This window comes from Meleagris gallopavo, chromosome 9 (genome assembly GCF_905368555.1).
Source record: "Meleagris gallopavo chromosome 9, MGAL_WU_HG_1.1, whole genome shotgun sequence".
NCBI lineage: Eukaryota > Metazoa > Chordata > Aves > Galliformes > Phasianidae > Meleagris > Meleagris gallopavo.
Genome location: NC_139412.1, coordinates 4,004,714 through 4,065,661, shown reverse-complemented (window position 1 = coordinate 4,065,661; position 60,948 = coordinate 4,004,714). Strand labels below are relative to the sequence as shown.

The following is a 60,948-nucleotide window of genomic DNA, read 5'->3' as shown; positions in this document are numbered from 1 at the left end:
CGTTTCACTCTGCTACCAGGTAAAAGATTTTGCAGCCCTGCTGGCTTGGAAGCCTTAATTATAAATCTTAATTATTCACCTGGCCCGCAATAAAAGCACTGCAGTGTCCATCTTACAGCTGTTAGTGACCTCACACACTGACTGCGGGGCTGGATTTTTCGCTCCATGCCGTGCTAAGAAGCCCAAGGCAAAATAAAAACAAAGGCGATAACGGACACTGCATAAAAGGAGCCGAAGTCCACAAACAGCTTGACAAAAATGAGGCCGGTAAGTAAATAAGAGGAACACAGAACAAACGTAACTGCGGAGCAGCTCACAGGATCCACGCGTCGCTTCAGGCGTTCTGCTGAACGACGGCCTAAGGGCACTGCCAGCCGAGGGGAGGAAAAACACCCCGAAAGCGCCCGCAAAACGACCCAGAGCGACGGCTCCGTGCTGCCCGACCGACCGACCGACGGACCGGCTGACATGGCGGTGGGAGGCGGGAGCGGGGCGTTGGGGGCGGGGCTCGCTGACGTCTCGCGATGGCTGGAGGCAAGAGGGAGCCCGCCGCCATCCCGGCAGCCATAGCGACGACGCTACCCGCAGTGACGGGAGCAGGCGGGGGGGCGCCGCACAAAGGGGCGCCGGGCGAGCCCGCAGCCAGCGGCCCCGAGCGGTGAGTGCGGGGAGGGGGGCGCCGCGCGACGCCGCCGGGGCGGGAGAGGAACGTCGCCTCCTGCTCGCTTCCCTTACCGGCACGGAGCGCCGCCGGACCGGCGAGGCCGCGCTTCCAGGCCTCAATCCCCAGCGCAGGCAGCGGGCCGGGCCAGGACGGGCTGTGAGGGGCGGCGCGGCGGGGGCAGCGCGCTGTGCCGGGCGGAGCGGGGTCGGGCTGTCGGAGCGCCGCCGCCGCCTTGATCTCCGCTGCCGAATAACAAAGGGGATACATGGAGCGTGTGCCGTCGCTCCTGCTTCTCTGCCTTCAGTAGGTGCGTCTTAAGAGTCCAATTTGAGCGTTTTCTTTCCCGTGTTTCTCTCAAGGAAGAGCGTTTCCCGCAGTGAATCGGTGCCGTCCTGACATTTGATCTGTGCAGCTGAACCTGGGGATGAAAGGCCACGTAGCGCGGTGTGAGTGCGAGGGCCGGGGCGCAGCGCCCTTGTGCCCCCATAGCGCCCTGTGCATGGAGCAGAAGCTGAGCCCGGCTGGGATTCCACGTGTCCCTGCTGCTGCACGCCCCTCCGGTGTGTGGGAACAAAGCTGCTGTTGTCACCTTGTCGGCGTTTAAAAAGTCAAGGAAAAATAACTCTGGGCTGTGTTCTGGGCTGTGTTAAAAAAGGGGCGGCCAGCAGGGAGAGGGAGGTGATTGTCGCCCTCTGCTCAGCTCTTGTGAGGCCCCATCTCCAGCGCTGCGTCCAGACCTGGGGCCCCCAGCACAGGAAGGACGTGGAGCTCTTGGAGCGGGTCCAGAGGAGGGCACTGAGGTGATCAGAGGGCTGGAGCACCTCTCCTGTGAGGAAAGGTTGAGGGAACTGGGATTGTTTAGCTTGGAGAGGAGACGGCTTTGGGGAGACCTCGTTGTGGCCTTCCAGTACTTGAAGGGAGTGTATAAACAGGAGGGAGAATGGCTGTTTACAAGGGTGAATAGTGATAGGACAAGGGGGAATGGTTTTAAACTGATACAGAAGAGGTTTAGGTTGGATATTAGGAGGAAGTTTTTCACACAGAGGGTGGTGACACACCGGAACAGGTCACCCAAGGAAGTTGTGGATGCCCCACCCCTGGGGGCATTCAAGGCCAGGCTGGATGTGGCTCTGGGCAGCCTGGTCTGCTGGTTGGTGACCTGCACGTAGCAGGGGGTTGGAACTGGATGATCATTGTGGTCCTTTTCAACCCAGGCCATTCTGATTCTATGATGAATAGTGTGGATCAAGCAAGTTGTGCTGTTGGTTCTAATAAGTGACCTCCTCTGGGAGTCTTCTTATTTCCAGCATCCAGAGGACAGTTCAGTGACACTTCTCATCACTCTGTGCAGTAGCAGAGGGTTTGGAAAGTCTCAGAGTGGTTCTGCCAGTTCTGATGTCACTGTCCACCCACTTCAGTGCTTTGCAGAATATGTGCCCTCCTAGATCAGCAAACTGAAGTGAGGTTAACCAGCTTGCTCAAGGTCACAGGGTCAGTGACAGAGCTGGCAATAATGGAACGCAGCCATCCCCACCGCCGGCTCTGTGCTCATCACTGGATGACTCTCCAAGATAATTGCAGGTAGTTTAAACATTGTGTTGCGTAAGTCTGTTTTGAGGCCTTCACAAACTTTTGGAAAGATGAAATGTTAATAGATCTGCTTCAGATCTTATGCTCTGTTTGCACGGAGCTCACACTGAAGCTTAAACTTCTCCTGGCATTGGGAGGAATTTTGGGGACTTTATGGCTTATTTTTGTGAATATGTGCTCAAAAGTCATCTGTACCTCAGTTGTGTGTTTGTTAAGTAAATGGTGTGGAAAAGCTTCTTCTGTAGATTTAGAGGGTAGATGATGGGATAGAACAAACATAGATTACACCGTAATTACAGTTTTTAAAAGGAGAATGTGGAAACTATGGCTCTAAAGAGTTCTCTGAATAAAGTGTTTACCAAATGATGTTCTGTTATTTGCCACTGTTTGAAAAAAAAACAAACAAGTGTGCTGGGAAGCCATAGTGATGGGCTGATGGAAGTTAAAATTGGAACAAAAAGCTTCCCCCTCCTTGATTTATTTTTTCTGCACATAATTGTTAAATAAAAACAAATCAGAACGGCTGTCATTTCTGAGCCTAGAGAGAAATTTCACTTTGTGGTGTTTTTTTTTCCTGTTAAGTTTATGAAGAAAGGGATTTCAGAGGAAATGCTGACAGTTCATGCTGGTGTGACACATGCATTGTATATTTAGTAGCTTCAGGGAGGAAAGATCCTTACTGAGCTGAAGGAAATATCATGGATAATGGTTGGTGTGGACTGCAGAGAGCACTGGAAAGCAGCTGGCACTGCTCAGGTGTTCCACCTCAGCCCCGTCCTGCAGGGAGCATTGAGTTTGGCACAGTCCTGATGCTATGCGGAGTTGTGCTGGTGGTCAAAGATAGAGACCACAGGTCTTTGTTTTGTAAGCATTTGTTTGTGCTTATCTTTGTGTTCTGGGATTAATTCCGGTGACCATTGGCTGCACAAAGTAATCTGGTAGGAGGTGCTGTGTTGTAGTGCAGCATGGAGAACAGCAATGGCCAAGTTCCTTGTAAGTGCTCTGCCAACGGTGCCAAGGCAGCACTGCATAGCTGTGCTCTGGGCATCAGCAGGAGTCCTGCTCTAGGTTTGATCCATGCAAAGGCATTTTCATGATACAGACTTCCTCTGTTTAGGGGAAAAAAAAAAAAAGAAAAAAAAAAAAAGACAGTTCAGTTTGTTGTTGATGAGCACTATGTGAAAGATGCACTCCTAAATTGCCATATCTCCCCTGTGTTTGTACAACTTATAATGCTGTCTTTGGGAAAAGTACTTGTGCTGATATTACCTGGTGAGGTATCCCAGCAAGGTGATTTGTCAGCTGAAATAATTCTCTCAAAAGGAATGCTTGTGGCTTGCCTAGAAATCTACAACTTTATATCCTGAATGACACTGCTGTGTCAGCAAATGTCTGTTGTAGAGCTGAGTTTGCCAGATTTTACTTCTGCCAGTTTGAGTGCTAACTTCTCATCCAGCCAAGTTAAATAAGAAAAGGAAGCAATAATGGGATGTACTTCGTTTTAGGGTTGGTAGCTTTCAGTGTGAAAGCTCGTGGAATCCAGGAAGGTTTGTGCACTGTTACCAATGGATGTGTGAGAACAAGACCTGCTGGTAGGCTTATGGTGCACAGCTCTGCTGATGCTGTGATGTGTGGGTTGGGGGCACCTGGCTGCTTGCTGTTGGCTGAGCTGAGGAAACTGGAGCTGTGCAGTGATGCCAGGAATCAGATTGAAACCCATGGAGTGTTTAATGGGACTGTGGTATTCCTCATCCCTGGGGGCATTCAAGGCCAGGCTGGATGTGGCTCTGGGCAGCCTGGGCTGCTGGTTGGTGACCCTACAGATAGCAGGGGGTTGAAACTGGATGATCACTGTGATCCTTTTCAACCCAGGCCATTCTATGATGCTATGATACTTCATTTGTAATCATTAAATAAAAAGAAATGGTTTACATTTTAATAAATCTGGTCACTAAAATATCTGGCAGTATTTTGGTGGTGGTTGTGCAGAAGTTTAAAACACTTACTAGGAAAGCAGTTGTTCATTTCAAGAAGATGGCTTATATATCTGCTGTGTACAATGTATGCAGTATGGTATGTTTGAGAACCAGTTGTTCTCCTGTGGACTTACTGCATACTGTGTTAATTTTGGGGGGAAAAAGAAATAATAAAGTACAAAATCTGCGCATCAGAAGCTTCAGAAGACATTATTTCTTATGCTGATTATTTGGCATATAGTCATAATAATACAATAACATATTTGATGTATACTAATCTATTTAAATGGTACAATGAGTCTCATTTTGCCATGCCTCGTACAGTTTTGCAGGAAACATTGTTTACAGCTGCTCCATGCAGTGGCCTTAGAGCTTGTTCATTCCTCTGAAACAAAATGGATTTATGACAATTCGAAGGAGCACCACGGAGCCCAAATTACCACTCACAGACCTGTTTCTTTTTCCAGTCCCTTCTTAATAAGGTAGCAGAGCATCAGCGTTGGAACGCTCTCATTGGGGATTTGTTGTCAGAGTATTCTTAGTAGCATTTCAGTGAGCAGAAGTCAACCTGTGCTCTGCAGAGAAAGTGGGCCCAGGGAGAGGTGTTCAGTGCGAGCAGTTCTCTAACAAGTTGCTATTTTAAAAAAGTAAAGAAATAGAAGAGCTTAACATGGAACACAACCTAAAGATGGGACTGCAAAAATATGTTCTAGCAAACATTCATTTCTGTCACGTTTCAAATACAAAGCGCCGATGTGGTGCTCGGAAAGGTAAACATCACAATGTTTTGAATGCAAAAATCCAAGCTTTTATTTTTGTTTGTTCAGGATGCTATGGGAATTCAATGCTAGACATTTCAGAAACTGAATTTCTTAAGGTGCAACCAGATCAGGTTATTTGTCTGGAGAACAGCTGGAACAGGTGTTCTGTAAAGCTGCATTGAAAGTAGAAATCACAGCTCGTGAGCCTTGGGAACTTTTTATTCTTTTATTATTTTCTATTGTAGAATAAAGCTGAGCCTCACAGGACGCCTTTAGTTTGATAATAAACCTAGAGGAAGTACAATAAAATCTGACAATCTTGAGGGAAGAATATGTGAAGCTGTTTCACTGTGTTGTGCCTGCAGTGTGTAAGATCACTGGCATGCAGAGCGTGCTGAGGAATCTGCCCTTAATTTTATTGGACAAATTACATTTGGGATTGTTGCTCGATCAGGTCAGAGGTTCTGGTTTTAGTTCTGGAATGGGACTTGGAATAAAAACTGTGGGGGTGGCAAAGGAGAATTACGATGGTTATGTTTTGTTTAGAGGCAGAGTTGGTAGAAAACCTTTCTCTTTTCTTAACCCAGTAAGAAATCCAACATCTATTTGGTGTTATTCATCCCAGTTAATTTCCGATCCATTGCCAGTAACTACTGTGCAATCATAACAAGACCTTAGTTTAGACAAAGCATGAAGATGTTCCCCATTCCTTTGTTCTGAATCTGCCTGTGTGAGCAGATACTTCAGTTACACTTCATCCAGGAACGTCTGCATAGGTCACAGTGCACTGAGATCCTTTCAGTGATGCCTGCTGCTTTGTTTCCTCATTTTGCTCTTTTCTCAACTGTTTGTTATATGAGGTGAGAGTTGCATTTATTTGTGTTGTTGGCTTTGTGTTGCACAGTCATCTCACAGAGTCAGGGCAGGCTGGGGGCTGAAGAAGTGCTAATCCATTTCTTTTAGAGCAGTTTGTTACATAGATGCAATCTGGTGCGAATAGAAAAGGCATTTCCACATTTCTGAATGACAATATTTGGTTATGCATCTACCTGTATACGAGTTCTACCTTCTTACATCTTTGTTGTCTGCCTCAGTTTAATAGAGGTTCAGGGAACAATCTTCTTACCTTTTCTCTTTTTTTTTCCCTTTTTTCCTTCAGAATTGCCAAAATGCTTTGGAATTCTTAAACGATTCTAAAAGTGAAGTTGCTGAAGATACAAAACTCATAAGAACACAAGAAGCAGCAAGGAGGATTCAGTGCCAATGCAGCAACAAAGAAGACAGCCAGAGTTAGTGGAAGGAAATCTTCCTGTTTTTGTTTTTCCTACAGAACTTATATTTTATGCAGATGACCAGTCGACACACAAGCAGGTGTTGACTCTATATAACCCCTATGAGTTTGCCTTAAAATTCAAAGGTGGGTTTCTTAGGTTAAGTTGTATTTAAGGATTAGTTGGTGATCTTGAACAATCCAATTATAGTTCGTGTAACAAATCATATTTGCGACAAAACCAAAGCCCTGTCTTCACATATATCTGTTGATGAAATAACTGAAGTGTTAATTTGTGACTTGTCACCTCTGCTGTCCTTTCCTTTGCAGTTCTTTGTACAACTCCAAATAAATATGCGGTGGTTGATGCGACCGGTGCAGTGAAGCCTCAGTGCTGTGTTGATATGTAAGTAAAAAGTGGTTTGTTTTTCCCCTGATAGCATGACATCTGATTACCTTAACTTCCTTCATTATTGTAAGAGGTAGTAAACGATAGCATACACAGCTAAATTATATAAATATTATCATACTTTCCTGATCTCTTGTATTCTTGTGGCCATCCAGTCTTTACTGTCTTTTACTCTAAGGCAAAGGTAACGATTTGGAGATTGCTCCTTCAGTTTTGCTCTTTAAGCATAAATGAAATGCTACTAAATGCATCCTGTGGTATACTTTGTAAACCATCAGTGAGAGTATGGAGTCTCTGAGTACTATTGTTATTTCTAACAAGAAGAACAAGACCACCCCTAGGGTTGGGATTTCTTTGTGAGGAATATTTGTTTGCAGATTGACAAAGTGAAAATGTATGAAGTTCTACTGAACACACTTTTCTGGGACCTATTTAACAAAGGTACTTTTGCCATCCTTCACCCTGACCACCTGTCTTGTACTCTCTGCTCTCTCTCTCCACCCTTCCTTCCTCCTTTACTTCTTTCAGGTCCCAACACAGTAACAGAGGAAAAATGAACGTGGTTAAGTTTACTCCAATAATGTGTAGGGCCTGCAGGCTGGTAGAATTCAAAGTAGGAGAAGAACCAATAGATATGATAAAATTGCACAGCTTTTTTCATTGAGTTTGCAACATTATCTCTGTGAAATACAGATAGAACAAAATTAATGAGGATATCAGTAAGCTACTGGTAGAGTTTAGCAGACATTTACACAGTCTTGATGTTTAGTTTATCTTTGGCTTAAACAAATGTGTTAAATAAGAGGTATGCCTATTTCCTGGGGAGTTTTTGTGTGGCAAAGAAAACCCCATCTGGTTCTGTTGACGTTGTCCAATGTCAGTGTTGACTGCAAAGCTATGAGCAGTACTAGGTAAGTGTGGCCACTTGCCAGACAAACATATTCTACGGAGCTTCTAATTATGCAGTGGCCTCTGAAAAGAAACATGAGCATGTATCTGTTTATAAGGGTCTGCAGAAAACATGTCTTTGCTTGGCAGTAGATGCGTGTTCTCATAATGCAGCATTATGTACAGATTTTGTTTAGGTTGATAGTACCACGTACTAAGAGGAGCAAAAAACTATAAAGGAAGTCTTAAAGGGAGAGAGAATTTATCAGAACAGCAGATTTAGTTCTCAGGGTTGTATGAAAGTATTGTTGGGGAAAAATCCTTCTGCTTTAATGAAAGCACTCACCCAACCACCACTGAGCTTCTTGAAGCCTGACATAAGCACACTGCTTGGTTTCTAAAGTAAAACCACAGACATTTGTATGCTCTTCTTGCTTAGGAGGGATGACTTAGTTTCTGTTTCCTTGTTGAACAGTCTGTTCAAACTATATACGAGTTCTAAGAACTTGCTCTGTGTTTGTGATCGTAGATACCTTGTTGTGCTACAGTTCCTTTAAAAGAAACCAGAAACAAACATCTGTTTCTTGTAGCATTTTAATGCATATGTATCACAAACGTGGTACTCTTACAATTGTTTCAAAAAAGCTTATCATGTATTAATTAAGGTAAAACCACTTTTTCCCCTCAGGACGTGGCAACCTTCCAGAAGCCACATCACTTATACACAGGTGTTTTTTCAGGTTAGCTATTATTATCTTAGAAATTTAGAGTAGCCTCTCATAAAGAAGAACAAAAAAAAAATGTCTTCCATTCCAGAAAAATACTTTGTTTTAACTCTAAGAGCTGATATGACTTAAAAACCTGAATGTTTTGGTTTTTTTGGGCTAGATGGGTATTTTCATAATGAATCATAAATGCAGAGAGGAGGCAGGTGAGCAGAGCAGTGTTGCAAAGGTCTGTATTGCCTTTGATCAGTGTTATTTTTAAACTGTGCCTTTTACATGTCCTACATATGATTTTTTCACATAAAATACCATAAAACTAGAAGTAATGTAACAGCTATCACAGAGCCTTAATTTTGAAACCATCTTGGTCAACTTATTCAAAACAGCAGAGTTCACAGCGGTTGCTGGACAGTACAAAAGTTTGTGAGGGAGCAAATGGACTCCAGGCATGGCTCAGTGTTTGCCTATGCTGCAGTTAGGGGTATGATTGCAGCTTGTGTAGATAACAGCAGGCCTAACTCTTGCTAGCTGGTCAGGTGTCTGCACTGTTTCAGTTCAGGATGCAGAATATGCTCAAGGTAACAAGACTGCTGAGCAAAGCTTTGACAGCACGGAGCTCTGAGAGCCAAGCTTGTTCACTGAGGGATGGGAAATGTTTATATAGGTACATAACTGTAATTTTAATTGCAGTTACGTGCCTTAAACTGGTGAGTTTCTGATTTTTGAAAGTCTCTTTAAATCTAGATGGCTCTTACCCATAGAGAGAATTAGTTTTGCTTCTGGGAAAATATAATTTCAAAGCTTTGAGCCTGCTTTCCTGAAGAGACTTCTGCCATCACCTTGTATGTCCAAGCATTTGGCAGTCCTTTTTTCTCCCTATCTACCCCACATCCCCCTCTACCTTTTGACATACTGGACAGCATAGAGCAGAATTGTTTTAAGAGGAGGCATCTTCCAGATAATGGATGTTTTGTGAAAAGTGGCAGTCAGGTTCCCCAATGGTGTGTTCTGAGAAAGAATAACTGTTTTGGTGGGGTTTTTTTGGCCAGCCAATTGGAGCAGATATATTTAGGAACTCAAATACCCTATCATGGTGCAGCAAACACAGGGAGGAGAGAGATGAGGCAAGATCAGATCTTCAAGAACATTGAGTGACTGAGGATAGCATGGGGATGTGAACTATTGCAGTGCATCTGTGTGGGGAAAACGGGAAACATTGGCATTGCAGGGCATGATTCCACACGAGGCATCATTTTGACCAGCTCTCCTCTGCTTGAAATTGTTTTACTCTGCAGTGTGATTCGCCACAGAGATGTTCGTGCTGCTCACTATGGTGTGATAGATAAATTCCGTCTGCAAGTGTCCGAGCAAAGCCAGAGGAAAGCACTGGGGAGAAAGGAGATTATTGCTACTCTACTTCCATCTGCAAAGGAACCACCGCAACAAAAGGAAGAGGAAGAAAAACGAATAAAAGAACACCTGTCTGAAAGTGTCTTTTTTGAGCAGACTTTGTGTCAACCAGGTAGTTGAAATCTTTATCCATCCTGTTCTCTGAATCAGTTTTGAATAGCTTAAATAATAGAGAGACTAGACTAAAATAAGCTTTAAAATAATTCTTATTAGTTACCTTTATCCCCGAAGGACGATTGCACTCAAAAAGCAAACTATGACAGTTCTGCTTGTGCTGTCTTGATTAATATTTTTTTTCTTCTTTGTCTGAAAAGTATAAAAAAACCAAAATTGCCAGCTGGAAATTCTTCATATGTTTTGCATATGATGAAGTGAATCTGAAGTCTTGGGCAAAGCCTGGGCCAAACAGCTCAAAGTGACAGAGAGAGAGAGAGAGAGAGGAAAAAGTATTGTGTCTTACTGGAAGTGAATCTGAATGGATCAACTTTTGCTGAATTAAAGTGTAATATTCTTGTCACTGCTTGCTTTTCATGACAAGAACAAAAATAAGTTCCTGAAAAGAAACTGACTTGCTTGAGACTGTTTCTCCTGCTAAAATCAAACTGTGTCAGCATTTATAAATGGTTTGCTGGCTAATGAAACGCCTTGTATTAAGAAAAAAAAAACCAGATCCATCTCAGTATGTATTGTAGGAGGATACGTGGTTAAACTAAACCTACAACCTACACTGTCTCTGGGCCCACAGAACACATTGTTAATGTGATAGCTGTTCCAGTACAGAGGGTTTCAACCATTCTGAACAATCTGATATTGGTCTTAATCCAAACACTATTTCTTTTCTTTAAGCCTTTAATTAAATCATATTGCTTGCTTACAGAAAAGCAGCAAACAGCAACTTATGGTCTTTGCATATAACCTGCAACCTAGAAATAACAGTCTACTGGAATTAAAATAGGACACACAATGCCAGTCACGTGAGGATAGAAAACTTTTCTAAAAGCATTTGTTAATTTCTAACAGGTGGTTCTTAGCATTGTCAACTAACACGTTAACAGCTTGAAGTGTGTCATTGAGGAGGTTCCAGCCGTTATACTGCAGCACAGCAAAGAGCATGGAGGATAAATGAATCTATAGTTTGCGTTTCCTTGTTTGGGTGATACCGGATTGTTGTGGTAGTTCAGTTTTTAAAGCAAGTTAAACATGCTACTCAGCTGTGGCATGTAAACTGGACCTGGGGCAGGCCTTAAATTCTCCCTTAAAGAAAGAGGGAAAACTCACCTGGGCCAACAGCCTGTGCTCTTGCTCTAGCCAAGACTTCTGGAGCTGTAAGAGTTTTCTGCCTCTGTACCTCCTTTTGGTGTTCTTTCCCAATTAACTACTAATTGCTCAGGGAACGTATCAATGTCAGGGTGCATAGTGAAACCTCCAGCATTGCTGAAACATCTAACTGCCAGGAGTGTGTATAAATAGCTGCTAGGCCTGGCAGGCTCTGTTCCTCTAGAAGGGAGAGATTTGGAAAGTCAGATGAAAACAAATTCCAACATCAGCCTTGGAACAGGGAGCAGCCTCCTGCACTGCAAGATGCAAAAAGCTTAGGAAAGTGGGTGTAAGTTGTTTTCTATCCCCTCCCAACTCATAAAGATAAAATATCAAGGTAGTGCAGCTCTGATGCTGTGTGGGTAGATGTTCCTTACAAGTGGTACTGTTTTGTTTTTCAGAAAACAGACCTGCCTCATCGGGACCGAGTTTACTAACAGTCTTCCTGGGAATAGTGTGTATTGCAGCACTAATGCTACCTACGTTGGGGGAAATGGAATCCCTGGTGCCTCTCTACCTCCATTTAAGTGTGAATCAAAAGTTAGTTGCTGCTTATGTTTTAGGTAAGTATTCTGGATTTTGTGTTTTAGAGGAGCTTTTGTGATTTGGGAAACTTCTCAGCTGTTTGTCAGCAGCTTCAGGAAACCTGGAGACAAAGAACTGCCTTATATTTTCTTTTCCACCCCAGTTATATTTTAAGTTACAGCCAGAATGATATATGAGGGAAAATTTATATTTTAGACCAGATTTTAGTCAATATTGTATACAGGCTTCTACATACTAGTTTTGCCTTCATTCAATGACTGGCCCAATTACTAATACCTATAATCACCTGCCAACAAAACTGAGTGGAATGTATTATGTTTCTTACACTGAATACAGAGTTAATCTGTTGCAGAACCTAGAACTCTTCTGGTTCTATTTCTCTCTCCAAGCCAAATGAGCTGGTCTGAAAGGCTGTGTTCATTGTTTTCTTGATAAGCAGTTGAAATGTTCAAAAAGAAATGGTTATTGATGCTTACTAAGAGATCTCTGCCATCCACCCCTCTTCGTGATTGCTAACTTGCTCCTCAATTAGGAAGCATGGATAAGTTGCATGCTTCATTTGATTTGACTGTTTTTCTGTAGCTATTTCAGATTGGAAGAGCACTCCCACTTAACTCAGTTCTCCCATCCCACTACCTGGCAGAACTGAGAATTTAAAGGAAAGGAGATAGGCAGCTTCAAACTGATAGCTAGAGGTGAGGTAGTGGTGGGAAAGAATGTAAGATCTTGTTGATTAAATGCACACAGTTTAGTGACTGACTTTGCTAAGTTCATCTGCTGAAAGGCTTTTAAATCTCACCTGTTGCTAACCAGAAGCCTATGTCTTTATCTGAGCTGATGGCATTGTATTTTCAGATTAGAATCTTGCAGTAATCCTGGTTTTATGTCTACCTCTAGTTTGGAAAATAGTCCCAGTTTCTGCTGATGACACCTGTAGTATTAAACCATTTGAATTCATACTTCTGCAACAACCTACCTGGTTGTAGATGTGTTGTGAAGTTCCTACAGGTCTTGATTCTACTGGGGGCAGGGTTGTTACTGCTCATGAAAAGGCTCCTCTGAGTATAGCACTTATCTACAGCACAGGTAGGTTGCCCAGAAGAAGGTGCAAACACTTCCACAATGAAGTACAACTGGATTGTTTCGTTTTTAACTGAAAAGGGAGGTTTGTTCCACACCAATGAGACTACATGACATTGGAGAAGAATTTGCTTTACAGAAATGAGTTAAACCCAGACACAGTGCAGGTTGTTCTGTAGCACCTTCCAGAAGCTTGTTACTCTGCAGTGATTTAAATAATCTAAATTAGGGCCTACAGCAGTTCTGGTAGTTGGGATTGTCTGAGCTAATGCAGACCTTGACAAATAGCTGAACTATAATTCCTCCTTAATGGGATGAAATGCTTGTCTAATGGAAGGCAGCATTACAATTCTGTTCTGTCATGCTTTTATGTTTAAAATCTTTATCAATTAAATAAGTTACATCAGTATGTAGAGGCAACATAGCAAAAGAGTCTCAGCGATTTCTTTGTCTGGTGAAATCTGTAGGCTGTAAGATCTCTGCTGTGAAAGGCTATTATAGAAACATATTCCAAGCCTGAAATAAGATTGCCTAAGAACTGATGAATTACTATTCTGATGTTACAGAAGGCTGTATGTTTTTCCATGTGCCTCTTTGCTCTGTACTAAATAAATTCATGGCTATGAACTTTTTTCCTTTATCAACACATAATGGCAGTGTGTTTTTCAGTGTGGCAGTAGTAGGTTTTCTAACCCTGTATTTTCTGCTTTCATCTCTGGAGCCTATTTTTAATAATTTGGGAGTTTTTTAGGCCTCTGTCAGAGCAGACTTTTTTTTTCCCCCTCTCTTCTTAAAGGTCACAGAGCCCGCAGAAAGCTCCCTATGCAGATTGATCAAAGACTAGTTTAGGACAAGTATTATTCTGCAGAGAAATGAATAAAAAATGTCTTCTAGCTTTTAGCTAACCTGCCTTACTGATGACTCAGCATTTGAATTACACTGCCCATAACCATCCCACATCAAACCAATGGCTTCCATGCCCGTGTTAAACTTACTGTTTAGATTTTAACATGGATGAGATTTTCCAGCAGCAGTCAGATGGCTGTACAGAGCACTTATGGCTTCTTTGAGATTTAGCTACAAGGCAACACTTTGCTATAATGTAACACACTGAGTTTTGTCTACATCAGGATTTGGAGCAATACTTCTAGTGCTTATGTAAGGGGTCTGGATAAACTCCTTCTGCATGCATTACTTCTGTCTCCTCTATCTCGAAAAATTAAAGCACTTAGTTCTTAATCCTTCCTTCCAGGTCTCATCACCATGGTTATTTTGAGAACATGAGCAATGACTTAACAGGACATCAAACACCTTACTGTATATTCACATCATGAATGTGGACTGCCTTTTACTCCCATTGGGCTCATCAAGATGCTAGCAACTCTGTTCAGTGATCTAAGATACCTTCAGAAGTGTAATATATTTTAACTATGTATAATAAATGAAAGACTCAAAGCACTTTTAGGTGCTTCTGTAACAGACAGCTATGAAATGTTCAGTGATACCTGTGAAAATGATTTGAAACACTTTTATATTTACGCCTACTGTAAAAAAAAATCCTTATTAAAGCAACATTTGTTATTTTTAGTCTATGTTCACATCAGTGCGTGATCACTATAAAAGCAAACTGTCGTGTAAAGCGTTCCTTTGGTTTGTGGCTGTACCTGCTGGGGCTGATGCCTGACACTTCTGTATATGTACCAGAAGGATGGCAGTCGTGGCTAATCATTGAAGCAAATGGAAAATTTCATCAGTGAAACTATGAAATAAACCATTAAATTTAGGTGAAGAAGTAATTCTCAAATTCCTTACTTCATTGTTACCGATGTATCACTCAGTGCTCATTTTCTTACCAGGGGAAGTAATTTCTGCAACAGACATTTTGTATCGACTGTAGACAATAAAGACCAGTTCTGTAATCAGATCCTTTCATTTCTTAGGGCTGCATGCAACCTGTGAGCTACGTGGCATTAACAGAACCTGAACTCGCACTGCACACCAATACAGAATTCAGCACCTTTTCCTATTTTACAGACCAAACTAAGCAGAGCAGCAAAGGCATTTTTGTCTCCACCTTCCCCCACCACACCTTACAGCTGAGGCAGGATTTCTTTTGTGTGAGAAACTCCTGCTCAAAGTCCAGTGTTACATTCCAGGTGAACATTTATCCCATTTCACATTTCATTGCAGAGATGTTTAATTACAACATTTCTACTGCTTCGTTTCACTATGACTGCATTTGGTTCATACATACAGATTTATAAGGAGTCGATATAATAAATATGCTTTGATTTGTATAAGAAACATTTTGGAAGTTAAACTTTCCCCTTCTGCATGTTATAGGTCACTTTTCTGGACTTTGTGCACAGAAGCACAAGGAAACCACACAGACATTGCTGTTTAAAAAAGGATGAGGTTGAATTTACATTAATAACGACTGTAAATTTCTTACATGTAACGCACCTTTAAAGGGCAATAAAAACGTTACTTCAGCTTGATTGCCAGCAACTGAGACTGTGTCATCTATCAGCATCAGGTGATAAAGAAACAGACAGTAATAGATCTTAAAAAATAAAGTGTTGGTTTGAGCTCTTGGTGTTCCTCCAGATCTGTGCTACAGCCAGAGTTCTTTTCCAGTTAGACACAGAGGCAGGCACGGCTTGGAGTTTTCCTGCTGCTAGGAAGCTGCATTCTTGTAGCTTACTAATTTTATTGTATTGTTATTTTTAATCACCTGCGCTGCTAATTTGGAGTTTCACGAGACACACGTTGCCAACATTCATTTTCATGGGATTTAGAAAGAAGCAACCAGCATGGAACAAACACCTTGAGCAAAGAAATTGGGAACAAAGAGTTATCAGCAATCAAGAGAACTAAAACATTGGAATGTTTCTTGTTCAAGGTCAAGCCGGGACCAACACACAGATAAAGTTTCCATGCACAGCATAACTCAGCAGCTGTAGATAAAGCTCATGCTTAGGCAGAATAAACATGAAAAAAATGAAAATTTTGACTCTCTCGTGTCAGGGAGATGACAACATAGTCACAGATCTACTCTAGCATTGGAGAAGCGAGACCTGAGCACAGCTGCAGTTTAGAACTGGGGGAATGCATCACCTCGTGCCACAGCAAGGCACAGGGAGACACTGGGTCTCCTCTGGGGTGGGTGTACAAGGCTTAAAACACGTTCAGGATGCATTTATCTATCTGCATGCACACACCTCTGGTATCCTGAGGCCTTTTGACAGGGCTGTGGCAAACACTGGATGCCTCTGGAAATAAGACCTGAGGCAGTGAATACACTTCCTCTTCAAACACCAGGAAAAATAGTTAAGCGTTCACGTCATTTCCCATTCCTGACTGCTTAAGACAAACAAAACAGTCATTTCCTTGAGATGAAGAAGTATTTTGAGCAGACAGGAGTGCTTTAAGATCACCCAGCAGAAACAATCAACTTGTTTACCCATGGCTTGCTATGGCACTGCTATCTCAGACAAGCAATGCTGGCAGGCAGGAAATGAGCGCTATGAGGATCCTCTCCAGCTGCATCCCTCCCAGCAGCTAGAGGTGTGATGCACCATCTCCTTTAGATGTTTGCTTGTCCGATGAGAAAATGCTTACATTTCCCCCTTTGTTCTGAAGAAGCAAATCACAGAATGCTTATAACTACAGTGGAGCCAACACAACCTTGCCAGAGCTCCAGGGACAGGGAGGGCTTTTCACACCCTCACTTCATCCCAGCAGGGAGCACAGCTGATGTCCCTGAGGCTGGAAAGTGGGCCCAGCAGCCTTACACAGAAATAGCCTGAAAAAGGACTCACCTACTGCCCACATTTCTCAAAATGTGCCCAGGGAACATAAGCAAACACACTGTCAGCTGGTTACAGTTCCTGCTCTTACTTGACCAGTTGAACGGTGGCATTTGTGGCAACCAAGAGAAGTCATGCAAAGAGCTGTGCCTGCAACAGCAAAGCAAAGAAATGCTTTTTGGAATCAACTAGCTAAGAATTCTCAAAGTCAACTGCGTGTAATTTTATGTTCATACATAGCAAATGTGTGATACCAAGCAAGCCTCAACCAGAGGGGGGCTGTGCAACAGATTTGGCAAAAAACTGCCATATTTCAGTCTTTGTTTTTCAATGCACTCTGAACATACACAGCTTTCAACCTGCAGAAGCTCTCTGCTGTAAGCTAATGAGCTGCTCTGCTCACTTTAAACAATAAACCAAAGCTAACGTATACCAGCTCTCAAAGTTACAAAGCTCCATAACCACACTGATAATAAACTGTGGAATTAAATGCAAGTGAAGTAACACAGGTTGGTCTGTGAAACAGCAGAGAATAATTACACAAAGGAATATATTAAGCAAGAGCAAAATCATGATTACAGCAGCACAAATGAAAGCAATGGCTGCCCTCAGCATGAAGAAAAGGCTGATAAGGGCTGCCTGAGTAACAGGTTTCCTGTGACACCTCTGTTGTGGGATATCAATTCAGACACGTCCAAAACGAAGAGCTACTGCTGAAGTCAATGTGCTTGTAATGAAAGGATCTTGATTTATTTTTAGCAGGAAGCTTCCTGCATCAGTTTCAGTGCCACCACCTGATTTAAGCTACTTGAAAGACTGGAAGTCAAAACAGTGCACTATTTTTGTGCCACAAAAACCAACGCATGATACATACACCATGGTTTTGATTTTCCTCCGCAGAGGGGGGAAGCAGCAGTAAGAACCAGATATCCAAAGAATAGAACCTTTAACTCTTCCTACGTCAGTTCATGTCCAGTGAAATGACAAATATTTACATGCCATAATTTATCACAGGAGAGAGTGCCAAATTTGCCTGAAGAATCTTCATGGCCTGCCTGTTTCTCAGGCCCAGGTTCATCACATCCAACAAGGATGCTTATTTTCAGAAACCACAAACCAAACGAGAAGTGAGAAGACTGTACTGTTACAGGTTCAGAACAATAAAATCATCCACAACATAATCCTTGAAAACAGACGATACACAGAGAAGCGAGGTGGCAACTGTTATATCTAGCTATTGAACAGTATGTTTCAAGCAAAGTGCTTCTCTTTGGATTGAGACAGTTTTAATTATAGAAATTTAACTGTAAACATTCAATGACACAAATATTTTAACTCTGTGCTTATGAGAAGAGGGAACAACTTAAACTCCATCTGACAGCTGGTGACAAGACAGGGTACGAAGAGCTCACATATTCTAATAGCAACTCCTGAACCTCTCTGTTTTAAGTTCCAAATGCAACATATGCAAAAACATAACAACAAAGTGAACGCTTTTCAAGTGACAACTGCTAAGAAATGCTCAAGCTGTTACGTAGTTTGAAGCTGGCTGGTGGAGCTCCAGGAGTCCCTTCTGTCTACAGTGATTTCATCAGCAGCACTGGGCTCACAAACACACAACTGACCCGAGAATCACAAGATTGCCTCACAAGAACACATAAGACTCTGCAGATCTATTTTGTTTGTGCAAGTCAGCTATCACTTACACCCCAGTCTTCTGAAGAAAGGTGAAAAGAACAAGTTTAGGATTAGGTTCCCATACTAATGATCAGGAGGACAGCTGTTGGGTATTCAGATGAACCGACTTGCTGACAACACACAGAAAACCCCAGCAAATTAATCTGGCTGATGCACTGGCTCATTTTTCCTGGCATTTGTATCACTCTCCCACCATGAAGTATCTATTCCTCTGCTAAATGCAGTAAGTGCTCATTCCAAAAATACAATCCCCTGAGCATTGAGCATGGGCACGGTTATCAATGTTCCCTGGGCAACTGGGGAGGTAAACCACAAAGATTACTTTTTGGAAATGGTTTTATTCTTCAGTTTTCCAAGAGTTGTGCTGCAGATTTTAGAGCCAACTTCAATGCTAAATAAACAAGGGTGGAAATGCGATACAATAGATACTCTGAGTTCGAAAGAAAAACATTTAATCACAGATTAAAATAGTAATGCAGTTACCTTTCTAACACAGCACAGAAACAGAAAACCATGTTTGTTGTTTTTTTTTTTTTCCATTTATTGGCACTTATTTGAAAAGCATAAATATCCAACAGAAAAAAAGACAAGTTGATTTACACACAGCCATGGAACCCCCCACCAATGCATCTTTCTTGTAAGATTGGAACAGACACCCAGGGGGCCATTCTTAAGAAGAAAGTAAGCTGAAAAAGTCAGTCCTGCCCTCACCACAGAAGAGTGAGCGCACAGCAACTCTTTGGCACATCTCTGAAATTGCAAAACAAAACTATGCCATATTAGATGGCAAGGAGACATTACATACAAGTTCATCCATCGGCCACAGGGCAAAGGACAGTCTGAATAATAACAGAAAAAGAATCTGCAGGCAGGAAGTTGGCTACTGCAATAATTTAAAAGGAATTAAATCAGAAGCAAGCCATGATATACCTTACTTGAAAAGTGTAAGCTATTAAATAGGTTCTATTTTTTTCCTACAATAAGGGTAACTAGTTGTTGGTCCTAAAGTCACTAGGCAGTAAATCATCCATTTCTACTTCTGATGGCTGCTGTCCAAAGCTCCATCCATGTGAATATTCTGCAGCAGAATTCAAAATGGGCTTCTCTCCTACTTGAGAATCTTTCCAATCTTCTCATTAGAAAGATTTAGCATTCAAAAAACAAAGCATTTTGCTATGTTATTGACCTCTCTGGAGAGAAGGCTTACAACCACATGTACAAAGGAGGATCCAGCTGGGGAAGTTCAATTCCATAGCAGGAATCAACCACCAACATGAAGTTGCCACAGGAATGTTTGGAACAGTTCTCTATGCTGGTTTACAAATTTTTCCTCTTGGCTGGGGAATTTCAGAGTTGAAATCAGGATGCCTCAACCCAATGACTTTTCCAATGAAGTACGAGAACCCTGAAAGACGGCGGATCACCAAACTCTACACTTCCAACCAGCACCCAAAGCTTGTAACAGCAGAAAAACCCTGGTGCTGTTATTCAAGGCAGTAACATCAAGAGATTAAATTCTGAGGTGATCTGATCACCTGAACCTGTATAAAAGCTTTCATTGTCCCTCTTTGTTTTCATCCATCAAAAGTCATGTACAAGGACAAATACTGTTTGTTAAAATAATGCACTTTTGGAGTACTGAATACTAAAAACTCACAACTTAATGTTTTGTGCTAAACATGATAACTATTTTTCCCAATGAAAAGATTAATGGAGCTTCTACCACTCTAATACATCATGTAAATTAAGAAGAAAAAAACACACAAAAACCCAGAAGGTTCCACATTAACTTTGGGTTTAGTCACAACAGCAGTCCTGATCATGAGTAAAATCCAAGACACACATCTAAGGTGACAATACACCAGCTTGTCCTTTTGGAATCTAATTAGAACAACAGAATTCAGTAAAGTCCATCCCAACAGAATACAGGGATCAATTATCCCCCCCCCCGATATTCTCTCTTTCATATGTAGAGCAACAGCAAAACAACCTAACACACACTGAGGGAATAAAAACAAATTAGTAAGCTGCTTCATTGGTTTAAGACTGAGGACAAATGTGAATTATGTCACTACACAAAGCACCATTTCATATTAGCAAGGACGCTGCCTCTTGTCTGCTGGAGAGCCAAGTCTTCTGCATGCATACAGTATTTGTAACTTACACCATCAGGAATAAATCCATAGGAAATCAACAGCTTGGATACTGATGTCAGCATCAAACATGTTTGCAATTCAAATGCTTACTGTATTTCAGTAAATGTCATACAAATCACTAGAAACGTGAATTCCTCCTCAAGGAACTATTCTGGAAGTTCTCAAAATAATGACAGTTCTGGAAGTTCCTATGAGGAACAGAATCACATAAAAGACTCAGTTACACACAACAGGAAGCCTTATTGATATCCAGTCTGTTTCTTGGTATCCATTAGCAGACATTTGCTTCTCAATCGATAGGTAACTTAGCTGTAAGATCTACTGGTAAAAATGGAGATCTGGAGTCAGAAAGTGACACTGGAGAGCCGGTGCTGGCGCCAGCTTCAGCTGGTGAGTCACAGGAAGAGCCTGCACTGCTTCTGTTGTCATCAAGGGCGTGCGCCGACAAACTGAAAGCACAGAGGCATCAAGAGATGAGAAATGAAGCCCTCCAGTTTTTCTTAAAAGTTCCAAATATCGGCGTCTACTCATGATAAGCCCAAGTCAAGAACAAGCGCACACCTCTGGAGGAATGGTAAACTTCATATTTGAAGTAAACCTGTAAGGATATACCTTGCCATCTCTTTCAAACAGACATAACATCTGCCCCTTTCTCTTCAGCTTACCCCAAAATAGTTCACTGATTTACCAGCGTTGCAAGCTTTACTCCCATCTCTTACAAGGTCCTCATGTATCCAGATGCTCTTTCCTGCACATTTCACAGTATGCGAAGCACTGTTTCATCACCAGTGATGACAACAAAATGTTTTTTAAGAATTACCATCTTCTAAAATAAGCAGCAAATAAAACCCATACTGCCATGGCTACTACGAACAGGACATGCAAAAAAGCTGTTGTTTTCAAATACACCTATTTTACTATCACATTCCAATGGGCTCAAAGCACCTGTGCACTTTAGATGACACCATAAACAATCTCACCTTGATACCCAGGCATACCCTAGGTATTACTAAACCCTCCCAATTAAAACACTAAATTCCCTTGCTATTTCATTGGCTATTTTTTCATTAATGTTTTTTATCTCCTCCTAGCAGGGATGGTTGGGGTGGTCCAGTATGACTAAGAACAAAGGGGGAAAACAAAACAAACAAAAAAATCCCTCCCACCCCCCCAGAATTAACATCTGTATTTAATTACAATTTGAAACTGGATTTCAGAACTTGCAAGCCATAAGGAATCTTTTCCTAAAGATTTTCAACTCCTATATACCTGAAGCATGTTAACAGACAAAGACTGTCTATCTGTTCTAGAAATTCTAAAGTTGAAGGGAATCGTAATGTCTGCTTGCTATGACACCTTCAAGGCTTCAGAAACACAGGATGTTTGCACTGATTCTAAAGGAATATAACTCCAAGTGTGAGCATTGCTAGATGAAAAAGAGACTTGTAATGCCTCTGATGCAACCTGCACAACAAACAGTGTGGCAATTACCATCCGCCAAGGTCTGGCTGCTGCAAAGCTTCAGAGGAAAGCATATTGGTGGAGCCTTGGAACAACCTTTTTGGATGATCTTCCATTTCAGTTACACCTTTAGTAAGAGAGAAAGGGTGATAAAAATTACTACTCACTTAAACCAACATCTACAGAGCAAAAACCAGAGGTCCAAACTTATAAAGTAACACTCCATAAGCTGCAGTATTAAAAACAGAAGTTTGATGCTGAAATTTTAAATGTCATTTCTTAGATACCTTTTAGCCTAAGCATCAAGAGAGTTTAAATTATGGACTGAGATATAAGTATCAGCTATTTGTACGTTAGAAGAGAACGTTTTCATTTAATTCAGCTCAATCAATTCATTGACTTCTACCAGCCAAGCAAAGAAGCTGAGAAAAAGTAAAGCTGTTTTCCCTCTTGCAATTAATGAAAATGAAGTTCAGGATTAATTATCATTAAACTTATCACTAAATAACTACAGCTGTGCAGATACATTGGGTCAGAAGCAGCTTTACTGAACAGTACTACTAGTTTATTGCTTCATCACCACAAACAGTTCTATTTATTTAGTAATCTGTCACACCTTTATTTCCAGTCACTCTGCATCAGCCAGTGGAACAGAATTACAAAGAGCTATATATGAATTGTGGCAAAAGTAACCATTCTGCCTGCTGTCCTAGCCAAAAACAAATACTGTACCTTTTCTTTTTATTGGCCCAAGAACACTTGGTCGAATGCAGTTAATTGGACTCTGGCTTCTCCTGCTAAAAGAAGGCAGATGCTATACTGATATCACCATTACAAGGGAAGCTTAAAAACATGTAAAGAATTGAAAGATTTTCAGATAACAAAGTGCTAAGTGGAATAGAGTAAGAAAATAGGCATTAAAACAGCCTCTCCAAAATAGTTTTCTGTCATTTGCATGTATTTAAAAGAAAGACCAGGGAACATAGTCCTTCACAGAAAAAGTTAGGTCTCAGTATTTCACAAGTGCAGCAGTCTGAAAGCTCAGGCAGGACTTTGCTTGAGTGTTATGGCACAATGAAACCTAATGGTTTCCTGCCTACATCACTCAGAACAAAACAGAACTCATAACAAATCCTAAATCTGTTGGTTTTTTTCCCCTTAAAATTCAATCTAGTTACTCAAAAAGAGCAATACAGACATGATATTGCAAAGACAGATGCTGAAATGTAGCCCGCCTTCCCTGCTGCTATAAGGATTTCAACAGCCACTTTAAGACACAGTAAAATCTAATGTTCAGATCAAGTTGCATATAGGAAATATACTTCAACTATTTACATAACATTTTGGTATTTCAAAAGCCTTGTGTGAATAAGCTGTGCCAGTTTCCTCTTACTGATATGATCTGGAACTTACCTTGAAAATCGCCTTGTTGGACTTGGGCTGGGACTTGGAGGTAATCCACTGCTACTCACCAGACTTTGCAAAGATGGTGAGAAGCATTGCTGAGAGCAGAAGTTTGTGTTATTTACATTTAGTATCACACCCATACAGTAGAAACCAATCCTTATGCAGGTAAATTAGCAACCCGTTCCAAATTTAAAGCAACCCATCTAGCTGGCTACACTGAGATAGTGCTTTTGGTTACTGAGAAAGAAACTGAAGTTGGACAGATTCCATTTTCATGCAGAATGCATGCAAGTTGACAAGCATTTATTCCATCTCAGGCTGGTTAAACACACCAGTTAATAAAATAAGAACGTGTGCCTCCTCCTCTTGTTTTAAATTGAAAGCAAATTCAATTTCTTTACCACAAACTGCGGTGGAACACTGCGCAGAAATTCACATCTACAAGGCATACAGCTGCTAGCTGGGAGTTTCAGTTTGAGTTTTAGGAGGGTTGGGTTTTTTGGTTCGCTCTAGTTTCTGGTTTGCAGCTGATGTAGAGAGGAGCAGGTGGCTTGCTCTCTCGCTACTAATTGGATTGAATTTAGTTAGCACTGCTCAGGACAAAACTTTTATTACCATGTTTTGCTCACCTTCCCTATTCCTCTGGTAGGTGAAGGAGCTGGAGAGACTGGGACAAAGTCTACTTGCTTTGGAGATGATGATTTTTCAAAATCATTGTTACTCTGTAAACAGTGCATACAGTTAATCTTGTGAGCAAGTATCTTCACATGAGAAGGGCTGTTTTGTGTAGAACTGAGTACGATTCAAAAGTTATCAGCCTTCATCCTCGTGATTTTTTTTTTTCTTAGGCAACTATCTATAAAACAAGCCTTAAGCATTACTTGTTAAGTATTAGAACACGGAGGAAAATTTGGACATGCAAACATCCATGCAGTTTTCCTTTGACATTCCAGCCCAAGGAACCCACAGGAATCCTTGAGCAACTGATAACTGCGTGCCTCACTAATGTGAAAAACTGCTGGTCAAAAGCAGTGCTACATAAACCACCTTAACTGTGCTTCAACTATACAAAAAAAGTTGATGTCAGTTTCTCTAGTGTCCTGATACTGATAGCAGGAATACAAATTAAAGCACAAATGCATTACCAGGCTCAAGCTCTCCTCCCATGACTGGCTCATCTGCATTGCTACTTGCACTTCTCTATAAAGAAGAAAAGAAACGTATTGCCCTAGGCCCATAGAAGACTGGATTAAGTAAGCTAGCTTCCCTTAACACTTACCTTTCATGTACTGTTTCTCTGTTCATCAGGTTCATTCCTTCTTCCTAAAAAATAGATGGAAAATTAAGACCAAAAAAAAAAAAAAACAAACCAGCTTTGCTACAGAAAATCAGGAAAAAATGATTTTATTTTACTTCAGTATAGAAATTTTATTCAATTTAGTTAAGCAACAATAACCTCCAGTTCTCACAAGACAAAGAGAACAGAGGGAGAAAAAAAGGAAAGAAACATGTCAAAAGGGACCATCAAGAAGTTGGGAGTTGGCTGTTTTTCACACTGTTTTTTTTAATTCATTTTCACTCTATCAAAAAAGTACTTCAAATGCAGAATACCAACCAAAAATCCTACATATGCTGGAGTACCTTTGGGCTCTTGCAGAATACTATTTCTTAAAGTAGAAACATGCTTAAGGACACAACTGGATTGACAAAATAAGGAATACTCCTTATTCTATGTGCTAGTATCCAACCAGACTGCATCTCATTGCTATACAGTATATGCAATAAATTTGGGATTTGCTGTGTTCTTCTAAAACATTCATACAGTATTATTAAAACAGATCAGAGATGATGCATTAAACATTAACATGACTCAATCCCCTCTTAGGTACGCGTGCATCGTTCCTTAAAACTAAACAAACACTACAGTCCATTGAGTGAAGGAGTAAATTCCCCAGTTCAGACCAGTTCAAGAATAAAAGCTGAACTGAATACATTCACAATGTTCATCATATGTAGGGAGAGCCCTACTAACACAGTTAGTTGTGTGCTTTGCTGGGATTTGAAAGAGATGAGAAGTGGAGCACGTTGTTCCCGTGTGTGCTGGGAAGCACACAGCACAGAGCATTTCAACTTGTGAATTTAACCAAGTACAAGTTAGGAAATGTCAGCACTCAATAAATGTATGGAATAACATTGAATACAGAAATATCTGAACTCAAAACAATTTGAGTCATCAAACTTTATTTCATGTAATAAATAGAGCAGAGAAACCACAGGCATTCATCTCCTTGTGCTCATCATATTCATATATTTCTCCTAAGTTTTTCTATATTGATGAAGACAGCTTTAAAATTGACTTGAGTGTTTCAGAGTCTCTTGAAGCCAGTACACTGTTTGCATAGTAAACAAAAGCAGTTTTCTTCGGGGTTACTGATGCACACATCTTAAATATCTGAGTGGGATGCAGAAGCACCTTACATCACTTCAAACATCATACCCTGAAAATGCTGTAAAAACAAAAGTTTCAGGCAAAGTAAGAGAACTAGCATATCCATTGAAAACTTGAAAGTTAAGAGCAAGATCAAGCACTTTCAAGCTAGTTCTGTATGTACTTGACTGCCAAGAAGTCAATCACAGGACTGTGGGAGGGATGAATGAGTTGGAAGGGACATGAAGGGTCATGAAGCTCCAACCCCCTGCCACATGCAGGGCCACCAACCTCCACTTTAATACCAGCCCAGGCTGCCCAAGGCCCCATCCAGCCTGGCCTTGAACACCTCCAGGGATGGACGGGGCATCCACAGCCTCTCTGGGCAGTAAAGAACCTCCCCCTGACATCCAACCTAAACCTTCCCTCCTTCAACTTAAAACCATTTCCCCTCATTCTGCCAAGGACAATATTTAAAATGGAGGAGCCACAAGAGTTCAAGTTTGCTAGTTTTAAAACGTGCATCTTCAGCCTGAGCTGTGCTGTGGGTAGCAGTGTTATTTAAGCCTGCCCAGACATTTGCCATCCTCCCTCCTCCTCCATGCTCTAACGCCCTTCCCCTCACGCTCTAATGGCACAACCACTGATCTGGATGTGAATCTTATGCACATTAAAAGCTGCCCAGCCAGGAGAGTCTGAACTTTTTTTTTTTTTTTCCTTATCCAGTTCTTTTTCCGGCTGCAGTGAATGCTGTGCCAACACAAGTTGTCATTAGCCTTAAGTGTTTATGCTGGCCTGACTGCCAAAAAAACTCAGTGAAACTTTATTGGAAGGGTTTACATTACAGGTTCCTTCCTAAAGTGTCAATTCTAAGACTCTTTCCCTCTTTCAATTTGAGTCTTCTTCTCACTGTAACACGTATTTGTCTTTTTACAGAATTTGGAACACTGCAAACTAAATATAAGCTTTACTTTTGAACATACCTTGAAGCAATAGAGCACTGCAGACTCTGTACTGATTCGTAGCAAAATCTGAAGTCATTTGAAAGACACTGCACATTAAACACACACCAAATAAAGCACAAAAACAACCCAGTCACGTATAAATAATTTCATATTTAGAGATTAGAACCTAGAGATTCTCACCTGTTTGATTTGATGAAGACGGCTGCTAGGAATACGGACAGGAGATGATGGCACAAACTGCAGAACAAAGCAAAACATGACTGAAACACACTTACAAACCACAGGAGAGGGAGGGGGAGGTACAGAAATGCAACTGTGTAACGCTATTCTAAACTCAAACTATATACAAGAAGGGTTTTGTTTGTTTAAACAGCATTTGTAACACTCTCAGTAGGTACAAACTCCATGAAGCGCTCCCAAGAACAGGATCATAGGCACTTCCACCTTATACTGCTGTGCATGCTCACAGGTAAAGTTTCACTGGTGCCACTCTGGCAGACAGCACGACCAAAATAAGCAGTCAGCTGCCCCCGGTGCCACTGCCCTTCCATTTCTGTCCCTGCACTGCCCTCTCTCTTCTGCCAACAAAAGCATCCGTGGGGCCTCACAGCAAACCAGCAAAAAAGGGAAAAACAAACGCAGGGAAAGCTGTTGCTGAAACAGCGGCTAAACATTTAACCGCAGCCTGAAGTGCTTTGCCTTAAAAGAAAAAAACAGTAGGAAAGAAAACCACAGCATTTATTCACTAGATGCCACTGATGTGTTCTGAAAGGAATTGCAGAGATCCTGAGCGCAGCTGATCCCTAGGCAATACATGTATTTACCAGAAATGGCATAGCAGCCCCTGTTGATGTCATCATGAAAGAGTCTGAGACTTGGAAAAGTTCATACAGCAAGAAAAGCTCCTAGAACTCAGCTAAGCAACTGGGACAAGCACCATAACAGCCCGGAGATGGGGCCAGAACATGCACTTGTGTTACCTAAGCACTCTGACAGCTCCCACTGAGAACATTACAGTTAACACAACACTTCAGAAAAATTACTTCTTTCCCATTCAGCTTAGCACCATGTGAAATATTAATTGAACTTAGAATTTATCTGTTGAAATAAACTCTTTAAATTGACAGCTTCAGTCATTTACTGAACACTGTAACCATCTTTATTACAGCTTAAACTGCAATAAAACCTAGATTAATTTTTCTAAACACATAAAAACTGTTCTGAAGTACATTTTATCACCTAGATACTATGAAATTAAATGTATCAAGACAGATGTCAATCTAGCATCTTAGAATATTCTAAGGCCAAAAAAACTACACTTCCTTTGCTCTAGCATGAATACCAGGGGAAGTTGCTTAGGGTCCTTAATGCTGAAGGTTAATTACGTTCCAGAAACTGTTTAGCTGCAGCTGATCCTGGCTTAGGGCAACAGGAGGAGAGGATAATCTCTAAGTTCATTTCCAATTTCATTCCCCTTGCCATGCTCAACAGAACCAGAAACCAGCCCAGCATTCAGAGAGACGAGGCACCAACCTAGCTGCTGATAAAGCACCTGATTTTTAGCATAAGTTTCAGCTGTATTTTGTCAGCATCTGATCAGCAAAGAGTGAAGAATAATTACAAGCCCAAAAAACCGACTTATATGAGGCCACAGGGACATTTCCTCATGGGGTCAGCGTTTAATTAAGTCTCTGATGCATGCCTTGTGGAGTCTGAAGGGAAGTCTTGGAAGGATGTAGTCTCATAGAGCTCCAAATGCAAGCTAAGCATGGAGGAAGAGCCCTTTGTACAAGAAAATGTACAGCAGGGTTAAGAAGATGAGAAAAGGGACACAAAGTTCCTTTGTTAGCTCTAAATAAATTCTTGTCCTTAAGCACCATGTCTGTCTTTCCTAAAAAGTTTCCATCCTTAATAGAAGAGTATACCTGCTTTTCAGCTTCTGGGACAGCTGTAAGAACCAGCCCCTCAGTGCACCAGCTCCTGCTTCTCAGCAAGTTACAGGCAATCTCCCCAAGTTAGAATTCTCTTTTTTTTCCCCCCAACAATTGAGGAACTTCAAGAAGAGAACCTAACAAACTGAGCTTTACCTTCAGTTTGTTTCTCCTTTACTCTGACCGTAAAAATAAATACATTTCCTGTAAGCTGCAGCCCTAGAAAGTATATGAAAAAAGAGACACTCGTTTAATAATTTGTTACCAGAATAGTCTATCAGGATTTATTTCTCAATAATCTTTCTACAACTTTACATTGAGTATCCTGAGTCTGTTACAGACACAAGCCTTTGCTTGTGTAGCTGTCTGTCCTGCTTTTAAAACAGAATGTTAACAGAGGGACATCAGTCAAGGGAATATGAGTGTCCATTCTTCAGCCGCTAGCATGGAGCTAGCAGATAACTTCTAAAGCACTGCCAAGAGGCAGCTAAGAAATAACAGGGTAACTGCAATCAGCTCTGCAGGAAACTACAACACTGCAAAAGAAACCAAACAGGGAAATCCACAAATCAGAATGCACCAAAGGCCATCATGGTAGCATCACTGGGTTATGCGGTTTTTCCCCACACTTAATGGGAAATTGTTGCTACCCCCCTCCTACCTGAACATTAGCTTTTCCAAAACTTTAATACTGACTGCAGCTGAGCATTATCTCATCTCATACATCTGTTTTTCCTAAGGCTGTTCTAGGGGAAAAGTTGCGTGGAGCTGGCAAAACTCCTTTTTGTTGGAGGAAGCAACTGCCAACATACCCCAGCCCTTCTGATAAGGACTAGCAAACCAATACATGCAACCTGTGCAGGTGTTCTCAATCAGTCACAATCACACCTTCTTACAGCTTAATAGCTTACAAATTCAGATTTTTGGGAACTGTAGAAACAACAGCATGATAAAAATTGAAATGTTTCCAAGAGGTAGAATTCCTCATTTAGAGGGTCTCAAGCTCTGCGTTCCTTCACCCAGTTCTACCTCATTACATCAGCTGTAGATTTCAGCAGTATATTCTGACTTTAATAGAAAAAGAACTTAAAACTGGAACATGACTGCACTTGTTTTTTAAGCATCAGAAATTATGAGCACATCTATACAACCAGCTTTCTTTGCTGTCCTACTCTTAGAACATCTGCCTGCATCTCCATAACCAAGTTGTGGATGCCCCATCCCTGGAGGCACTCAAGGCCAGGCTGGATGTGGCTCTGGGCAGCCTGGTCTGCTGGTTGGCGACCCTGCACATAGCAGGGGCTTCAAACTAGATGATCTCTGGGATCCTTTTCAACCCAGGCAGTCTATGATTCTATGAAATTACTATGACAGTGAAACATAAGTACTCTCCAAGGCCAACCAGCCTACAGAGAGCACTTCACTACAGCTACAGTACACTAACGTCAGAGCAGAGCCCTGTTTCTGAGCATGTGGTTAGTTTCAGAGATTACAAACTCCTTTCCTTCTTTACTTCAGTTTGCACACTTTGCTTTGGGCCTGATGTGGGTGCTCTAATCGTGTCCTTACCAGACTGTGACGATTCATAACCGTGGTGCTGTTCCTGCGGGTTCGCAGAACGCTGCCCTGGAACACCTGTGAGTTATCACTGTGAAAAGAAACATCTGTCAGATGCAAAAGCCATTGCCTTCCCATCAAAAAGCACCTCTTGCAATGAGCTCAGTTTCAAATGCTATGACAGTTATCATCTCAAGGTGAAGCACAACCAAGTCCCAGCTACTTCTATTCACTGATTTATCTCATTGAGCCTAAAAACAACTAGAAAATTACAACAGACCCTTTCTGTGGGAACTCATTATGTTTGGAAAGGCTTACAGGCATCATTCAACAGAACAAGTTTGTAGTAGCATATAACCAGAAACCAGCTTCAGTGGCAGCAGAACATAACAGTGCAGCACCTCAGTAACTCTTATCATGAGGAACAGTTACATTCTGAATTCTCTTTCAGCAGAGGTTAAATTAAGCACGCTGCAAAAACAGTGTTTAAAAACCCCTGAGACTTTTGGCTGCAGCGATGCCTTTAATCAGGAAGCAACACATCAATTTAAATGATGCAGGATTAGGTATTTGACATATGCACAGCTCCTTTTCCAACACAATCCTCTTCCTACTGATTCCTAAACCAAGTTTCTCTGGCCATCGCTAGTATTACCAACAGCAATTAATTAGTACTTAATGATACTAAAGGAATTCAGTTTTTGCAGAAACTTTGAGTCATGTGTATGGAGTCCAAAAATCAGTGCTTACCGGAAAGAAGAAGTAGGGGGGTGGAAAGATTGATTTGGCATGAAAACAAGAATCAAAAGTTGACAGAAAGGTAAACTCTGTGCTCTAAGAAATGCCAGCTGGAGGAATTCTTACCAAATCTGGTACCAGGGAAATGGGGCCGGTAGGCAGCCACGGAGCACAGCAGCAGCCCAGGAGCTGAGCTTTGTTCCAGTTTGCTCAACAAAGCCATTCTGGGAAAAAGTGACGTTTCTTGCCAAGAGCTGCAATCTCGCAAGAAGAGTTTTCTGCTGGAAAATTCCTAGCAGGCAAACCACTGCAACCACCTGCAATTAGCTCTGTCGGGTTTCTGTGCCATTTGCATAAACACCTCACAGAGCGGATGCAGTTTTAAGGCGAGAGCTCTGCTTACCTTTCTGTCTGCCTAGATCTTGAATTAAACGATTTGTTTACAGTGTGGTGAGGAGATTTTAGGGTTTGTTGGTTGTTTTTTGTTTTTTTTTTTTTTAACTTGTGTCCCTGAGGAGCAGCCATCACTCACAGCACTCCGGCCCTGCTCAGGCCGTGCAGGGACAGCTGCTTTCTTACAGTTACACAAACCAATCACAGTTCTGCTTACTTAACCTCAGCCCACGGCTGGCCAGGCAAGCACGAACGCTTTCTGAGTCGCAGTGTGCACTCAGTCGTTTTGGTATGAGGTTTATGAGGTTTACGAGGTCTCTTCATCGCCAAAAAACGGCACTTGGAGTTGTAAAATGAACAGAACGCTAAAACACAGAACCGCAGAGCGGTTTGGGTGGGAAGGACCCCGAAGATGACCCGGAGTTCGCACCAGCCAAAGCAACGCACGGGACACCGGACACCGCTCGGCACTGAGTTACAGCTGCGGTACGGCCGGGTCCCGCGCAGCGGCGTCACCGGAGCGCAGCGCTCGGACTGAGCCCGCAGCCCGGCCGCGCTCACCTGAGCCCGTGGATGAGGGGGGCGCTGTTGGATCTCCTCAGCCCGCCGCCGTCGCTCGGGGCCGCGGCGCTCCCCGGCGGCAGCTCCAGGTCCAGCTCCATTTTCTCCTGAGCCATCGCGGCGGCTGCGGCTCCGGCTCCTCCCGCTCCGCCGCGACGCCCATTCACTGCCGCCGCCCGCCGCGGCTCCTCGTGCCGCGGCCGCCCTCGCAGGCCCCGCGGGCGAACGGGACCCAGCGAGGAGGGCGGCCCCAATAGCTCCCCATGCCGGCAGCAGCCCGAGGGCCGGCCCCTTCACACAGCTGCTTTCGCCGCTTTCCGCGATACCGACGCCGCCGCTACGGAGGGAGGAGCGCCTCAGGCCGGACGCCCCCCTTCCCCCAGCACACCCAGTGCGCATGCGCCGCAGGGTGCCCGCACGGCGCCGTGCGGAGGCGCCGTGTCGGCAGTGCGCATGCGCAACGGCATCCCCTTTCTCGGGAGCTCGGGGCGGCCGGGGTGTGACGCTGTGTCCTCACTTACCTTCATTATCTTATACTGCTTTATCGACGGCCGCGTTTATTTGGCGGCATATTACAGAGTCACCGGGGTTGGGAGGGACCTCAAGGTATCATCGAATCCAGCTTCCCTGCCAAAGCGAGTAACGTATTGACGGCAGCGGACTCCGTGCTGTGGGCGTTCATCTGCCCGTACAGCTGGCGGAGTTACAGACAGCTCTGCTTAGCACTGAGTGCTCCAACAGGTGCTCCTTGTGATTGTTACCTCTGCTGTCTTCCTTAATGAAGATTTTACGCTTTTCAAATGCTGTGGCAAAGCAGCCTGCAGAGACCAGTCGGGGATGGAAGGAAAAGCCAGCGATGTGCTGAGCAAAACTGCAGTAATTGGCTTCTTTAATTCTTGTACCTTGCTGCTCTTGGGGTGAGGTGGGGATTCCTTGTCATTTCACAGAAAAGTGTCGTTAGTAGCTATGAAATATCATGAAGAGAGGCTCGAGGTTGTAAAGTGTTTTCTTTCTACTCTAAGACACTGCAGGGGGTTTGGTCTCCGGGTTTTTGGTGTAAAGGCGTATTGAAAAGGCTTGAAAATACTTAGAGTGGTGTAATGTGGGGCACTGGTAAGTCATCTGAGATCCATAATAGGCTTCTGTAGTATCAATATGATGTCAGAGAAACAGCTCCTTGGAAATATTTCTAGATGTGGAGCAGCTGCCATCACTGACAGCAAACTCCAGAAGCAGTTCAGTTATCTACAATAACTACAAGCCTATTGAAAGGAACAGAATTTACACAGCTATATTTCCTCTTACACTTGAAATGGTGAAGAATTCCAAGTCTTCCATCCTTATTTTTTCTGTACACGGCAGCTTTGAAAAATAGGAGATATTTCCCAGGCACAAGTGGAAACCTATTGAAATCAAGTGCTGGTAAGGGCCTTAAACCCCTCCTTGTAAGAGACAAATGCATGTTGAAATTGCTAGAGTAGGAAAGCATTTGAACAATAAATCAATCAGTAAGCACAAATGTGAATACTTTGATTGCTTAGAACAGATGGAGAACATTGAGTCCTAAACTGAATACTGCCAAGAACTGGAATCACAGGGATCATAACGAACTTTACCCTGGAGTTTTGAATGTAGCACAGAGGCTCATGTTCACATAAACCATTGAAAAATCCTCATTTGTTAGCAGCAAAACAGAACTTCGGGCAGACAAGAAAAAATACCGGAAAGAGTTGCAGGATTTACATCACAGAAAGAGAGAATCTGAACCCGAGCAGGGCTGCGGAGCCTTTACCAGGCACAGCAGGGCCTCACAGATCTCTCCAAGCTACCCGCCGCCGGATTCAAACCCGCAGCTCCCCTCATCGCCCGCAGCCCGGCGCGCACTGCGCTATTTCAAACAGACTCCCAGCCCCGCCGGCCAATCAGCGCGCGCTCTCCTTCCGGAGGCTCTCGGGAGTCCGTCCGGGGCCGGCGCTGAGCTTTGGGTTCGACGCGCCTCCCGCGGGCATGCGCGCAGCGGCACGCGATGGCAGGACGCGTGCGCACTGGAAGGCGGTTTCAGGTCTCCGCCCTGTCTCCCACGCGTGCGCGCTGGGCGACGACAGCGGGCGCTGGGACTGCGGGGGGCGTCCGGCCTGAGGCGCTCGTTCCGTCCGCAGCGGCGGGACCGGCGTCGCGGAGCGCGGGCGGCGGCGGGAGCGGCTGCGGGAACGGGCCGGCCTTCGGGCCGCCCCCGGCATGGGGCGCTGCTGGGGCCGCCCCCCTCGCCGGGCCCGGCGCGCCCCCGGGCCCTGCCCGCGGCGCCGCCCGCGGGGCCTGTAGGGGCGGCCGCGGCATGAGGAGCCGCGGCGGGCGGCGGCAGTGAATGGGCGTCGCGGCGGAGCGGGAGGAGCCGGAGCCGCAGCCGCCGCGATGGCTCAGGAGAAAATGGAGCTGGACCTGGAGCTGCCGCCGGGGAGCGCCGCGGCCCCGAGCGACGGCGGCGGGCTGAGGAGATCCAACAGCGCCCCCCTCATCCACGGGCTCAGGTGAGCGCGGCCGGGCTGCGGGCTCACGGGGAAACGCGCTGTGCGAGCGCAGCGAAGCGCCGCTCCCGATGCGCTCCGGGGCTGTTCTCAGGGCGCTGCGACGGAGTGCTGCCCGGCTGAAGTAAAACACGCCTCAGCAAACTTGCTTTCTGTTTTTCTTTTCCCTACAGTGATAGCTCCCAGGTTTTTCAGCCTTACGTGTTGCGAACTCGCAGGAACAGCACGACAGTTACCAGCCGGCACAGCATGGTAAGGAATCCCAGGCACGCGCTGTTTACCCCTAGCGAGGAGGGGGTGGGATGGAGAACCGAAGCTGAACTCGATTTGTACTTGCACTAAGCGTCATGGCAAGCTTCCAGACTGAGAAGGAAACGATTTCTGAAGCTCTGAGTAGTTTCTGATTAAGTACAGTCTTAAAATTAATTCCAACGTGGGCTGGAGGAGTAAACTGCTATTGTAACTGGAAGTGTTTAATGGCTGTCTGATTTGTTATTCACAAGGAATTCACAGACCTTCATTCACCTGTTTGCTTTTGTTTTGTCTTTTTTTTTTTTTTTTTTTTGTCAGGGCCACTTGTTCTTTTATGAACTGATCAGACAGTAGGGATTTGTATGAAGAAGTGTATTTTATACGCTGGGCAACGTTTTGCCCTCTGTTATATGGGCCTGTTTTTGCACAGTACTGAACTTCTCAAAGATGTGGCGTTTCTTTTCTCTCCTGTTCCTTATTGTCAGCTCAGGACCTCTGTGCTCTCTTCCCTAACGTTTTTCTTTCTTATCTGAGGATATTGAAGATTAAGGTTTGTTTTTCTCAAAACCTGTGGAATGCAAGGTCCTTAGAGAATGTAGTTTTAATAGATATGTATTCATATAATTATTGTTCTATGATTCTGATCAGGATAAAAATGAGATGGAGTTTTAGTTTAAAGTCTTCCATTAAAGTTTTCTTTAAAAAAAAAAAAAAAAACCTTTCAAAATTTTGGAACTTGGATCAGTCGCAATAAACAGGACATCCAGATTGAGAACTGATGGTCTGCTTGGATGTGGCAGCAGCATCCAGAGGGAATAAATGCACAATAAACTTTGCAATTGCAGAAGTAAAGTTTTGTGAAATGCTGTTCGAGACAGAGATAAAACACTATAGAAGTCAGCTGGTTGTGTAAGTTAGTATAGGAGTCTGTCTTATTAAGCTGGCCAGGAGGGAATTAGGTAACATTCTCAGCTTTGTTTCTAATGCCTGTCTTGTCTAAATGGCACACAGAGCTGTTTGTGCACTTGAGGTACGAAGCAGCACCTGCGTGCAGCTCTGCCACTCGCTGGATGACAGAATAAATTTGTAAGCAGTAAAACTAGTCCTTTCTCTGGAAGGTCAGTGTTTTCTTTTTGCAACATTATTGAGTCATCTGCATGTAGTTGTACAGCTCATTTTTAATTCAACGGGAATTAGCTGATGCTAAATAAGGCGTATGCAGGCTGTTGATGTGTGCTTTAATTGTCGTGGCTGTCACTTTTTTCAGTTGCTGTCATCATCTCCTATTCGTATTCCTAGTAGTCGACTTCATCAGATCAGAAGGGTAAGTGCAGTTTTCAAACTGTGTATCTAATAACAGAATGAGAAACGTTTATGTAATATTAAAGTACTTATCTATCAGGAGTCTTTCCTACTGAGTTTTTCGAGAGCTAGAAAAAAACAGAGCTAAAAAGGATTTAATTTTGATGCAGCAGCATTATTGTGAGGCGTATTACTGTCGTGTTTAAGCTACCTTGCATTTTTAGTTTTTCATTAAGGAGAAATGTTGAAGTAGGTTTGTGGCAGTCTTTTCTTTCTGCTGTGTTCCTGCTGTCCGTATTTCAATTCTAAGGGCAAATTCTTGAATCATGAGTATAATGCCGAGTACTTATGTTGAATCACATGTTTGGGAAAACTAAGAATGTTTATCTCCTGCAGGAGGAAGGAGTGGATTTAATGAACAGAGAAACAGCGCATGAAAGGTGAGCGTTATTGAAACAAGATGATAAAACAGTCAGTTGTTCTCTTTGTATCTACTGATGGGATCTTTTGTATCCTAGGGAAGTGCAAACAGCAATGCAGATAAGCCAGTCATGGGAGGAGAGCTTGAGCCTGGTAATCTTTTTGTAGATGTTTTGTGTTTAATTCTACTTCTTTGCTCAACTGATGAATTTAAGGGAAAGAGAGGAGTAACTGTGGAAATAATTTAAGATAAACTTAAGTTCATCTGTTTTAGTTCTTTTGCTCACTTGGCCTGACAACTTTCCATCAGGAGGTTGTGGCTTGGGTTCTAAAGTAATGCTTTTTGCCAGTGTTAAGTTTGAAACCTTTGTATTTTCAGAGTGACAATGACTTGGACAAGTCTGAGAAATCTTCCTCCCCAAAGAGAATTGACTTCATTCCAGTTTCGCCTGCACCCTCGCCTACAAGAGGAATAGGAAAGGTAAAATAAGTGAGACACCAAACAGAAAACACATTTTAGAATCTAGCTAAACTGTGAAGCTGTGAAACTTCACAAATTGTTTGGCGGTTTAAAAAACAATGGCAGAAGCCAATGCCAATCCACATTTTACTGGTTTCTGAGAATCAGGTGTTCATCCCAGAGCCTGCAGAGTTGAAGCAGTGTGTGACTTCCTTCACGTTTTCACTTTTGTAGTGTTTGGGTGAGTTAGAGTTCTGGTTCTAAGGAAGCTGAACAAGATCAGTGTAGTAATGACTGTGATCCCCAACTGTGTAACTGGGGCATGCTGGGGAAGAAGAACCAAAATCTGAATACATTGTATGTGGAGAGGAAGAGAGTAGACAGAGACTAGGAGCTGCATATCTGCCTGGTGAGGAGAATCAGTATATGCCCATCAGTTATGGAAAGGAAGGCATAAACTCAACTGTCAAGAAGTACTGAGCATTGAGCATATCAAATTTGCACTGAAAACTGATGGCAAATGGTGGAGAAGGAGAAAAGCAGATCTTGGATGAACTATTTTTTTTTTTTTTTCCAGCAGGAACAGGGAAACTGAAATGTAGCAAAGAAAAACTGGCAACTGTGTTGTTTAAATGTGGGCTGCTTGACCTTGTTTCCACCCTCTTGTGGTTCTGCTTTTGTAGTGCTACTGTTTCATTGAAAGTCAGTTCCTAATGTGACACCACTGCAGGACGCTGGCACTGTGCCTTTGGAACTGGAACTGCATAGCAGTAGTAAACTTGACAAACGTTTTTGTGCTTGATTATGGGTATTTGTGGGCTAAAATCAAATTAGCTGCAGGATCGCAGAGCTAAATGCACTGTTCTACTCAAGCTTATTGTGTTAAATTTTTGGATCAGAAGTATTTTGAGAAAAAACAGCTTGTTTAACAAATGTCTAAGAAGTCCCGAGTACCGTACTGCTACCTCTAGATGTGAGGGGAAGAACAGAAACAACAGTTTTATTTAGAAATGGTGTCTATTTCAATTTTGGACTTCATGTGTGTAGTTTTTTTTTAATTTTACATTGATCTGAGCAGTATTTTGTTAGCCATTATATCTTTGTAAGTTAAGTTTTAATTCCTCCAAGTTCATGTTTGATTACTGATGTGTCACTAAGTTTTCTCAAACTAGAGATATTATGATGGGAGGAGGACACTTAGGCATTTAAATGGCAATTCTGAATCATCTTAATGTGACTTCTTCTGCAGCAATGTTTTTCACCATCATTGCAAATGTTTGTGAGCAGCAATGGATTACCTCCAAGTCCTATTCCCAGTCCAACAAGGCGATTCTCCAAGTAAGTAACTTCTGAAGCAGCAGGTATACATTGGCTTAAATCCCAATTTAAGGGATTTAAAGGCAAGGCAAGCAGAAGGATTAGTTAAAGCTGATGCCAAAGCATTGAAAGAGACTTCATTTTTAAAATAGCTGAAGTATTGCCACATAAAAATGTTCTGCAGATTTGGCCTTTACCAATGGTAGCTTCATGTGGATGGTTAACTTTAAACCAGACTTAGTACCTTGCAGGGAAATTCCTGGGTACTTCAAATTAACTTTGCTAATAAGGTAGCATACCCATTTTGTATACATATACTGAATCTAGAAATGGATTGAAGTGAGTATGTGATGCACTGAGGGCAAAGAAGACTCTGGAAAGTGTATATGGTAGATAATCCAGTCTAATAGGCAGCATTTCTTTGTTTACATATTCAAATTTCCTGAGCATTCCAGTTCAGCTTTGAAGAGCGTTTGATATGATATGTTTGTGTTGATTTAATGCAAGGTATGGTGGTGTTCAAACTTGCAGCCTTTACAGACCTGACTGTCAGTATTCTTTCTATAGCAGGAGGAGTCAAAGTCCAATCAATTGTATCAGGCCCAGTGTTCTCGGCCCCATTAAAAGGAAAGGTATGTGCATTTGTGTTCAAAGTGCTGCAGTGTGGATGTCATTTTGCAGCATTTTTCTCTTCTTTGTTGTCCTGTGAATATAATGTACTTGTTTCCAAGGTGATCTGGAATTTGCTAATTGTAATTTACAAATTCAAGGTAAGGCAACTAGTCTAAAGCACAAGAATGAAAATCATTAAAGCAGCTGCTGCGTGAAGGAGGCAAGTTATTCTTCAAACTACATGTTTATGAACGTTTGTAAGCCCCAGCATTCCTAAGAGTACCACTGTGCAGTGCACACCCCTCAGATCATCCTAGGAATGTTGCTTATCATTCAATATTTTCTAAACTTAGTGCTGAATGTTTGTTTTCACTGTGAAAGTTCAGAAGGTGAGTGTTTGAGAATGGGAGAGAAGTGGAACCAACTGATATTCTTTTCTTCTGAAGGAGGAAAACTGCATTCTTTCTTGGAAGTATTCTGTGTTAAAGATATTCACATTACATCCTAGAACAATTATCTGTAGTGGAACCGTAAGATTAGAATGTGGAAATGTGTCTGTAGCTATATTTATCCTTTCTGGATGTGTGTATCCAGAAGCACCAAAAGCATTCAATTTTATAAGACTTACAGTTACATTTTAGCCTTCAAAAGAAGTTGCTGTTTTGTTGTTTTGAAGACTGATGGCTTGTCCTGTCAGATAGCATCGTGCAGTTCATATTAGATTGACAGAGGAGAACGCCACGATAGTACTGACATTAACAAGAAAACTTACGTAAGTTCTATGGATTTTAGAACCATTAAAAGTTGAATAAAAGTGTATCAGGCTCATTGATAAACAGGTAGCAGATATTCATGCTCCAGTGTTTTACTTGAAATGTTTTACAACAGACTGTACCTAAGCTGTAATAAAGAAAATAAACACAAGGGCAGGCTTTGCTCACCCTATCCCTGTGTTCTGATGGAGCATCTTTTACAAAGAGGAGATGCAAGTTTTCCTATATCAAGGAATTTTTGGAATGTTACCTAATATTAAACTATCTAATCAATTGGAATGAATTTAGTTGCTTTTCCTAAATACATAATGTATTTGAGGACAATTCACTGCTGTAGGGAATACTGGCAGACTAGGCATAGCAGTGCAGCATTGACTTTGTGAACTTTTAAGCAGTATGTAAATTGGTGGTTTGGGTTTTCTCTGCTCATCAACTATTTTATATCTGTTAATTTGTCCATTCTGCTTCATAGAAGCTGTCATTCCTCCCTAAAGGGGGGGGTCTGTATGCTTGTATGCTGGAGGAAATAAGAAACTTGGGGTGTTGTCGTTCTTATAAAATGAGTGGTAGTATGATTTTCTTGCATAACATGTCCACTGTTTTACTGTCATACTTCACCATAACTGCAGATAGGTAAAAGGACAAAAAAGTTATTCCCATTTCTTCTGTTTTTATAATCAAGCTAAAAAATTAAAACATACTGCAGCTGAGAGGGTTTTCTTTGAAGCTTGTTTGTGGCATTTCCAAATGTCTGTTGTGCAGGAGCTGTTAATGAGTTAGACCATTCTCAGGGCAGATTATACTAAACAGATTATATGAGTTCTGCCTGTCGTGTTTAATATTCCAGTGTCAGTAGATGAGTACAGGTACAAAGATAGTCTGATCTGTGATGAGTAATTGGAAATGCATACACGTGCTAATTTTTTTTCTGTTCAGCTTTTAGTTAGAAGTGTACATTCATGACCAAGTTTGTTTTACTCGGAAGGGTGAAACTGTGTACAAAGCTGGAATTTCTATTTCCATCATCACTAAGAATTTTAATGGCTAGATTTTGACATATGCTGGTTGCCTTATCTCAACTGCTTGCTTAAAATTAAGTCACAGTAATCAGTTTGCTTTAGATTGCTTTGTTTGATTGTATTCTAAAGTACCAAGTGCCTGTTTTGATGTCTTTGAGATCATTGTAGCCACTCAGGTACAGCTGAAGCATTAGTTAATTTAAGGAATAGGCTGGATGATTAAACAGTAGCTAGAATAAAATTAATTTCTTATCCAAGTACTTGAGGGCTTATCATATTACAAATGCAAGCTTGCTGTATTATGGGACAGGCCTCTCTTACGTTAGACAAATATTAAATGGACATTCCAGAGACTCAAGTGAGTTTGATTATTTGCACTGTTTTCTTTAGGTGAAATGGAAACTGAAAGTCAGCCAAAGAGACTTTTTCAAGGAACAACCAACATGCTTTCTCCAGATGTTACACATCTGACGGATCTCAGTTCATGGTAAAGTATTGTGTGCCATGAAATACCAAACTTGGGAATGCACATTTATTACAAGATCTCTGCTTTTCAGAAAAAAAGGATAAAAAAGCTTGCGTATCTGCATTACTGGGAACTCTTGCTGTGATTTGCAGTGTGGTAACATTCCTGTCTGTCTAATCAATTCCTCGTGGGCAGACAGTAGCCTAGATTTTATGTATCCAAACTGTCATTCTGAATGTATTTGTTAGAAATCTCAGCTCCTAAGTAAAGTTACTTCATCTGGAAGCTGCCTTGTCATTTCAGTACGTTGTAGGCTATGGTCACAGTATCCACATCACTTAACTGAGTCCTTAGAAAATGTGTGTGTGAATAATTGCAGTCACAGTTCATGTTGCAGTGTTCAAGACATTTAGCTTTAATTGTCTGTCTCCTTTGTGTATTATGGTCATAAAAAACTGATTCTTTTCTGTGTCAAAAGTCAGACACTGAGTATTATATCAACTCTGTGTTACTGTAATTTCAAGTTTACCTATAGAATTGGAATACCTAGAAATATTTTGTACATTTTCGTTCCAGCTAAATTCCAAAAGCATCTTTCTGCATGCTGTCTGGGATTGTGTATCAAGACTTCAAAATTCAAACAAAGTAATTCCTTACTTAAGGAGAAATGCATTTCAAACTGTCCCTTTGATTAGCATAACATTAAAATATATGCTAGCTGATTAATGACACATCAGCTGCATTACTGTTGAGGTTCTTAGTATTCCTTTTCTATAACCTTTTATGTTCTTGTCCTGTAGCTCTCTCTATAACTGATTAAAATCAGGGTTCTAATTTATTATGCATGTTTCAAAAAAACACAATTCTGCTCCTTATTCCCTTAAGGAGCATGAACATATCCGTAACATGCTACAGAAAACAAGGAGTCTTCAGGGCTGCCAGTCTTCAAGTAAAGGCTGAGTGGTAGTATATGCCTCCTACATTTCTTCCTCTGAAGGAGAAAATACATTAGCTGTGTACATGAAACCATGGTGCCTGTGTTACTAAATAACCATTTTCTCTTTCCCCAGCCTGTCTTCAGATATTCTTGATGGGAGTAGCAGCAGCGTTGGCTCTTCCTCTGATTCACTGACTAAAGGCAGCATAACCACTGAGTCGCCAGTTACATGCTCAAACTCATGCTCTTCATTCATTTTGATGGATGATCTCTCACCTAAGTGACTTAATCAGTTCTGAGTCAGTGTTTGGCCGTGCTGTTCCCTTGCTGTACAGAGAAATGAACTCTGATCCTTGAACCATTAATATGAGGATTGTTAAATGGAAAATTAGTGTAACTGTAATCCTTGGAAACTTTCCAGTGATTTTGATTTATCCATTTAATGGACATTGTAGACCATATTAATGTCTGGTTTTGCTGATTTTATTTTTTAAACAAGATGTCTGCTCAGATTATACTAACTTCTTGCTTTTGAGAACTTGCATACACTTTTTGATTCTGAGATAGGTATCTACCTATTAGTGTTGCAATATTGAGAAAAATACTTCTATCGTTATCGTGGTCGCTGTGTCTAGGGAAATGATTTGGTTCTGAAGGATTTGAAAATACTAATTTATTTTCTGGCTCTTCAACCAGTAAGTAAAACTATTTTCCTGACCTCCTTTTTTTTTTTTTTTTTTTTTTTTTTTTAATTCAGGCACTAGCCTCAAGTTCTTTGCAGAAGGGAGAAGAAAGATGTTAACGCTGCTAGTAATTTTCATTACAGGAGAGCATGGTGGCTCTGGAAATCTCACCGTTACATTACAAAAACCAACAAAATAGTGAACGACTGTCACTTTTGCTGGCAGTGAAGAAATAACAGTATAAATGAACGTGATTAAAATAGCTGCATAGTTCTCTCCCCACGCTCTTCATCCTATGGATTATATGAAATAAGGTCAATATTTAGCAACATTTGGCCAAGGAGAATTCATCCATGCCTCGATCTAAGACATACCATGCAGATAACTAAGTTATTAAAACTACTGTGTAGGAGAACATGTATGGCACCATCAATGTCTCCTGTGGCATTGAGGTCATAGGTATTTTTGTGCCTTAGGGGACATTGTTACAAAATTATGGAATGTAAACCGGAGGGGTGGGTGGGAAACGTCCTTTGTGTACAGCTTGTTGATAGCGTGCTTACCAGAATCTGTCATCAGTGCTGCTTTCCTTAGTGTTCCTTTCCAAGGAGTGTGCTCCGTTGCGAGGTGCTGTGGGCAATCCCAACGAGTGGCAGCCTGTGCAGTAGCTTTGGAAGCTGCTGCATTCAGCGCTCATGCCTTTGTAATGAGCAGGGCAAATGGCGAAGTGAACGCTGGATTTCTAACAGAAGGCTTCAAAGCTGAGGTTGAGTGGAAGCTCTGCAGGTTTGTTTGGCTTAGGAGTTAGGTTGGAGCCGTGACTCGTTGTGATACAGTACTTTGGTCAGTCTGAAGTAAGACAACAGAGAATTTACTTTTTAAAGACTTTAACGGGGCAAAATAAATCTGTTTGTAATCTACTGTGTTATGCTATTTATTATTTATAACTATGTAAAAAGTCTGTGGTGATGAATTATAGTATTTTTTTATGATTGAATAAGTTTTTTATGTTCAGTACTTGCTGGCTGGTTTGTATTTAATACGCAACGTTGTCTGCCAGAACCATAAGCTTCCATTTCTGAATGTTTGTAACATAAATGCTTTTGTTATCTCTAAGTACAACTTCTGAACTTTTTTGAAAGAAAATAGCACTGACTTTAAAGTGAGATAACGTGCTTCAAAAGTGGGCACAATCTCTGGCAATACTGGCTGGCTAAAAGGGACAGGAAGAGATCCGTGCTCCTTTCTGTTCTGAAGAAGCTGTTGAGTTTGCAGAAGATGTGTACCTGCCAGATTATTTTTAAGAGTGTTTTCATTCAATTGTAAGAAGTACCGTGAGGGCCAACGGCGGCACTGTTATTTGTATTATCATTTTCACCTGTGGAGCGTTAGTTCCCCGCCTCCAATAAATGTGCATATTGTAATATATTGTCCTTTGGTGCCATTTTTAAATGAGCTCTGCAGTACGGAATGTTAATTTTATTTGTATATGCCCAGTGCTATTTCTTCAATTTTGGATGTCTTAAATTGCTTAATTATTTTTTTATTCACGCTTGTATCTTCTCTGCCTTCTTGTTGCTGAAGAAGGGCTGCTTTTACATTTGCAAAACTGTCGATAAACGGTCTGTGATGAAATTCAACCTGTTACCTGTGCCCCACTTTGGTTATACTGTGCTTTAGTGGTTCTGTGATCGAGAAACCCGGGCAAGGGGTGGCAGAGGGGGGAACTATTGCATGCTTTCTTAAAACAGAAGAGCATAGCTGTCGCTTATTTTGGGCTGACTTACCTGTACAATTGATGTATTCCAGATTTGTTTGTTAGTGGAGAGTCCTATATAAGTGCTGGCCTTTGTAAACGGTAGAATGTAAGCTTCATAAAGCAAACGCACAAATATTGACTCTTGTTACAGCATCTTTGTAGCGTTCTGGCTATTCTCCACTCTTCAGAAGGCATTGCTCTTTTATAAAATATATATACAATACACACGTGCTTTGTCTGTTGTTTCGGAATGAAGTGTCTTACTGTAATTGTAACAGGTCCCCTCTGGGACTGTGTTCTGATCCATACCCAGCTGTAAAACCACTTGTTTGTCTCAGAACTGAGTGGGGGAAGGCTTCTACTCTGACAGCTGATGTTTGCACGTGAGTTTCTGCTGCTTACGGAATCAGCCTTGATTGCAGTGGAAAGGTTGGACAGGGGGCTCTGCATACGCTGACTGCAAGTTGGAGTTGAGGATTTATGAACTGCCTGGTGTGTAAAGAATTAGATAGCACGTCGGGGAGGAGCACCAGCTGGTGCTGGGAGTCAGCTTTAATAGATAACCACTAACAGCACGGTGGGTTCTTATGACTTCAACAGACTGACTTGTGCTGAATTGCTGTAACGAACGTCTGAGAATTCCTGCCTTTCCTCACCCTCTTTATTTATTTGTTTTTGAAACGAGAAACCATCGATGCAGATCTATGGCTGAGAATCGTCGGTGGCCAAATGCTTCTAACGTTGTGACCGTGGAGAAGTGAAAATAGCAGCCAACACCACTGCTGTTTAAGCAACCTTTTTGATGGAGCAGTTTCAGTGTGTGAATTAGCTGCCATTAGCTTTCACCTGAAGTACACTCATTCAGCAGCCTTACGTGCTGGAAGGGTTTTACCACTGGTTTAGACCAAATATATATGTCAGCTGTGGAACTCTTGTTTTGATAATATCAAATGTTCTGAAATGGATCGCAGTACGGGTGTTTCATTTAATTCATTGCATTTCAGATTGGGGATCACAGGCCCAAAAGGCTTTATTTAAGGGGCTGTTTTTCTGACTGCATGTGATTAAATACTTTCTCCTGCAATGAAAGTAATTAAACTGTCTGTGAGGATGTAAATCTGAGTCCTGCAGGCTTTGTTGGAAAGCTCATTCTTGCGATGTCCAAGGAAAGTTGGACTGTGTGGAAACGCTGAAGTCCATCTTTGAAAAAATTCCTGAAAATGCTCATTGTAACAACTTGAAATGCTGACCGTGTTCCAAATGCACGGCCTGGAGTTGGCAGGTTTCTCCAGGCAGAGCCATGGTGGGGGCTGAGTGCAGAGGCTAACTTGAACACATGTAGGTTCAGGACTTACTGTGTTGGTGCACTGCAACAGGCACATCTTGGGAGGTGATTTTTTTGCCCGCGACTGCAGACCCAAATGTTACACTGTGTGACGGTAAAGATGAGAACTTGCTTCTCCAGGAGGAATTTCATTCACATATAATTTTCCTGGTAACTTCATAACAAAAAAAAAAAAAAAAAAAAAAAAGGCTTTGCATTAATATTGGTTCAGTTATTTCATGAAGTAATGAGACTAAAGTCCAATAAATATTTTTGGTGCTATGCAGACTGCCTCTTTTATTCCAAGGCTATTATATAAATGGCAACAGTCCATCATAAGAGAGAAGGGACTTTGCCTACCATTCAGTGTTTCAGACTGGCTCGAGATTTGTTAAATCATTCTTAGTAAATGTAGTGAGTGATGTAAGGGGGGTCACTGATGTAAGGTGGGTCGCTGACCCACCGAGCTGCTGAAGGATGTAGCAGTGAGCTCCTCAAGTACAGATAAGAGCTTTAGCCCTGAGTGCAGACCTGGTTTATCCAGCTTTCAAATAAAAAATGTTTCTGGCATCTGAGACTTTCACGAGTGTATGGGCTGCTCCACCTTACAGGAAAAGGCTGCTTGTCAAACCTAGGAGTGTTTTGCTCAGTCCGTGGCCTTGCTGGTCAAAACTCGAGCAGCATTTAGCTTAATTTAACAGCATGGAGAGGGCATGGGACTGGTGCTCGTGCTTCCCCAAGGGCTCTGCTTATCCAAGTCGCAGCTGGGCCCTTGGTCATCAGGCTAACATTGATGAATTTTAGGGTAGGTCTGCTTTCGGGAGGAATAAGCAGGCTGTAGATCTGGCTTAAGCTCACACTTCCTGCTGCAAATGAAGTCTTCATGCAGGCGGTGAGTGGAGCCGCTGGCTTGGTGCTGCCATTCCCTGAAGTGCAGAGGCACACAACTTCCCCTTCTAACTTGGACCTCTAGGCTATCATAGAGTGCTGGCTACTTAGCAGAAGTGAAACAAGTGGATTTGTTTCAGTCCAAACCATTTTTTGCATTAAAGCTGCTTTTTATTACTTGTTTTGTAGATCTAAAAGCCTTTTGATATGGGGCTGGTAGGGTTTTAAGTTCTGACTCTCGGCGTGTTGAGTCAGTGTTTTCCTTTAAACCTGGAGCAAATGTTTTGTTCTTACATTATAAAGTCTGGAGAGGCCAAGTAGGTAGGTCCTTGCTATTTACAAAGAATGTGCACTAGTGATCATGGAAGATTTTTCCCTCTTACACCAACACAACTGTTGGTTGTTAATGACCACAGGTTGACTTTCTTACTGTGGCCGTGGTAAATTCCTGGTGGACTTGGCCAACTCCTGGGTGTCTCTCACTGGAGGGTATAACACAGTCTGGGATTTCTGATTATTTTTACAATAATGAAATGTGTGTCTTCTAAAATAATTATCCATTGTGTTTCAATTCTGCAGGCTGTTTGGGTATAGTTTATGCAGCAGTCTGTATAAAAGTAACTCGTAAGTAACATCATGAGTCTTCAACATGAAACTTGGGGACAACAATGGGGTTTGTTTATGCAGAAGTTGACCAAACGAACCCTTGCACCACCTAACCAAGCTCTCTGCTTTCTGCAGCAGTCTGCACCGCTTGTGAACTTTCCCCAAAATTAAATGAGCTGGCAGCAGAAGTGCCAGACTATTATTTGTATTGAGGTTGTTTATAAGGCGAATTACGAAAACCCTATTGTGCTGGAACAAAAAGACTTTCCTCGTTCCAGATAGTTTGCAATTTAAATTTGTTGTGAGAACTGTAATGGTTTATCAATGCAATGCGTGGTCAACAATTCTTCCACTGTAGAAGTCGGGGTCTGTAATACACAGGTAAGAAGCAGGCAGCATCAATAACCAAAGGTAATGAATCCAGAATCCAAATCTAAATGAAAGCAAACCTTTGCTCTCTGGGCACCCTAACATGGGGAAAACTCATACCTCTCCTGCTTATTCTCAGCTACAGTTAAGTGTCAGCATTACTTATCAGCAGAATCCCTAAGATTTGGGAAGACAAACGATGTAGCAGGGAGAAGTAGAATAAAAATGCCTCTGTGCCTGTGATACGTGAGTATTGATTAAATGGTATGGAAAGTGCAGCGAGTTGAGACAAATGTGCGTTGAATGAGTCGAGATGTGCTACATATAGCACATGTAACATCTTGTTTGTGTGCAAGAACAGTCTGGGAAAGGAACAGCTTTGTTTGTGCAGGAGAGAGAACATCAAAGAGATTGCAAGGACCAGCGCTGTAATAAGAAACATTTGTCTTTTGAAGAATTGCTACTGCTGGTGGTCACTTTTTTCCCTTGTTACAATGCAGCAGGATGAGGGATGCGGGCACCAAGAATGTATAGGCAGCTCTCACAGCAGCACCCTGCTTGCACTGCTTGGAAGCATGAGCTCACACAGCACAGCTCTGACTGTGATGGTGTGGTGGGCCAGGAGAGCCCAGTGGGTGTCTGTGTGACCACTGGATGGTGCCACGGCCTGCAAACTCAACCAGCAGGTGACCTCAGCCGGGGTTGTGTCCGTCCTGCAGCTTGTGTGCTGAGTTTGTGTCGTTTTCTTTCTTTCCACCCTGAGGGACCCACCTCATCCCAGGACCGCTGATGTTTGGACCTCGTTGTACAAACAGTGGGTTAAAATAAAGAGGTGGAGCCTTTTGGTCATAAGAAAGACACATTCCCATACTAGAGGAGGCTCTGTTCAGCCTGAAGTAAATGAAAGCTCTTACTAGCAGGGGAGCTGTGCTCGGGGTGTTTTGCCTCTAGGCTGCTTTCCCCACCCTGGAAGCTGTTTGAAAGCATGCTGTGGCACATTTCAGCTTGTTGCAGTGAATTGCGAGCTGGGCTCTTTCTCCCGAAGTGCTGATGCTGCAGCATTCCGTCAGACCGCAGGCATCGCGCTGCTGTTCCTCGGTGTGGGCACACACAGACCTTGGAGCATTTACAGCAGCTTCAGCTTTGCAACCTGGTGTCCAGGTGAGCACTTGGCGGGAACACGCCTTGCTGCTTTGGCCATAGGTTGGGTTGGGAGTGCCCCCAACTCGCCTCTGCTGCTGGGAGCTCTGCCTTTCCCTGGCCTCACGTAGCTCCGGCTCGTGGGGAGCGTTTCCTCTGCTCGTTCATAGTTTGCCTTCTCCTTTGCACGTCTCCAGCAGGAAGTGCAGATTCAGCAGGCATTGTGTGCTCGCAGCCTGCCAGCTGCCTGGCTGAGGCTCATTCACAATTCAAGTCACTCCCGATAAGTTTGCAAACAATGCGCGGTGATTTCTCAGCTAGATAGCAGCTGAGCCAGGCTCCTCCACTTCCAGCATGGCAGCAGGACGGGGCTCAGCATTTACCCTGCAAAGCCCCCGGGTCAAACCTGCCCTCACTCTTAATGCTTCGGGCTTCTGCGATGTTCCATAGATTTGTGTATATTTATTTGTTGAGGAATGGTTTGCAATGAGTGCTAGCAGAGAAGCGTGCAGCTCTCTATCTCAGTCCGTGTTCCTTTGCTGTTGGTCCACATCCATAGACACAGAGCTGCCAAAGAGATGAGCTATCAGATAAAGATTTGTAGGAGAAGCTGTGCCCACTCCCCCCGTGCACAGAAAATGGGCTCTGTACAGAGCACACACCATTTAATCTTACTGACCATGTTATTGTGAAATGGAATCCTCATGATTTGATATCTCAGCTTGGCAGACACTCCTTTTGTTCGTGCATACATACAGTCAGAAGTCAAAAGTGTAGCAGCCTTGAACTGCAGGGTAGATTTGCCCACTTTGTGAAAAATGTCACTATAACAAAGAGGCAAAAGTAGGAATATGTATCACCCCTACCAGGTGACAGCACAGTTTTGCTCGTGGGTAAGCCTATGGAAGCTCACCTGGGTGCAATTCCACAGGCAGACTGACATGTTGAAGAGGATTTGTCATTCTGCCATACGGTGGTTTGTTGGTTTTTTTTCACTCCTCCTGTAGTATTGCAATTGGAAATTCAAGCCGGAGAAATGTGAAAGCAGTTGGGCCTAATCCATTCCTGTTGTTACTCCTTTTGTTTTCACTGGAGTTACTCCAAGGCTGAATTCAGCACTCGGTGAACAACTTGTTCTCCAAAGCTGGAACTTAGGGGAGAAGGTTTCAGGGCCGATCACGCAACTCGACGGCTCCTCCAACAGCTGAACCTCCCTCGGGAGGGACAACTCATGCTGGGTTCAGGTTATTGAATGTAGTGCAGCATATTAGAAATTAGCTCTCCAATCATAATAGTATAGTATTATCCATTAGAACAATTACTTAAATGAAACCCAACAGTTGTACACTGAAGAAGCAGAGAAAGAACCCTTGTTTTTTAGCAGTAAAATGAAGCAGCTTACAGTCTTGTTGGCTTCAGCTTACTTCTTTCCACAAAAGAAAAAACGCTGCTAGCAGGTCAGTCAGCATGAAGGTTGGTGAGATGATGCTCTGCTCAGATCTGAGGAAGTTTTTGAGAGAAGGCAGAAAGAGTGATGCATTCCACACCACCACTGACCTGAAGGCTTGGCGGAGGAAGCATCAAGCAGCCGAGGAAAACAGTGAGAAGAGTTAAATCGCACAGAGCACAGCACTGAGGGATTATCTCCCCAAAGCTTGCTTAAAGTTCACATATCAAAGGGGATCTCTGGCTTCCAGGGAGCTACAGCTCCCACTGTTTGTGCCCCACAACCTCCCAAACATCTCTTGGTCATTATCTTGAGCCAAGGCTTTCAGAAGACTTCAACATTAAACCAAACGTGTTATTGCTGAGCTTCAGCCCAGGATCTGTTCTCACATCCATGTCTGTGCATCTGCAAGGTGCCCCAGGCCAACGTAACTCTGGGTTTATGTGTTTATGGAGCTCGATGCTGGGACCTACTTGTTTTGCCTCCTCTTTGGATTTTTGCTTCTCTTGCTGTAAGCATTTGGCTCCAGGAGCTGGAGCATCTCATCCTTCACTTTGAAACTCTCTGTTCTTTCTGGCTTTGGAGTCACCTGGGAGTTGCAGCTCCTAAAACTTCAGAAAAATAGAAAGTTTTAAGAAAAAAAATAAAGTGAAAAACCATATTGGCTAAATTCATGGAGGAGGTAGATTGTAACTCAATTCTTAAAGGCTGTGGTTAAGTGTTCAGCCCATTCCTCCCATAAGCTAAAATTGTATTTATTTTGCACTGTGAAGTGTTTGCCTAAGGACTTTCTGCTATTCCCAGATTAGCAATAGTGCCTATGGAGAAGGATTTGTAGCTCCTTAAGCATAGGGCCACATCAGGGTGAGGGACAGAGATACACACAAGCACGCTGGTGTGGAGAGGCCTGGATGATGTTTTCCTCCTCAACAGATACAATCTCACGCCCCCAAAACAGAGGAAGTTTGTGTTCTGGGCTCAGCTGCACATCACTACCCAGGTGGATGTCTGTGCCTCTCCTCAAACCAAACCACAGCTCAGTCTGGGCCATCGTGACACCAGGCACCTGCTGGGTGTTCTGCCTGTGCCCCATGGGATCACCACAGGAAACCCACTCATCTGTCTCTCCAGAAGTAAACTGTGAGGGCTTGGACCTGCTCTCAGCTTTATCAGGACAGCTCCTTTCCAGCCAAGCTTTGCTAATCAGGAATCTTGGGTGGGAGCTGCTCTTCTCGTGTTTCACAGATGGCCTCAGTGAATGATTTACTAGGGGAGTAAAAGATTAGCCAGACTCCTCCAACTGCATCCCGAGTCACGTAAAGCACTGCGTTTTACAGGGGCCTGGCAGTTCCTAATTCTGTAGCCCTCATTAGGCTGTGTTACAGTGACTAATTGCCCCGTGCTCCCTCCCCCAGGCTCTCTTGGTAGGGAAGCCACTCTCCTGCACAAGCTGCTCCCATGGCTTCAAAGCAGATGAAGGTAGGATGTCGCCAGGATGGAGATGGTAAAGGGAATATTAAAGTGCTTCCATAAAATTATCGAGAGCTTTGCAGAATCCTGCGATGGAGAAGAGCCATAGAGAGCTCACAGCAGCTGCTGTTGGGCAGGGCAAAACCTCCTGCTTCAATACCTCTGCTGGTCTCCAGAGCTTGGATGAGCTCTTCTGGGGGAAGGGAGGTCACCCCGTGTTTGCCTCTGATGGGGTTTCTCACATTTCTCTTTTACATTTGGCAGCCTGTGTCTGACTCTCTATGGCAATTCCTGCAGAGTCTGGCTGTTTTAAAGGGCTGTAATAATGATTTAGGCATCCAAATTGGAAAAGCAGTGTTTTAAGTTGATGTATTTTTTCCCTTCAGAGTGATACTTGTTAGAGATCTTCGTTAAATTATTTACCAGCAGTCTTGCAAGATCAACAGATCTTTCCATTTACCCACTGGCATGACTTCCATCATTCTGTTTTTTTGTTGTTGTTGTTGTTTTTTCTTTCTTTTCCCTTTCCCTTAAATAAAAAGGAAAAAAACCATAAAATTGTGAGTAACCCTTTCCCCCTCCCCCTACCAAGAAGATACTTCTACAAACTCACCAGGAGGGCCCTTCCCGTGCTCCCCGTCCGAATGCCCTCCTGGTGCACAGCTGGGATGCTCCTCTGCTCCTGGGCTGCCTGCTGGGTGCTGCTTCGTGGGTTCCAGGGGCTGTAGGCTGTAGGGAAGCTTCCCCTGGTCGTCCTGCGCTGCTCAGACCTCAGTGCCTGGATTTGGCCCCATCGCCCCGCCTGGGACCGCTAGAGGGCTGGCTAGGATGGCTTTCGTGTTCCTACAGAGGCATGAAGTGCACAGCAGACCTCGTGTACACGGCCCCGGGTTTATAGCAGCCAGAGATGAGCGCTGGGGGAATCAGGCACTGGCAGAGCTGTTGAAGCGATTTGGGTTTTAGCCAAGAGGTTGAGAAAGGAGGCTCTGTGTCTCCCTTTCTCACTGCTGTGATCTCCCCACGTGTGATGCTGAGCACCCCAAGGAGCAGCCCTGCCAGCCTTGGCCCTAAGGCAGCCGAGGAGGCTGTCCCAGCAATACAGGCTAATAACATCTGCCACGTTTCTGATTTTTTGTGTCACTGTTTACCTGCTAAACTGGGGCTGGGCCTCCTCTCCTCCCTTTTTGTTCAACCATGGCATAAGGGAGATGAGGTCCATTCCATAAGAGCTCTCCTAACACAGTTCTTCAAGGTGATGAGCTCTACCACCACCCACAGTGGGGAGAGGGGAGAGTCACAGAAAGTGCAGCAGTGCCAAACCCTGTCTTCTTTTAGTGAAGGCAGGAAGAAAGCATGTGTGCATGTTTCCATGGACCCGAAGTGGATGAGCTGTGCGTTGGCACCTGTTGGATGTACAACTCTTAAAGCACATCTGTTAGCAGAACAGAACCTGCAGCACTTGCTGTCCTCCCCACAGTGCAGCTGACTCCTTTCCAACCCTTCAGATGTATCCCAACACAAATAGCCTTCCTATCACTTTACATGCAGTGCCTAATTGGAATGGAAAAGAAAGTGGTCGGCAGTGTAATGAGTTCTGTTTTCATTTTCCTGCTGGGTTGCGGAAAGGAAATCTGGCTGGAGGTTAATTTGAAAGCACTTATGGTACATATGGCATAATATACGTGGAAGATCAGAGGATTCTGGCAACTCTGAGTGCACTGAGACTTTCAGATGCAAAAATCAAAGCTGCCTATACAGGATTCCCATTCGTTATGGAAAACCCAGTGTACCATGGGACAGCTGCTTGCTGGGATCTATACCTCCAATGTGAGCAACCAGAATAAACACTGCTGTGCTGAACACAAGTCAAGGGACATTATTTTTAAGGAAAAGACCTCATACAGATCCCAGGACTTCCTTCCATCCCTCCTTCTCTCCACTTTCAGTTTATTGCTTCAAGAGAATGAGACAGCAAACCATGTAAAGGAGGGATGATAAAGATATGAAAATTTAACTGCAAGATGAACCAACCTGTGGGTCTCCCTTTTCCAGCATCTTCATGCTTGAATCCACGAAAGTGAGATCGATGGATTAGGCTGAGGGAGGACAATCTCCACTCTGTTGCTGCTACAGATTATTCTAAATGGTAAATGTTACCATCTTGGTCAGCCTTCATCTCACCAGTGTATGATTTCAGAATGCTTTAAATTATATCTGGAGACTCAAATTGTGGTAGTCACTGCCCAGAGAGCATAGGGGAAGCAGGGCCCTCTAGTGTTATTGCCAGCATCAAGCATTTGGTTTGTGTTTATAATGATTGGTTCTGTGGTGGGAGACAGGTAAGGTAAGGAGAAATCTTGGAAGACAAACTGGAGAAGATTGGAGTTTTCAAAGATCCAAAGCCATGGTTAAATCAACGTTGGCTTCAAAAGGAAGATATAACTTGATTGTGCTCTTTGGACACCACACAATGCTCACAGGGTTGGCCAATATTTTTGGAGGCAGCGTTGGTCACTCTGGAAGCTCTTGGTCCTTCTGAGAGCAGGATCCCATTCTGATGTGGCTCCAGATCCAGCCAAGCAATTCAACTGCCAGCAAGAGCCAGATCAGAGGGAAATACACCATGTTTCTCAGTGTTGGAATGATTCAGGAAATCCTTTCTTTGGAAAGATGTAATGCTTACATACTTTGAAAGAAGGACTTGAATCCCAGTAGGGAAAGATGGGCGCATTGCCATTGCCATGAGCATCTGACCATGGTTATTTCAGTTTTGAGCCATTGGAGATGTCTGGAATGTGCAGCAGGGATTTGTGAGAGCTTAGCAGAGATTAGGGAAGAGCCTCTGCTCGCTTCTCCCAGTGTCTGATCCTTGGGAGGGGTGAAATGGGCCTTTCCCGCACAGCCAAATGGTGCATTGCCTTCCTCTGCTAGCAGAGCACACCAGTGAGCAATGAGACCCATCTCCTTCAGGTCATGGTTGGCCAACCCCAGGGGAATGAGAGGCCAAGGGCAAACCCCGGCTCTGCGGAGCCCACAATGGTACAGAGGAGCCCAGTATTGGCACGGCACCCCCACAGGGTCTCATGGGGAAGGAACTGCTCTTCCAAGCCCTCCCTTCCTCAGTGTCTGTGCACCGCACCCAAGATACCATGGATCCACAACAGCAATGTGTCCTCCAGATGGCCAACACCTACCTGCAGCCACCCCAAAATTGGAAGAAATAACCCACATTTGGCATTGCTTCACCTGGGGTGAACCCTACGTGCACCAGCTGGACCACAGCTCTTGGTGTAAGTTGGCATCACCTGGTGAATGTCCCAGTGCTGGGGACAGCACCAACAGCTGCCATGTCCCATAGTGTCCCAGTCACAGCACGAGGACCAAACCAACACCCAGCGTGGGAAGTCTGTGAGCTGCTGGATTGGAGCCAGCTGCCTGCGTCTGCTGGAGGCAGAAGAATGTCCCAGTGCTGGATCCACCCAGCCCGGCAGCGTGGGGCTTCTTGGCCAGACGGCAAGGCTGGCTCCCTCTGCAAAGTGGACAAGAGCCAAAGGGGATTTTTAATTTCCAGATGCTTTTAAAATAAAAAAAAATAAAGACTCTGCTGTAAACTGGCTTTGAATGGACGGCTCTCATTTGGCCAAGTATTTGGCTGATAGGGGCTCAATGTGTGGGCAATAAAACCCTTTGGTTCTGGTGAGTTCTGTGAGCTCGGGGCTTGTTTTATCTCTTGGAGGGAAGGGAGCTGCTTGCTGGCAATAGCTGAGTGGAAATGGGAAGGTGGGGGGAATATCGTCCTGAACATGAAGATGCACTGTGGCAAAGCAAAATGCTGCCTGGAGCCAGGCAGGGCAGGAGACAGGGCAATGTGGTGACAATGCGGCCAGGGATGGTCACAATGGGAAGCCACACTTTCCAGAGATGTCTTTTCAGGTGTAGAGAAAAGGAAGGCTGAAGCAGCCCTGGGCCACAGAGTCCCCTGTGTCCCCATCCTTCCAAGCAGGTGACATCCTCCCAACTCCTCTGCCCAGGCACTGGGATTCTAATCCTCAAGGCAGCTCACAAAAGGCTGAATGGGCAGCAAGCATAAAAGCAAAGTAATCCTTGTGCTGGGAATGCCTTCAAGCAGCCCTGAGCTGGCTCTGCAGCCGTTGGCTGGCACGAGGGATCCACGCAGCTGACCTTTGTTTGAAGGTTTGGTGGTGGGAAGTGGGATCCTGCCTAAAGTGTTTGCATCTGGATTGGGTTCCCAAAGGTCAGAACACACATCTGTGTTCATCCGCATTTCTCCTTACTTAGTTCCTCACTTGTCGTGTGTGCTCACTAGGCAGCAACACAACAAATTTGCTTTCTTCCCCTCTTGTTTAGTTCCATAATGACACCTCCTGTTACACCACGCTCTGGCTGCAACGGATTCAGCTGCGATCTCCTGAGCTCTGCATACAGCAGCACAGCTAGCAGCATAGGAATGCTGTCCAATAGCTTAATCAAATCTAAAATTGCTGTTGTGCCCTGTGCCGACCCGTTGTGAGTGCAGAAAGTGAGCCGGGCTCCCGAAACAAAGAGAGATTGCAGCCCCGGCCCTTTGCCTGCTCTCTGCACGTAATTTCTGAGCCCTGCCCTGCTCCACCTGCTCCAGAACATTAACCTTATTATGGATCATTTCTATGCAGCCCACTCCCGGCAGGGATGTTCGGAGGAGCTCTGGGAACGAGGGCTCACACCGCTCGTGTTCCCCTCCTGCTCGGCGGCGCCGCAGCACAAATGCTTCATCAGCACTTCCCCCGAAACGCCAACGTGCAGAAGCTCGAGTGCTGTGTTCCCCGCGGCCGGACCCCCCCGCGGGCTGCTGGAAGGCAGGAAAGCTGCTTTCGGGGGATGGGGCCAAGCGCAGGTCCTTGCCGTTACGGTTGGGATGCGGCGCGGCGGCTCGGTGGGACGCACAGCTTTGCGTTGTGCCGGGTCCGGCTGCTCCTCACAGCGACTTCGAGAGGAAACAAGAGGTTCCTGGAAAGCATTGTTCGGCCGTTTGTTTGTTCCGCGCCCTCCCAGCAGCTGCAGAGGAGGAGGTCGCGGTGCGGGGTTTGTTATTGCCGGGTAGGGGCACCCAGCAGCATGCTGCAGTGGGACATCGCCCTTCTGACCCGCCGTGCAAAGCTCTTTTCTGCACCAGCATCTCCAAACCTGGCTCACACCCGTAGCCAAAGTGGTGGAGAACGGGGAGGAATGGGGTATGTCAAACTCAATAGGGATCCCATCAGGCACAGCCCGATGGATCCTCTCCACCCGCTGAGCAGTATTTCACACCAGGTGTTCACTAGAAAATGTGTTTTGTAATGCTCTCTTCAGCCATCCCCCAAACGGCTGCCTCACAAGCCCTCCCCTAATCCATCCCTTGGGTGCCAGTTACTTTTTCCCTCAGGTTTTCTCAGCCCTGCAAGCACTGGCCCTTGCAAGAGGACATCCTGCACTCCCAGCCCTCAGCCTTCATCTGGAGGATGCAGGGCACAGCACTGGCACCGCTGCAGCCAGCACCCCAACAGCCCCATGCAGGCTCTGGTACTGCACCTCTGGGACATCGGTTGTGGGCAGGCAGAGACAGAAGGAAAAAAAAAGCAGCCTGTCTGCTGAGCAAAATGTCCAGGAGGAGGAAAAATAAACACAGGAAAAGCCACAATGTTCGAGAACGCTGCTGGATACTCAGAAGATGCCAATGTCCTTAAAAACTGCTTGCATCTGCAGAAATGTTTCTGAAATGGCATAAATTTTTCATGAAACAAAATTTTAGAAACAAGAGAGCGTCACAGACAGTATCTGTTTTTTGCACTCATTGCAGATGTGGTGTATAACAGGCTCAGAGCTCATGTGATGGCAAACGGAGCAGTTCTACCCGCTGTGAGGTGGGGAAACTGAGGCACAGACTTGTGCTGCAGCTCTTCCCCTGGGATGGCAGCTGGAGGGGTTTGCCACCAGCCTGATAGCTCTTCCCACCCCACCCTACCACATCCTATCATACCCCATACCATCCCATCTCACTCTATCCTACCATACCTCATCCCATCCTAACCCATCCCAATCCAACCCAGCCCATTCCATCTCATCCCATCCCAGTCCACTCCCCCACCCCCATCCCAGTGTCTCCATCTGACCAGACTGGGATAGCATCCCATCATGCCATGGAGGCTTGGGAATATCCTACACCCACTCCAGATGCTTCCCCAGCTCTGACGATGGAATGGACAGCAGCATTTGAGCTCTGCAAAGAAAACCTGAGTTCATCCCAGCATGGCACGTCTCCTACCCAAAGCTTCTGTATCCTAGTGCAAAACCAGCTTCTGAAGCTCCCAGTTTTGTCCGGGTCTGTTTTGTGTAGGAGTATGAATGGGAGTACAGGGGAACTAAGGAGGATTCTTGTTCCCAGTAATTACTGGCCTGACACGGACAAATGACTCCTCTTCTTAAAATATGGCAAAGACTATTAAAAGTATGACTGATAAAAGGCAAGGAGCTGGGAAAACAGACTAGACTGGACTATTTTTAGAAGCAGAGGCATCTGGACAGCATGAGAATTGCTTTGCACAAATTTAGTACAGCTGAGATTCGAACAAAAAGTTTGCTGGATAAGCTGAAATGGCACAGCACAGCTACCTAGAGAAAAAGCCACTGGCCAAGTCATCAGCAAGAAAAACACAGCCAGGAACCACCCAAGATCCCTCTGTGTCTCTGCTGCGTGGTGCCAACAGGGACAGTCCCTGAACCCAGGGACATTGCTGGGCCATCACGGTGCCTGTGCCAGCCGGTCCCTGTCCTCTTGTTGGTGACAGAAAGGGGAGACAGAGAAGAAGTGGCCCTCCCCTTCCCCAGCTTGAGTTTGCTGTGGTTCATTTTATTCATTGTTTGTATTTGGACAACTTCTGGGTGTTGGTGCAAACCCTCAGCTCCCAGAGGCACAGAGCCTCATAGTTTTCATCACCAATGATTATTCATCCGAGAGCCCAGACCGGAGTGTGGGATTCATTATTTGCTGCTCTCCCAACTCCTGTTTGAAATGTTCCCAGCCTAGGAGCAGGAGCAGATACTGTATGCTCGTACAGCCCTGCACAGCCCTGCACACGGGCACAAAGGTGTCTGCAGGAGACCCAGCCCTGCTCTTCCCCAAAAGGTGACTCCACTCACTATGGTTATTACCCCTCTCTCCATTGACAGCCATTATAAAGGAGCAGTTATTCTCCATTCCTGGAGGATGTGACTGTGTGCTATGATCAGAACCAATGATTCCTGGGGCACAGCCACTGGCCAGCAAGGGTTTGGGGCAGGGACTGAGCTCAAGGCGTTGTGCAGGAGAATCCCCACAAGGCAAAGCAGCGGTACATCACTCTTGTTTTTCCTGCGTGTTCCTGCTCTACCCTTTCTATCCACACCAGGCAAGTGCACAACAGCAGCTCTGTAGCAGGGTGATGGGGTCTGTCTGCCCCGTGACCCCAATTTCACATCCCTGCCGTTCTGAGCCAACTGCTAGCCAGAGCCAGCCTGACATCAGCCTAAAAATAGTGGTGTCTGGGGCAGCACTCTGTGGTTAGCCCAGGCTCCCAGCACCCTGCCAGGCCGGGACCCTCTGCTCTCATTATGGTCCACTTTCCCCCTCTCCCTCCCAGTCCCCTGGGGACTCACCAGCAAATCAATGGCTTAACATGGGACAACAATGGCTTCTGCCATCCATCTTCATGAAATGTGGTTTGGTAGCTCTGCGAGAAGCGAGCCGGCTGCCAGCACGGCCCCAAGGAGGTGGTGGGGGGAAGGAGAGGCACTGTGGGGCCAGGCAGCCCCTTCTGTGCTGAGCCAAGGAGTCTAAACCCCATCTCTTCTGCCACCCCAAGCAGCATCTCCTCAACTGCCCACACAGCTCACAGCTGCCCAAGCCCCAGTAGCACTGAAACACAAGAGAGGCGCTTGAAGACCTCATGGGCCGCGCTTTGGGTCTTGCTACATTCAGGCACATCCTCAGAACCCAATCTGGTGCCACGCACACTGCGCTACACGTGGCATTATTGCTGGGCTGTTCACTTGGATCGGTCCCTGACCCTGCACAAGAGCTGAGCAGCAGTGACACTGTCAGATCCTGGTGACAGCATGTGGATGGTAAAAGTGTCCACACTGACTTTGCTGCACAGCACTGCAGGAGATGGGCGGCTGCACCCCGCAGCCAGCGAGACCCCGCAGCAACACCGGCTGTGAGCAAGAAAGCAGAGCCTCCCACTCACTGTTTGAGCAGGACACGCCTTTCACAGCCAAGTGGCCTCTGTCTGCTTGGGGGAGCATGTGCTTATCTCTCATTTATGTGATTTATTTCTGTAGATTAATGCATCCAGTTGGCTTGTGACCGAACTCTCAGTGAAGTCTCTCTTTTCATGGGACCGAACCACACAAAGTTCCATTGCCTGTTTGTTTGTGGAAATGGAGGGGAGGTTTTCTTTATCTCGATGGTAAAGCAGGATTTAGAGGGGTGCAGACATAAGGAAGCCAGCATTGTTTTCATCCGTGAGCAAATGACAGCCCATTCTGAGTTCAGGGAAGGCTCCTACAGCAGTCCTCGCAGAGACAGGGCAAACAAAAACAGACAGGAATGTTTCTATTCATATAAGAAGACACGAAAGCAAAGTAGGGGAGGAGAGTTAATGATCAGCTCATTGGGCTGTTTACTTTTACATGCCACTGGAGTAAATAGAGCCATGTCATCCCCTCTGTTTATAAATATACAACAACGTTTACAGCAGAGCTGCCTGCACTCCCCTGGGCCCAGGCTGCAGGAGCCGGCCTGATCTGGTCCCCTGACCCTGTGTGGGATGAGTCCTCCTTCCAGGCTGCCCAGCTCACTGTGCTGCTCCAGTCCTGCTGTCCTGCTCGGCGTTTGTGCTTTTGTGTGCTGGATGGCACCAGCATGGCTCCAGGGAGATGTCTCGTGAGATGTCCCACTGGATACGTCCCACTGGAAATGTCTCGTTGGAGATATCCAACTGGAGATGCCCCAGTGGAGATGCTCCATTGATTATATCCAACTGGAGATGTCCCACTAAAGATGCTGCATTGGAGATGCCCCAATGGAGACGCTCCAGTATCTTTCCCATCCCATTCCTTTGGCTACTTGGAGCCGTCCCTTTGCTGGGCTCAGAGCAGCAGAGGACTCAGAGCCCTGACAATGCTTCACAACAGCCTGACAACATACAGACACCAACAGGATCAGCTTTGTGTCAGCCAGTCTACTACAGAGAAAGGATTTGAAGTTATGGGTGTTATCAGAGGCAATTCTCAAAATCATATTACCCCTAAAAAATACAAAGTTCCTACAAAAGCTAGAAAATAACGTTCCTGCAACAGGCAGGGTGTGCTGCAAGCAGGAGCATGAGCCTCTGCAAGGACACGGCACATGCAGCCATTCCCT

The 60,948-nt window shown here is 44.0% G+C and overlaps 3 protein-coding genes and 1 non-coding gene across 11 annotated transcripts; 3 read left to right on the top strand and 1 right to left on the bottom strand.

Moving 5' to 3' along the window:
* Positions 1 to 521: 521 nt before the first annotated feature.
* Positions 522 to 14,428, top strand: MOSPD1 (motile sperm domain containing 1). Of its 3 annotated transcripts, none has more exons than XM_085230774.1 (6): positions 522 to 658; positions 6,151 to 6,408; positions 6,592 to 6,667; positions 9,579 to 9,805; positions 11,412 to 11,573; positions 13,889 to 14,428. In XM_085230774.1, exons 2-6 carry the CDS (start codon positions 6,255 to 6,257, stop codon positions 13,918 to 13,920), a joined length of 651 nt encoding a protein of 216 aa, XP_085086900.1. In that variant the 5' UTR covers positions 522 to 658; positions 6,151 to 6,254; the 3' UTR covers positions 13,921 to 14,428. The 3 variants fall into 3 exon arrangements, with proteins under 3 accessions (XP_085086900.1, XP_085086898.1, XP_085086899.1); XM_085230772.1 differs by having other exon boundaries at positions 9,579 to 9,808; XM_085230773.1 differs by lacking the exon at positions 522 to 658 and adding an exon at positions 688 to 971 and having other exon boundaries at positions 9,579 to 9,808.
* A 4,231-nt stretch (positions 14,429 to 18,659) lies between these two features.
* On the bottom strand, positions 18,660 to 32,177 carry LOC100548705 (P2R1A-PPP2R2A-interacting phosphatase regulator 1). 6 transcript variants are annotated; one of them, XM_003208336.5, is made up of 10 exons: positions 31,741 to 32,177; positions 30,061 to 30,139; positions 26,741 to 26,797; positions 24,447 to 24,490; positions 24,313 to 24,367; positions 23,797 to 23,889; positions 23,174 to 23,262; positions 22,493 to 22,557; positions 21,791 to 21,887; positions 18,660 to 20,748 (listed from the first exon to the last, which is right to left on the bottom strand). In XM_003208336.5, exons 1-10 carry the CDS (start codon positions 31,854 to 31,856, stop codon positions 20,589 to 20,591), a joined length of 855 nt encoding a protein of 284 aa, XP_003208384.3. In that variant the 5' UTR covers positions 31,857 to 32,177; the 3' UTR covers positions 18,660 to 20,588. The 6 variants fall into 6 exon arrangements, with proteins under 6 accessions (XP_003208384.3, XP_019473694.2, XP_085086770.1 ...); XM_019618149.3 differs by having other exon boundaries at positions 22,493 to 22,554; XM_085230644.1 differs by lacking the exon at positions 23,797 to 23,889.
* Positions 32,178 to 33,774: 1,597 nt separating this feature from the next.
* On the top strand, positions 33,775 to 45,382 carry PABIR2 (PABIR family member 2). Its single transcript, XM_010715192.3, has 10 exons — positions 33,775 to 34,268; positions 34,439 to 34,517; positions 35,785 to 35,841; positions 36,216 to 36,259; positions 36,338 to 36,392; positions 36,619 to 36,720; positions 37,949 to 38,037; positions 38,584 to 38,648; positions 40,811 to 40,907; positions 41,957 to 45,382. Exons 1-10 carry the CDS (start codon positions 34,153 to 34,155, stop codon positions 42,105 to 42,107), a joined length of 855 nt encoding a protein of 284 aa, XP_010713494.1. The 5' UTR covers positions 33,775 to 34,152; the 3' UTR covers positions 42,108 to 45,382.
* LOC116216958 (small nucleolar RNA U109) lies at positions 41,727 to 41,871 on the top strand. The gene has a single exon (XR_004160704.1). It is a non-coding gene; the product is annotated as a small nucleolar RNA U109 (small nucleolar RNA).
* Positions 45,383 to 60,948: the final 15,566 nt, after the last annotated feature.

What these genes read in the sequence shown, in the direction of transcription:
- MOSPD1 (XM_085230772.1), top strand. Translation starts at nt 6,255, where the DNA reads ATGCAGCAACAAAGAAGACAGCCAGAGTTAGTGGAAGGAAATCTTCCT. An exon ending in CCTCAGTGCTGTGTTGATAT is followed by an intron (nt 6,668 to 9,578) that starts GTAAGTAAAAAG and finishes TTTACTCTGCAG; the next exon opens with TGTGATTCGCCACAGAGATG. An exon ending in GACTTTGTGTCAACCAGGTA is followed by an intron (nt 9,809 to 11,411) that starts GTTGAAATCTTT and finishes TTTGTTTTTCAG; the next exon opens with AAAACAGACCTGCCTCATCG.
- LOC100548705 (XM_003208336.5), bottom strand. Translation starts at nt 31,856, where the DNA reads ATGGCTCAGGAGAAAATGGAGCTGGACCTGGAGCTGCCGCCGGGGAGC. An exon ending in AGAGAAACAGTACATGAAAG is followed by an intron (nt 24,368 to 24,446) that starts GTAAGTGTTAAG and finishes TCTTCTTTATAG; the next exon opens with AGAAGTGCAAGTAGCAATGC. An exon ending in CCAACAAGGCGATTTTCAAG is followed by an intron (nt 22,558 to 23,173) that starts GTAAGTTCCAGA and finishes GCCTTCTTTTAG; the next exon opens with CAGGAGAAGCCAGAGTCCAA.
- PABIR2 (XM_010715192.3), top strand. Translation starts at nt 34,153, where the DNA reads ATGGCTCAGGAGAAAATGGAGCTGGACCTGGAGCTGCCGCCGGGGAGC. An exon ending in GACTTCATCAGATCAGAAGG is followed by an intron (nt 35,842 to 36,215) that starts GTAAGTGCAGTT and finishes TATCTCCTGCAG; the next exon opens with GAGGAAGGAGTGGATTTAAT. An exon ending in CCAACAAGGCGATTCTCCAA is followed by an intron (nt 38,038 to 38,583) that starts GTAAGTAACTTC and finishes TTCTTTCTATAG; the next exon opens with CAGGAGGAGTCAAAGTCCAA.